At 37.9% G+C, this 72,089-nt stretch overlaps 1 protein-coding gene across 1 annotated transcript; it reads left to right on the top strand.

The window, feature by feature from the left end:
* Positions 1-33,753: 33,753 nt before the first annotated feature.
* On the top strand, positions 33,754-54,661 carry LOC106848395 (patched domain-containing protein 3). Its single transcript, XM_014868255.3, has 4 exons — positions 33,754-35,157; positions 36,090-36,211; positions 46,643-46,788; positions 49,259-54,661. The coding sequence occupies exons 1-4, from the start codon at positions 34,084-34,086 to the stop codon at positions 50,761-50,763; spliced, it is 2,847 nt and encodes a 948-aa protein (XP_014723741.3). The 5' UTR covers positions 33,754-34,083; the 3' UTR covers positions 50,764-54,661.
* Positions 54,662-72,089: the final 17,428 nt, after the last annotated feature.

Below are 72,089 nucleotides of genomic sequence, written 5' to 3' on the forward strand. Positions count from 1 at the left end.
CCATTTTAATGTAAAAAACCATTCTTAACTCCTAGGCTGTTTGAAACTAGGTGATGGGCTGGATTTGGCCTATGGGCTGTAGTTTACCAACAATCCCCCCCAACCACCACCACCACAGGATGTCCTTTTCTGACTGTGTCACACTGTTACCAAACCCAAACATAGGTTCTTTTACCCACCACACAGTAGGGCCAATAACGGAAACATCAGGCTTGTGGCAAGGAAAGAAGTTTACTATTGAAAGGAAGCCAGATGAGGAGATGGGAGTTAGAACTTAGACCCACTTCCTCCAAAGGAAAAAGGTAGGGATTTTTATCTGGGGTTTTAGGTGGGGGGGTGGAGAGCATGTGCTGTGGTTTCAGGTAGGGGAGGGGGAGCTGGTTGCTGCCTTCCCACCAGCCTGCATTTGGCTTTGAAGACTGAATTTCTTTTCCCTTGACTGTCTAGACTTTTCTGGTTCATTTTCATCTTCAGCCTGTGTTTGGCCTTGTGAGGCTGGGTCTTGATGTCTGGCCCTTGACTTCCTGGGAAAGACAGCTCACTCCTGTACTAAGGAGGGACAGAAAGACGTGGTTAGTTTTAGACAACAGTTGGTGATGCTGAATATGCACAGCTGGAGTTAGCAAAGCTTATCTCAAAGCTTCTTGATCCAGGGAAGATTTTTCACTTCGTGCTCAGTTTCAGTACCTTGACTCTGCCATGCCATTGACTATTCATACCAAAACTTCATGCATCCTCTCTTTTCCAGATCCCCAGCTCCATATCTTGGCCCGTCTTTGCTCCACAGGAGAAAATCAAAACTCAAGGACAACCTTTCTACTCCATATGACACAAGAAGCTTGGACACTCTTTGTCTCAGCTTCTAAGCTCCAGGCTGAGCTCTGGCCTCACCTTTGCAAACCAGAGGGATGAGGGGAAATGCCACATACATTGTAGGAGGAAGTCTGCCCTCCGTGTTAATTGCTGCACAGGAGTCAATTATTTAAGTCTACCAATTTGTTTAACTCGTCCCTTGTTAATGAATATTTAAATTATATTGTTTCCATGTTCCAGATTTTCAGTATTATAAAGAATGTTGCATTTTCCCATATAATCCTCAGACAACTCTATGAGATGGGAACAACTTAATTCCATTTTACAGACGAAGAAATAGAGGTACAGGGAAATGAAATAACTTGCCTAGTATCATGCATGTAGTAAGTGGAAAAGGTAGAATTTTAATCCAGAGCCTATATTCTTTACTACCTTCTGTTATCTTCCTGATAAAAAGGGGAAATATATTAATATTTATTTAATACACTAAATAAGGCGGGGTGGTGTTACACGGTGTGCACACTAGGCACTTCAGTAGTGGTGGTAACATGCTGTTTCCTCAGCTTAGATCATGGATTCACAGGGGTTTATTTTTGTGCTTCTTCATTTATGCTAGTGTTACACATGACCTTTCATATGTATCACCTATTGCACGATTAAAGCTCTAAAAACCTTTGTACTGGTATAAAGATGTGTGGATAAAATCTAAAGAAAAGTTCTCTGCATTGCTTTAAATCTTTTGACCGAATCTACATAGCTGGGGAAAAGAGAGATTGAAATAGTAATTTAAGAACCCTGGAGAACAAACCTCAAGTTTGGTCAAATAGCGGTCTCGGTGGCAATTGTTTGTCATCCCTTTTCTAGGAACTACTCTTTTCCTAAAATTCATGGTTATCGTGGGAGGCACTATGAGCCCACTTCCTGGGCACAGTTGATTAGACCAAAAGTGGCCACCTGAGCCAGGATGTTGTTACCGTGGTAATTCATTTCCTGGCCTCAGTTGATTGGTCTATAAGCAGGCATATGACCCAGGATGAGCCAATCAGTGTTCTTTTCCTAAAGTTTTAGAACTGGACTTGGGAAACTATTAAGATTCAAACTCAGATCTGCTAGTAGACTTTTTGAGAAAAATTCATTTTCATTCAAAGAGAAGGAAGCCAAAGCAGACAGAAAAACAAATGAGCCATGGGGAGTCTTGAGGGCATTCAAAGCTTGGTTCCAGATGTTCCTGAGCCCCAGCTATACCCCAGAACTTCCTAAACAACAGCTAAGTTGTTTTGTAAGAGTCCACAGTATGCATTTAATAAATTACTTTTTTAAAGTTTTTTTTTTTCAGTTTCTTTCACTTTTACCCAAGAGAGTTCTAATTCCTTCAAGTTAATTAACTAGCAGGCGGTGCTGTAAAATTTATAAGAAGACAGCTATCAGGACAATGAGCACTATTTCTCAGATGGCCACTGAGAGTTGAATAAATTATAGACTCGGGACAAGTATTTCTACTGAAATTTGACTGAAACAGTCGGAATTTTGTTAGCAAACCAAGAAACATACTCTGTCACAATATACAAACAAAAGTAATCAGAGTTGCAGGACTTCCTTTGCTAAAATAAAGAGGAGAAAAAAACTGAGAGGGGAAAATAGGAATAATCAACAAGAATAAATCATTTAAATTATTCTTTTTGTAATTTCCTGAGTTTTGTGTAAAATAAACGAGATAGACCAGAGAATTGCCTAGCTCCTTACTAGCTCTAAAATTCTTTAGCTCTGATGTTAAAAACATCAATAGTAATCCACAAACTTTTTAAAGTCCTGAAAATACGACAAAGATTACTTCATATTAAACATAACTGAAAAATGGAGGTCTTAGCTGACTTAGTTCCAATGATAAAATCAGACCAAGCACTTCAGAATATTATTTACTGGTTAGTCAAGAAGTTTATGTTGATGGCAAATTGTTACCAGCTCTCAGAGGTAACTTGTGAAGTATAAGATAGAGCCTATGCTTTTTAGACGTAAAAAATATATAGAAACATTGTGTAAAGATTCCAGAAAGCAAAATCAAATTCCTGTCATTTTATTTCTGTATGGCTTTTAATTTAAAGTTACTTCTCAGCTCAAAATCCAATTCATATTTATTTTCATTTCAAAGTCTAACTTATTTTTCATTTAACACCAATGGTTAACTTTATCATGAATATTTTCTTTCCTGTGACTTAGTACATATGTATATATACTTAGAGTAGTGATCACAAAATGTTTTTGACAAATATAGAAAATCATAGTTAATGTTTTCCATCTGCTGCATGATAAGTCACCAAAGAATCATTGATTCTATAGAGCAAGGAAACACCTAGGCAAGTACATGACAGAAATATAAATGTCTGATGAATTACTTTTGATCATTTACTTACACATTTTTGTAAATGCTACCATATGTTGTTTAAATTACTCATCACCAAAATTCGTGCCTGAATGTCATGACTTCTAGAACTCCACTCTGGAAAGCTTTTAAAATTGTAATAATTATAATTTATTTGTGTAAAAAGTATTGTCATTTACTTCTAAATATCTAATTTCTGAAATTAAAGTTAGAGTTCTGAAATGTCTCCCTTATAACAGCTTTAGTCTTTTGTTTATTTGGTAGATATAAGTTTTCCGAAGAGTCAAAACCAGGAGCTCTACCCAATGACCTCGAATTCGGACTACCAATTTCAGAAAGGGCATGCGGAATGCTTCACGATTTCAATCTGCAGGCTTGGAAAGCGTTGCAGATTGTCCGTGTTCTAGAATTTGCTCCAGCATGGCTTTATGTTGGGACTCATCTGTCTCCCCCTCACCCCACTCCGCCTCATCCTTCCCAGGGACTGTGCTGGAGGAAGACACTCAGCCAGGATGATGCAGAAAGTCTAAGAAACTTTTTCTAGATGAGTCTATTTCACTGACCCGGCAGAAAAATAGAGATCAGAAAGACTTCCCATAACCAAATCAATTGTTCTAAATATTCTAAATATTAGCACATTATTTTGTTGTTTATCGAGCATTTGTGGAGTTCCTGCAAAGTGCCAGCACTGTCCTAAACTCCTTGGAGGCAGGTGCTCTAATTATCCCCATTAACTTGCCCAAGGTGACGTGCCCAAGATGCTGCTGAGCTGGGGCGTGACTACAGGCACCTGACTGTGAAGCCCACGGCCCCAGTCAGTGCACAACGCTTCCCCCGAATGACAGCGTGTAAAGGGCTAGATCTGTTGGTACAAACACAAACACAGCTTCCTGTCTCCCTGTCCTTGGCTAGCTTATCAAGGATGTTACTAAGCAGCCTTTCTGGCCTAATTTTTTTTAGTCTTATATTAACGTTTACAGACTCTGGTTTATCACAATTAATATTGCGCATGCAAATTCCACACGGTGAAAATTTAAAGAAAAAATATGACTTAAATCACACAGCTCTCCCATTCGCAGTCCTGGCAGAATAGGTATCAGAGAGTCTGCTCTGCTCTCCTCTTCCCAAACTACTAAGTCAAGGATGAACTCCAGGGCGTCCATGAATTCCAGAAAACAGGCAAAACCGTGAACATGTGCACACAGATACATTTTGCCCAAGGAGAAGTCACGTGGCTTTCATCAGATATTCACAGCCCCAAACATGAAGAACTACTGCATTAAAACCTTTTAAAACTTAAAATTATGACTTCCCACGTAACTTTATTATATAGGAGGAACATTAATTCATAAAAGAGAACTAGGCCTGCTTGTTGTATTTCTCATGGTAAAGTAATAAATTGGTGTTGCGAATCATTCAAAAGCAAAGTTAGAGAAACATTGAAAGTGTTTGGACTAAGGTTTACCGTGAACATGTAATACAACTATTAAATGAAGAAGCTATGTTAAATTGACACAAAGTTAATTGTTTCATCAATAACATATATGCTGCAGTCCCTGAGAAATCTTTTCTTCGCTCATTCTGGAAGGGAAAAGAACAAACGGACCCTTTCTGTTTGGAATACTTCCTTACAAGAGTCATGGCACTGAGTTAATGTCTTAACATCCTTTTTTAGCATCCACATTTGAGTTCAAATGCATTGTTACAACAGGATTTAAATACTTCAATTCTGTATTGATACTGTGGTACAATCACTTGAAATCTTTGATCAAAAACACTTAATGTGTATTTTATGACTCAAAAATAGCCAGTTTTCAGAGATTCAACTACAAATGACTGGAATCCTCAGTACCATGTTGCAGAATAGAGCAGAGTGTGAAAAAGTAGGGTAAGTTGACGTAGACTGTGGTCAATTTGAGGAAAAACGAAGGTTAGTTAGCCACAGAAGTATATCTGCCCTTAGCATAAAAACACATTACTGCAAAGAAATGTGATAATCTTACCCAGTCACCATTTCTCTTCTCTTTGATGTAGCAAATGAATACACATCATCTCTAGTATAAGAAGGAAATGGCTTTTGAATCATAAAACATGTGCTCTTAGTGATTTTTGTGTTATAGAGCGTCAGGAATTTCATGTGTTCTGAGAGTTACAAATATAAGGATTTCACCTGTCAGGATGCAGGAAACAAATCAGAGAATTGATATTCTTGTCATATTATCAGTGTACAACTGAAGCGTTTGAGTCTAGGCCTGTCAATGCACTCCAGTAAGTTGAATAATATTCAGGTGGTATCCAGTAATTATTGGGCTTGCTTTTGTAGGTGCACTTTAATCTTAATAATGGGTGGAAGACAAAAAGAAAGGAGCTCTATGGTAGTCTATACAAGGAAGGTTTTTTTCCAAACTGGACTGTAATATTCGGTCCCAAATATACAGTTAATATTTGTAGAGGATCAGCATAGAAAGAGCTAGAATTACACATGCTTATCATGTATCCTCTGAGACATCATTAATGACCTTGTTTAGGAAACTTATTCCAGATGTCCAGAAACATCTTAAGGGATTGAAATGACACTGATGAACAATCTAAGATTTTTATTTTTCTTTACTAAACTATTAGCCCAATAAAACCAAGCTCACATGTTTTAAGCTTCGGTTAGAGCAAAGATAAGTGACTAGCAAATCAAGTAAGTCGTACAATCATATATTACAAATAATCATGGATAATCTACATGTACAGTAGAAATATCAGTCTCAATCCAAAACAGAAAGCAAAGCAAAGAAGAGGCAATGAGAGGGAGAGGGAGAGAGAGGTGGGTTCCACAAACAAAAGTGGATGACAGGAGAAACATTCAGAGCATCGACAGGAACCCAGGGCTAACTAACTCTCGGACCAAGAATTGATTGAGGCCCATGATAAATCAGCCACAGAATTACTTTTACCCTTGTTGTAGAAACAGACATTTCAATTAGGGTTCCTCTGACCCAAGAAAATGCAATCACTTGTCTTCTTTCAAGAATTTAAGCCCAGAAGGTGTGCATAGTCTTTGAATATGGGTTCTCTTATCAGTGGAAATCACCCAGAAATGCTCTTCCTATTCTCACAATTCCCAAGCTGGATTTCATTTATTGATAAAAGCTTTGAAATTTTACACTCCATTCTCTCTGAAGGCAATTTTGCATTCTTAATCACCTCTCCATAAATTGATTTCTCTCAAGTAGCCATTCCAATAAAAGTGTGTAAACACACACCTTACTCTTCCTTAGCTTTTCTTTCAGCCTCTGATCCCACAAACTTTTTTTTACTTGAGGAAGAGTAGCCCTGAACTAACATCGGCCACCAATCCTCCTCTTTTTGCTGAGGAAGATTGGCCCTGAGCTAACACCTGTGCCCATCTTCCTCTATTTTATATGTGGGATGCTGCCACAGCACGGCTTCACGAGCAGTGTGTAGGTCCACACCCAGGATCTGAATTGGCAAACCTCAGGCCACTGAAGTGGAATGCGTGAACCTAACTGCTACATCACTGGGCCGGCCCCACGATCCCACAAACTTTTAATCGTTTCTTTAAAGCTTCATTTATTACATTGTCCATAACAACAAAATATCAGATATCCTTTCCTTTATAACTTTGAGCAAATTTAATGGTATTATGTGTGAGTTTCTGTTAGGTTTGGTTAACAAAAAAAGAATAGGGTAATATAAAATTTCCAGATTATTTATCAAGTCACTTATTTTAATTCTCGAATTATTGTTAGTAGTAGTATTTAGAACAAAGTTATATTTTCTCCAAAGTTATTGGCAAATTAATTTAAATCCTGCCAAATATTTAATGATAATGCAATGCAGCAATAAAATCAAGATTACAAACACTTTCCCACCTCTTCTCTTATCCTAAATCCCTAAAAATGACAAGAAAAAAATTAAAATCAATAACAGTGCTGAAAAGCCAGAGAGAATACCATTGGTGAACAAAAATTTTTGAGGATCCCCTAAGAGACAGAAAGCAGACATAACTGGCTGAGAGAAAGGCCACAGCAAAAACGCGTAAGAAAGGACTACTGTGAAAGTTGGATGCTCTGCAGGTTTCTAAGCTCAGAGAAGATGGACACTAGATGGACTGACCCCCTTCCTCCTGCCCCAAAGACTCTCTCCCTCATCTTTTCAACTAGAAGGCATTTGCTCCAGATTCGAGAAGTGAGTGTGGGCAGTTAAGCCGGAGAGGCAGGGCCACGCCCTCGATGGATGGTGCCACTCAAGAAGAGCAAAGAGCTCCCCTCAAGGATATGAATGTGCAGCATTCCTTATCCTGTAAGACATGTTGCTCCTCCTCCCCATCACTGGAGACAAATCTCAGACAAATCAACACAACACCCAAACCAAGAATGGCCAAATATGTGAAGAAAACAAATATCATAAAAGAGATGTACCAAATTTAATTAACAGAACTAATACCTGAGAAAAAATATTTAATAGAGCAAATAAAATGAGACTTTAATGAAAGCAAAATTAATATCCTCAGAAGGATATCATAACTATGAAAAAAGAACAGATGTTATAAAAGAGCAATTTTAGACCTTAAAAAATATTATTATTAAAATAAAATTCAATAAATGGGCTGAATGATAGAATGGACACAACTGAGGAGCATGTTAATAAGCTGGAAGATCAAACTGATTACCTTACGCTCAAAGAAGCGCAACAGAATGAATGGGTGGGAAGTATGAAGCAGAAGTCAAGACTTGAGTGGAAGTCCCAGAAAGTCTTGCATCCATCAAATGGGAGTTTGAAGGAGAGAAGAGAGAGAAAGAGGACTGAAAAAAAAAATAAAAGTAATGATAGAAGAACATTTCCTAAAACATCAAAAGATGTGAGTCTTCAGATTTAAAGGGACTATTGAAAATTGAGCAGGATGAAAAACAACCATAGGTGTGTTCTCATGAAATAACAAAGGAGAAGAATAATATTTTAAAGCCTTCAGAGAAGAAAAATAATTATCTTCAAAGGAGCAAGAATCTGATCCATAGATTTTATCATAGCAATGCTGGATGCAAAAAGTCAATAGAGCAATTTTTTTTGCTGAGGAAGATTCACCCTGAGTTAACATCCGTTGCCAATTTTCCTCTTTTTTTGCTTGAGGAGGATTAGCCCTGAGCTAACATCTGTGCAAATCTTCCTCTAGTTTGTATGTGGGTCACTACCACAGTATGGATGACAAATGGTGTAGGTCCGTGCCCAGGATCCAAACCCAAAAACCCAGGCTGCTGAAGCAGAATGCGCCAAAGTCAAGCACTACACCATGGGGCTGGCCCCAATAGAGCAAATTTTGTAAGCAGTAAATGAAAATAAATTTGAATCTAATTTAAATTTGAATCTAAACAACTCAAATATCTACCAATAACAGGATGATTAGATGAGATATGGTATATCCATATTATGTGACAGTATTCAGCAGTTAAATACACAGTCAGCCAATGGGTTTTGCATCCATGGATTCAAAGGCCTCCAATGGCTGCAGACTTTTTTCCTTGTCATTATTACCTGAGCAATACAGTGTAACAACTATTTACACAGCATTTACATTGTATTAGTTATTATGAGTGATCTACAGATGATTTAAAGTATACAAGAGGATGTGCGTAGGTTATATACAAATAAGATGCCATTTTATATAAAAGATTCGAGCATCTGTGGATTTTGGTATCTGCAAGGGGTCCTGGAACCAATCCGCCTGCAGATACCATGGGACAAGTGTAATGCCATCTCTAAGACATATTGTTAGTGAAAAAGCAAGTCACAGAAATATATATGTCAGTCATGCCTCAGCCAGAGAAACAGAATCAGCAGGAAATATTTTAAGAGATTTGCTGCACAAAGACTTGGCTTATGCAATAGCCAGGGCTGGCTAAGCAAGTCTGATCATCACAGGGCAGGCCATCAGGAATGGAACTGTCTAGAACTGCCAGGCACAAACTGAAGCTACTCTCCCCAGGCAGAATTTCTTCTTCAGAGAAGACTCAGCTCTGATCTTAAGACCTTTCAAATAATTGAATCAGGCCCACCCAGCTTATCTAGGATAATCTTCCTTCCTTAAAGTCAACTGGCTATGGACTTTAATCACATCTACAAAACACCTGCACAAGGACACCTAGATTAAGTGTTCGATTGAATAACTAGGACTATAGTCCAGCCAAGCTGACACAGAAAACTGACCACTGCGATCACATGTATGTGAATGTATATATACATTTGCATTATGATCCAGATGCACTATTGCACTCTGTGTGTGTGTGTGTGGACAGACAGACAGAGAGTTCAAGAAGGACACACACCAAATTGATAACAATGGAACAGAGTGAAAATTGGGAAGTTGCAAAGGGAGAGTGGTGTAGGGCAAAGAGGAGATTCACTTTTTACTCGTTACAGTTCTGGTGGGGGATGTTGATAATGGAGGAGACAATGCATGTGTGAGGGCAGAGGGTATATGGGACATCACTGTACCTTCTGCTCAATTTTCTTTGAACCTAAAACTACTCTTAAAAAATAAAGTCTATTTTTAAAAAAATAACAGATTACCTGCAAATAAGCAGCAATCAGGTTGGTAGCAGAGCTCTCATCAGTAAAAATAAATGCCAAAAGGTAACAGGAAAACATCTTTTCCATACCTGAAGTAAAGAACTCCAAACCTACAATTCTATACATAATAAATTATCATTCAAGAAGGAAGATAATTCGATACATGTTCAAATATTAAAAAAACAGGAGTTTACTCCTGACTGACATTTGTGAGGAAACTACTGGAGAATATGAATCAGCCATAAAACTGATTCAAAGAGGAAGGAGAGAAATGCAATGGTGAGCAAATCCATTTGGAAAACGTTTTGCTAAACTAAATTAAGAATTGAGTGTGAAAAAAGTAATCACAATTCTTTTCATGGATGTGTTTAAAAAACAGAATTAAAAGTCTAGATACCAATACTACAGAAGTTTTTGGCAGGATATTTCAGCATGAAATAAAAAATTAAAAATTTTCTTTTTGCTTTTGGAAGAGAATTAAGTTAGAACTTGTTAGAGAAATGTGAAGCTAACATACATGTTAAAAAAATTTTTTTTTTCTTTTGCCAAGGAAGATTTGCCTGAGCTAACATCTGTTGCCATTTTTGCTCTTTTTTGTATGCCAGCCACTGCCACAGCATGGCCACTGACAGACAAGTGGTGTAGGTTCACGCTCGGGAACCGAATCCAGGCCACTGAAGCAGAGCGCAATGAACTTAACCACTAGGCCACCAGGGCTGGCCCAAAAATTTGAGTAACTTTTAAAGCAAATCATGAAAATTAAGAAAAACATACTAATCCAACAAGGGGAGCAAAGAATAACGATAGAAAAAGCAAGTGGAATTAAAAGCATGGTAAACAAATGACACAAAATAAGATAATTTCTAAGAAAATTATTAAATTTTTGAAAAATTATCTTTAGAACACTGTCCATCAAAACCTGTAGAATAGTTAATCTAGCACTTAAGTGAAAATTTATCATTTTAATGCCTTTATTATAAAACAAGCAGCAGTCAATTTATGAAATCAAAAAAGAACAAAACATTGGAGGAAGGCAATAAAAGGAAAAGTAGAAATTAAAGACACAGAATGATCAAAGAATTTAAAATAGAGTTAAACTGCAAAATCAAAACCTGGTTCTCTTAAAAGAGTAGTAAATGGAAAAAGCTTTAAAGGCCTGCTTAAGGAAAAAAAGCATAGACATGAATTAATATTTGGAATGGAAAAAGTTCATAAATACACACAAAGAATAGATTTTTTTAAATCATGAAAAACACATGAAAATGTTATGACAATTTAAAAACAAATGAAAAACACATTTTCAGAAAAATATAAACAAACTATCAAGTTGGCTGAAGAAGAAATTAAAAACCTGATTCACCCTATACTATCAAGAAAACTAAATTAGTTGTTAAGAATGCCATCTCTTAAAGGCACTAGACCCAGATATTTGCCTAAAATCACACAGGTAGCAAGAGGGAGAGCTGGGATTCGAACCCAGGCACATTAGCCTCAATGTCCATACTTTTAACTAGGGTGCCACAGTGCCTTAAAAAATATCCCAAACCTCTTAATTTCCATTGCCCTTGTAGACTATGTATTCCTGGATTGAGTGCGGACTCTGTCTAGTCCTATTTGAGCAGAATTTGTGTAGGCCTTAGAACTTGTGTCTTAGGGGCACTTTCCCCTAAGGTCCCATATCCGTTTCAGCAGTAGAATCAGTCAGCAGATTCCTGAGCAGAATCTGTCATCTACACGTCTGGAGTCTGTGCCCTTTGGGGCCTAGTGAGGATCAATGCTTCTGCCATGTTCTCTCCGCCACAAAACTAATGTTTTTTCAGCTTTTGGATTTTCCATACCCTAAGTAGCTTCTTTCACTTCAACGGATGCCAAAGATCTTCCTTTTGTCACACTGCTTTCCGTGGCAGAGATCCAGGACAAAGACTGCTTACACCTTCCCGCCACATTTCCCCTACTCCTTTCAGGAAGGTTCCCTTAGACTTACAAATCTTATCCTGACCCTTACCTTGATCCCTTTCCTTCTGGAAAAACCTGTAAGCCAGTTCTGTTTGCTGGGGCTTTATTATTTTCTTTTGATTTGGGGCTCAGACCTTTGTTTTTCTAATATAGTGCTCTATTTTTGTTTTGAGAGGGCTCCCATAGGCAGAAATACGAAGTCAAGGAGTTACTGAATTATCACATCATCCATGTTTAACTACATCTTGTCCACCTTCACTCCCTGCCTGGGATAAACTCATCCACCACACCTTCTCCCAATCACTCCATCACGGACCTCAGGCCCGGGGTCCATCACTTTTGTCCTCCTTGGTTCCTTTTCGTATTTCTCCTCTTCCATGTGCTTCTCTTTTGAAGAGATTTAACTCTAGAAATTCTTGGTCCCCCAGGGATCAGGAAATACATGAATCTTTACCAAAGTAACTTCATGATCTTGAAACTTTTCTAACAATACGTGAATTTGCCTAAGCTAATTCCTCAAGTTCTCAACTGAAAAGTCTGTCCAGATTTTCTGTAGCCACTTTGACCAGCTCTCCTGTTCTTTAAGGGAACATCTCCAAGGACACCCGCAGATACTCATTATGGCCTGGATCTGGGCTCCCTCCTGGGAGCAAGACTCTTGTTTTCTCTTAGATTTTTTTAGATCCTAGTCACTCTCTCTGACCTATTAATTATTAAATTACTTCCCCACTTTTAAAGTCCTATCTCAATAAGCTGTCAAATCCATTTTTTTCTTTTTTGTATGTTGAGTGTGGCCTTCAAAATCTCGTTTTTCCTTTTCTGTCTAATGTGATCCCCCAAATTCCGACACTTCTATTAAGGAAATCTCCGTTTTTCTCTTCCTTAAGCAGTCTCCAGTTTGTCTTCTGCTGTTTCTTGAGCCATGTTTTTGGGTATTGCTACATTACGGGAAATAAGAAATTCACTTTATTGTATAAGAAGGAATTTAATGAAGGTCAAAGATAAAGTAATCACTTTAAAGAGTTTTACTGTCAGCACTGTGAACCTGACCTCAAGTCAATAGAAACCTGTGCTCTCTTGCTTCCAAGCAAGCAAACCCCCAAATGCACAAGAACTCATCAGCCCTCTGCTTGTGTCACAGTTGCTAATATTCCATTGGACAAAGTAAGTCACATGGCCAAAGCCAGAGTCAATGTGGGTAGGGACCATGAAAAGTCATAGATACTGGGAGCCACAATTCACTGGAGGCCATCGATATAAAAGTCTAGCACCTCAGTGTAATATTTGTATGCATTTTAAAAATATGTTTCCTCCGAACACTATATTTATGGTTAGTTCTTGCTGTTGTCACTTTTAATCCTTCCCTCACTTTCTTTCTTAATTATTCATATTTCAGTTTTAGAGCCTCTTCTCCATGGCTGATGCAATTTATTAAATCTTTAGATTTTAACCAAAAAAAGAAAGCTGAATGACTTCATAGTGTTTTGTGACAGATTATTACCCAGGTGAGGAGGAATGGCTATACCATTTTACTTCCCAACAAGGAAGAAAGGAAAAGGAAAAAAGCTTAAGATAGGGCAGATGGAAGATGCAGAAAGATATCTCGTTTCTCAGTTAGAACACAGGCATCTGAACAGACCCTACAAGATCTACAGAATACATTTCAGCCATTATGTCTACCGTGTTTTAACAAAATGATTTCTGGAGCTATTGAAAAGCAAGCAGGACCACCTCTGTAATGAGAATAGGCAAATACTCACGTAGTTTGGTGAAACGGCCCTTGTCTTTGCCACCAATGCCTCTACTCTGTCCCTCTTTTGACTAACATTGGAGTGTCCTCTGAGTACCAAATGCAGGAGGAATAAGACATGGTCCTTGTCTCTGAAGAGCTCATGGTCAAATGTAGGAAATAGACAATTATTACAAAACATAATTATAGTATGATTAAAACAGAGGCATCTTATAAATAATAGTGGGCAACTTCCCTTTGTTTATACCAAACTCAGTTCAGCTAACCCCGAGAATAGGACTTAGAAAAGGAGAAGCGGGAAAGAGAAAACAATGGGATTTGGGGGCTGCTTGAGAAGGACTGGGGAACAGAAGGAAAAGGGAATTACAGAGTGATGGAGATAAAGAAAAGGCAGGTGACTGAGCACTAAGTGATGCTTTGCCTGCTTCATTTTGTCTGGACTGAATGTGGCTAAGAAGTAGACTAGATAAAATTTTAAGTTCTCAACTATATTCTTGAATTCCCCAATACCTTTCCCCTTATACAGAGGCATTTTATTAAATATAAAGGATACTATTCTGAAAAAGTGGGCACCATTCTCCAAATAAAAGCCAGAAGGTCCATCTAAATTGAAAGGAAGACCCTTAAGAGACTCACTTAATCAGAAGCCGTGTCACTTCTAGGCCATGTCGCAGCTGCACTTGGAGTCATCCAGGGCTCTGAAACCAATATGAAAGGTTCACAACTCAAAAATAGCAGATGAGCTCGTAGAATATTTGGCCTGATTTTATTCCTTAGGCATTTGAAGAACACCAATCGCTTTTATAGAATGATACAGAAAAACTGGTGGAGAATAATCAATGGCAGTGATTTTTGATAGACACTCTAGGCCCCACAAACGTTAGTAATCTAGATACTAGATTAATAAAATACAATTGTCTAGACTTGATCATCTAGAATGAGGAGACTGGATAAAATCAGATCCTGAAGCACATAGATGTTTTTCTACAGAATTTCGTACTTTGTAGTGATTGATTTGCAAGCAATTGTAGATATCTAGTGGTTGTATTTCGAGGGGAAAAACAATATGCTGACGTTGTGCTAAAGACATACCATAAAGATAGGCTGTAAGAGGCCATGTGTTTGGATTTGTGTCATTATAGAGCATGGTGAACACCTTCACTCTGACATTTCCTGTGAAACGTTTAGGAGACCAGCTGAGCCATTCTCTCCACAAAGTGGGTATGGCTCAACAAAAGGAATTCCCAAATCATCTACTCCATCTACAGACTTTAAATGTGATACAGATGCCACTAGGCTTATAGCACATGAATGAGAAACTCAAGAAGCAGCTATAACTAGGACTTGCAACATGCAGATGCAGGAGAAAAGGAATCCACAGTCCAATTTACCGTAACTTTTAAAATAGAAAATTGATGCCCTCTTGTGGTTGTTTTAGTAAGGTGACTCTTAAACAATAAAACACTCTTACAGCCAACATACAAAATATCTTATTTTTTTCTCCTTTAAAATATTAGTAAAGATATTTTCCCTAAACTTTTAGACTCACTGCTCTTACAATATGGAGATTTCGTGAAATACTATATCTACCCACATAAAAACATAATTACTATTAATACTAAATGATTGCCAACTATGGAAAAAGTGCCAATCACTACTCATAATTCTAGGAACTGCACACTGCCAGCGTGCGGAGGAAACCAGATTGAAAAATGACTCCCTAAACTACTCATAATTAATTGCTGAGAAAAATGGCACAGGCGAGGCTTCCAAACATGTCTAGATATATAAATTTGCTTTATTCATCAATTCTCAATATCATTAAAAGAATTTATATATATTTACTCAAACATATGGTCTTTTAGCAATAAAAATTACCAATTTGAGTATGGAAATTTACATATATAAATACAAAATATGTTAAGATTAAGAAAGAAATGCTGTTAACTAACATTCCTCTAAAATGAGAAAGCATAGCTTGCATGTGGAAGTTATGGATGAAGTGGATAGAGAATGACTTGGGTACCAAATTTTCCAAATGTGATTCCACTAAATCAAACAGCTCAGAACCACTCCCTAGGAACACAAAAAGTGAAAGGCTTTCAGTGATCTTAAAATATCACTTAACCACTCCCTACCCTTAGTCTCCCAGATTATCACAAAATTTTCTTTTCGTGTTTCTATGAAAAATTAGGACATGCTTTAAAAGTACTAACACAACAACAGGGTATGCACCAAAGATCTGTTGCTTATTATATCCTATCCTTCAATACGCAGCCAAGACTTTCTTTTCTTGCCTCAGATCAATAGTCTCAGCTAAATTAGTCAAAGCACATTCAGTTCTTATACCAGGATCACCTTTCAATCTTAAGATAGCACATGCCGTAAATCTCTATTGATAACTAAAAGCACTCCTACTCTAGCTAAATTATTAGCTAATCATGAAATGTTATTACTTTCTCCTTGTATTTCTACCCATCCATCTAACACTCTCAGTCCAGTAATCTCACAATTGCATTTCTGTAGTTTTAAAAATGTCCATGACCAGAACAGATATTTAGGAAGTCTCATACCAAATCATGACTTAATATTGTTTATTTGGGGGTCTTAGTTCTTTTTTTTTAAATGATTTTTTTTTTTAAAGATTTTATTTTTTCCTTTTTCTCCCCAAAGCCCCCCAGTACATAGTTGTATATTCTTCGTTGTGGGTCCTTCTAGTTGTAGCATGTGGGACGCTGCCTCAGCGTGGTTTGATGAGCAGTGCCATGTCCGTGCCCAGGATTCGAACCAACGAAACACTGGGCCGCCTGCAGCGGAGCGCACAGACTTAACCACTCGGCCACGGGGCCAGCCCCCGGTCTTAGTTCTTATCCTAAAATTGAAAAGGAAAAACTAGACTGGTTATGCAGTAACTTACTCTAGACACACACATGGAATCTACTCTCTTACCAGAAACAAAATAGATTCAAGGGACCAAAATTTTGACCCTCTCTAGGGCATGTCAAGTTGTTGAAAGTTAAAGGGTAAATATGTATACTGATAGACAATATATATTTGGAATAAGTAAAGACATTGTAATGTTATGAAAGCAAAGAGAAACTTTCTTATCCTCCTCAGGTACCCTTATGCCTGGGTCACAAAACACATGAATTATTGAATGCTTTGATGCTATCCAAAGAACTCACTGTCTGAAAGGTAGATGCTGATTAGAGTGGAGGAGACACACTTAGACATATCGTGATGAAAATGGAAATCCTAGGAACTTCCAAAAAGAAGGAGACAGAGAAAGAGATTACCTAAAAAGGAATTAGAATAGGATTCACATTAGACTCCTGATCAGCAATACTGGATGAAAATAATGCAAGAAGACAATGGAATAATATCTTTAAAGTTCTGAGGGGTAAAAATTTTCAGCCCAAAATGTTATACCAGTCTAACAATCATTCAAGTGAGGTACGAGATGCTGTGGTGGACCAAGAGGCCAGGAAATATTTTACCGATAATTTTAGAAAGGTTGTTTTTTTAATAGCAAAATCAGGAGCACAAATCCCAGATTTCATCAATATGGGTGGCGGACATGGGAGAGGAGTATACCGGGAGAATGCGGAGATGGAGGGGAGGCGTTTGTAAAGTTATTGTATATCTTATCCTATCAAGGAGAGCATATAGATTAATTCCTGATGTTATTTCAAAATATAACCGGAAGGATGTTTGCAAAATCACAAGAGTTATAAACAGAATAACAAAAGTAGGATGTGTAATCTATAAACCATTAAGAGAAAAAAATAGCACAAAGAAAACTGGCAATATAACTCCCTTGCCTTTATGGGGTCTAGCATCTCTGAGCCCAAGCATCTCTTGTTCAACTGCTCCAGAAGTTGAGATGCTGTTTTCTACTGGGATATGAGAGGAACAGTCATCTGACTACATAAGCTATGGATGAGTAATCTGATGGTCTAATTCTTACACACTTTCAATCCATGCTACATTCAGCTCTACCTGGCACTCTGTCTTTCAGAGGTAATCGATGCTTTCAATTCTTAAGCCACACCAATTTTAGGTAGTATGAATTGCTTACTTCTTATTAGCTTTACCTAGAGATAGTTTTTATCTTTATCTGTCCTTCTAGCCCAGTTACTACTGTTGATATCGCTCATCTACTGTTGCCTCCTTTCCCATTCCCTTATCCTTATAGATTTACACTTACATAGCTCCTAAATGGAGATTATAGGATCATATACATATCTAAGCCTTCTCTGCAACTAGAGACTACTTGCAGTCAATAATTCCCTGGGTTTAACTTTATTGTTCTTAACCTCACTTTTGCTAGCTCCTCTCCACAAACTTATGGCTAAAATGTCAAGCTTCCTAATGAACTTAGAGGAACTTGAAAGTCAGACTTAGGAAATATTAAATATAAACTGGATTTTTGTGAGGATGACATCACCAAGATGATGCAGTAGGAATTTTTAGCCCTCTTCTCCCCAAGAAATACTGATTTTTGACAACCACCCATTGACAAGAGTACTTTGTGGGAACCCAAGTGTCCAGTGGAAAGGTCCCAGAACCCCAGTGGAGCAGAAAAACTGAGAATAGACACATTAAATAGGATAAGAATAGTTTCCTTTTACCTGCATCTCCTGTTTCCCAAGGTGTCACAATTCTGTGCTAAAAGAGACTCCCACGGCTTGCGGTTCTCCACAAGAGAAAGTGGAGTGTAGTGAGCACCCAGCTACCCTAGGTGCCCAAGAGGTCCACTTCTTTCTCACTACACCCAGGATACTATGGGGACAACCGAATGATCTGGAGGCAGCTAAGAGTAGGTAAAAGGGGTGGGGGCTCACAGCAGCTGGGGCACAGAACTCAACAAAGTGCCATGGTTTCTAATAAGCACTTTGTGGACCCACTAAGAGATCCTCCCATGAACTTCATAGGGAACATCACCTGTGGAGTCCCCCATTAGCCCATATGAACCCTGAGCATCCCATATGCTCCTCCCGATAGCTGGCACCCTACACACCCTCCCAGAGGGTGATCTGGAGTTCTGCAGATCATGCCCAAGCACATGCAGACAGCCAGCTCAACTCTACCAGACTTGGAGAAGAAGCACAACCTTGAACACTTTACATCACTTATGGAAAATAGATGAGAATTTCTCAGCACTCAGCCTGGATTAGTGGATTGAGAGAAGTCATACAATCTTAAGACTTATCCTTTGAGGAGGGAATAAGAAAAGTGGAGAAGTCACCTCCATAGAAAAGGTCTGAGAGATCCCCAGAATCCCAAGCTGGGCTAAGTGGTAAAGGTCTTTCTCTCCAGAAGCCCATCAGTAAAGACTGGAGGATGTGATTGATTCTTCAAAAGTGATGACAGTAACGCAAGTCTTCAAGGAACACAAAACCCCAGGAGATATGACATCACCAAAGGAACACAATAAATTTCCAGTTACCAACCCCAAAGAAATGGAGAGCTATCCATTGCCTAAAATATTCAAAATAAATTTTTTAAGGAAACTCAGTGAACTACAAGAGAATACAGATAAACAACTCATCAAAATCAGAAAGCAATACATGAGCAGAACAAGAAGTTCAACAAATAGATAAAAATCATAAAAAAGAATCAAACAAATTCTGGAGGTGAATAAAAAATACAGTGATTAAAATGAAAAATGCAGTAAAGAACTTTAATAGTAGATGCACACAAGCACAAGAAAGAATCTGTGAACTTCAAGACAAATCATTTGAATTTATCTAGTCAGGAGAGGAAAGAGAAAGAAAAGAATGAAGAGGAATAAGGAAAACCTATGGGATTCATGGGACACCATTAAGAGAGCAGACATTCATATTATGGGAGACCCAGAAGTGCCGGGAGCCGTGTTACCAACACCTATACAGCCGTCTGACAGGGTTTGGGCTGAGAAGGGCCGAGGGGCTCAGGGATGCCCCTCGATGAAGAATGGCCGGCCGACACCCCTGATATTTTCTGAAATGTATGCATGCTTTCTATCAAGGTTATGACTATACTTGTTTCTGCTTTATATAGTTTAACTTAGCTTTTCAGCCTGATGACTAACTAGCAAAATGATATTTTCTCCGGACAGTGTGTTCAAGGGACAAATAGTCCTACCCCCTTAAAGACAAAGGAATGCTTTCACCCCCTAAGGGGTGCGGGAATGTAAAGAATTTTAACTACCCACTGAGAACGCACGTAGTCCTGGGGATAAGATACCTGGGAGTTGCCTTTTGTTCCCATTAACCATCTACACTAATGACGTAGATGACTGATGGAGGCAGGGGTAGCTCCCCCAGGACGTGCGCAGATGGAATGCTCTCCTCTCCGGAGGTCTGGACCTTCTCTCTGCCTCTGATCTAACTTTACCATGAATTACAACAGATGTCAAGGTACCTATCTCTTTTAGCTTAGAGACAATAAACAATAGTTAATTGCAGAGAAGACGATCATTAACCTTATGCTCTATAGAATGGAATGCTAATAAATATTCTTGTGCTGGTTTTGTACATCGTTATCTCTCTGAGAATATTTGTAGAGCTATTTCTGTACCAATCCTGAAAAATATAAAAACGACACTTGTGCACAGTAAAAACAGACCTGATTGCACCGACTCAAGTCTCACGTCTCTTTCTTCACTGAGCCAACTCCGTCCCTCCCTCAGGAACCTGGACTCAACTGGAGCAGGACTCCGGCACAGAAAGAGAAGAGAGAGAGAAAGGGGCAGAAATCTTATTTAAAAAGACAATGGCTAAAAGTTTCCCAAATCACAGGAGGGATATGGACATCCAGATTCATGAAGCTCAAGGATCCATGAACAAGGTCACCCAAAAAAAGATTATACTGAGACATATTATAATCAAATGATTAAAGTCAAAGTCAAAGACAGAATTTTGAAAGTAGCAAGAGAAAAGTGACTCATAACATATAAGGGCACTCCAGTACGGCTATCAGCAGATTTGTCAGCAGAAACCTTGCAGGCCAGGAGAGAGTAGGATGACATATTTAGAGGGATGACAGAAAAAAACTCTGCCAATCAAGAATACTACACTTAGCAAAACTATCCTTCAGAAGTGAAGAAGGAATAAAGACCTTCCCAGATAAATAAAAACTGGACCTAGTCACCACTAAACATGCCTTACAAGAAATGCTAAAGGGAGTTCTTCATGTTGAAATGAAAGGATACTAATTAATGATATGAAAACATATGAAACTATAAAATTCACTATAAAGGTAAGTATATAGTCAGATTCAGACTACTCTAATACTGTGATGATGGTGTGTAAATAATTTTAAACTCTATTATCAAAGTAAAAAGATTAAAGTATTAAAAATAACTATAGCTACAATAATTTGTTAATGGTTACACAACAGAAAATGTAAATTGAGTCATCAATAACATAAAATGGGAGGGAGGAGAGGAGTAAAAGTCTAGAGTTTTTGTTTGGGATTGAAGTTAAGTTGAAATAGACTGTTAGAACTATAAGATAGTTTACGTAATCCTCATCATAACTACAAAGAAAAAACCTATAATAGATACACAAAAGGTCAAGAGAAAGGAATCAAAGCATACCACTGCAAAAATCAACCAATCACAAAAAAGACAGCAAGCGAAGAATAAAGGAACAAAGAAACAGTAAAACAGTCAGAAAGCAATTAACAAAATGGCAATAGTAAGTTGTTACCTATCAATAGTTACTTTAAATGTAAATGGATTAAACTCTCCAATCAAAACCCAGAGAACAGATGAATGGATTTTTTTTAAAAAGACCCAACAATATGATGTCTACCAAGAAACTCACTTTAAGAACACATATAGACATAAAGTGAAGGGATGGAAAAAGATATCCCATGCAAATGGAAACCAAAAGAGAGCAAGAGTGGCTTTACTTACATCAGACAAAATATACTTTATGTAAAAAATTGTCACAAGAGACAAGGAAGGTCACTATACAATAACAAAAGGGTAAATTCATCACAAGGATAACAATTGGAAATATATATGCACTCAACATCAGAGAACCTAAATACGTGAAGCAAATATTAACAGATCTGAAGGGAGAAATAAACAACAATACAAAACTAATAGGAGACTTCAGTAGCCTACTTTCAGCAATGGATAGATTATCTAGATAGAGAATCAATAAGGAAACAATGGACTTGAATAAAACTATAGATCAAATGGACCTAATAGACATATACAAAACATTCCACCAAACAGCACCAGAATACGCATTCTTCTCAAGCACACACAACATATTCTCCAGGATAGCTCGTATGTTGGGACATAAAACAAGTCTTAACAAAAGTAAGATTGAATTCATGTCAAGTATCTTTCCTGACCACAAGCGTGTAAAACTAGAAACAAGTAGCAGGAAGAAAACTAAAATATTCACAAATATTCACAAACAAAATTCCTGAACAACCAATGAGTCAAAGACAAAATCAAAAGGGAAATAAAAAATATCTTGAGACAAACAAAAATGTAAACACAACATACCAAAACTTATAAGGTTCAGCAAAACCAAGTCTAAGAAGGAAGTTTATAGCAATAAATGCCTACTTAAGAAAAAAAAAATCTCAAATAAACAATCTAATATTATATCTCAAGGAACTAAAAAAAGAATAGACTAAGCCTAAAGTTAGCAGAAGGGAGGAAATAATAAAAATTAGAGTAGAAATAAATGAAATGCAGGCATGAAAAACAATAGAAAAGATCAACAAACCTAAGAGTTAGTTTTTTGAAATGATAAAAAAATTGACAAAAATTTAGCTAGACTAAGAAAAAAAAGAAAAAGACTCAAATAATTAGCAAAATTACAAATAAAAGAGGAGACACAACTGATAATACAGAAGTACAAAGGATCTTAAGAGACTACTACAAACAATTACATGCCAACAAATTGGATAACCTAGAAGAAATGAATAAATTCCTAGAAACATACAGTTTACCAAAACTGAACCATGAAGAAATAGAAAGTCTGAACCAATCAACAGTGAGTAAGCAGACTGAATCAGTAATAAAATACCTCCCACCAGAGAAAAGTCCAAGGCAAGATGGTTTCACTGGTGAATGCTATCAAACATTTAAAGAATTAACACAGTCCTTTACAAACGCTTCCAAAAAATTGGAGCAGAGGGGATACTTCCAAACTCATTTTACAAGGCCAGCCTGACCTTGATACCAAATCCAGATAAGGACACTACAAGAAAAGTAAATTACAGGCCAATATTCCTGGTGAACAAAATTCAAAAATCCTCAACTAAATACTAGCAAATAGAATTTAACAACACTTTAAAAGGATCATACACTATTACATGTAGATTTACCTTGGGATGCAAGGACAGTTTAACATATACAGTTCAATAAAATGTGATAAAACACATTAACCAAATGAGGATAAAAATTGTATGATCATCTCAATAGATGTAGGGAAATCATTTGATAAAATTCAACATTCTTTCATGATAAAAACTTTCAACAAATTAGGTATACATGGAATGTACCTCAACGTAATAAAGACAATCCCACAGTTAACATCATACTTAATGGTGAGAAACAGAAAGCTTTTCCTCTAAGATAAAGAACAAGACAAGGATGCCCACTCCCATTACTTCTATTTGGCATAACACTAGAAGTCCGAGCCAGAGCTATTAGGCAAGAAAAGGAAATAAAAAGCATCTATTTTGGAAAGGAAGAAGTAAAATTGTGTCTTCTTGAAGACGACAAGACTTATATATAGAAAACCCTAAAGACACCACCAAAAAATCACTAGAACTTATAAATGAATTTGGTAAAGTTGCAGGATACAAATTAACATAACAAAATCAGCTGTGTTTCTATACACTAACAATGAACAACCTGAAAAGGAAATTAAGAAAACAATCCCTTTCACAATAGCATCAAAAATAATAAAATATTCAAGAATAAACCTAACCAAGGAAGTGAAAGATCTGTACACTGAAAACTATAAAACATTGAAAGAAACTGAAGAAGACATAAATGAATGGTAAGATATCCCACGTTCATGGATTAAAAGAATTAATATTATTAAAATGTCCATATGACCCAAAACAATTTACAAATTCAATATAATTCCTATACAAATTTCAATAGCAGTATTCACAGAAATAGAAAAGGCAATCAAAAAATTCATCTGGGGAAGCACAAAAGACCCCGAATAGCCAAAGTAATCTTGAGCAAGAACGTACAGTGGGGAAAGGATAGTTTCTTCAATAAATGGTGTTGGGAAAACTAGATATCTACATGCAGAAGAACGAAATTGGACCATTATCTCACACCACATACAAAAATCAACTCAAAATGGATAAAGACTTAAATATCATATGTGAAAGTGTAAAACTACTAGATGAAAACATAGGGGAAAAGTTTCTTGACATTGGTCCAGGCAATGATTTCTTGGATATGACTCCAAAAGCACAGGCAACAAAAGCAAAAATTGATAAGTGAGATTGCATCAAACGAAATAGCTTCTTCGCAATCAACAGAGTGAAGAGGCAGCCTATGGAATGGGACAAAATATTTGCAAACCATACATCTGAAAAGGGGTTAATTTCCAAAATATATAAGGAATTCGAACAACAGCAAAAAAACAAGTAACTCAATTAAAAAATGGGCAAGAATATGAATGGACATTTTCCAAAGAAGACATACAAAAGGCCAACAGGTATATGAAAATATGCTCAACGTCACTAATCATTAGAGAAATGCAAATCAAAATCACAATAAAACATCCCTTCACATCTATTAGAATTGCTATTATAAAAAATATAAGAAATAATAAGTGTTGGCGAGGATGTGGAGAAAAGGGAACCCTGTGCACTCTTGGGGGAAATGTAAATTGGTGCAGCCTCTATGGAAAACAGTATGGAGGTTTCTCAAAGAATTAAAAATAGAACTACTACATGATCCAGGAATCCCACTTCTGGGTATCTACCCAAAGGAAATGAAATCAGGATGTTGAAGAGATATTTATACTCCCCTGTTCATTGCAGTATTATTCACAATAGCCAAGATATGGAAACAACCTAAGTGTCTGTTGATGGATGAATAGATAAAGAAAATATGGCCTATATATATACACACACATAATGACATATTATTCAGCCTTGCAAAAGAAGGAAATCTTGTCATTTGTGACAACAGGGGTGAACTTGGAGGACATTATGTTAAGTGAAATTAGCCAGACACAGAAGGAAAAATATTACATGATTTTACTTATATGTGGAATCTAAAAAAATCAAACTCAAAAAAGCAGAGAGTAGAATAGTGATTCCCAGAGGATGGAAGGTAAAGCAAATGTTGGTCAAAGTGTCTAAAGTTTCAGTTATGCAGGATGAGTAAGTTCTGCAGATCTAATGTATAGCGTGGTGACTATAGTTAATAAAGCTGTATCGTATACTTGAAATTTGCTAAAAGAGTAGATCTTAAGTATTTTCACCACAAACCAAAAAATGCAACTATGTGAAGTGATGAATATGTTAATTAGCTTGATTGTAGTAATCATTTCACAATGTATACAAATATTAAAATATCATGCTGTACACCTTAAATAAATTTTTGTCAATTATATCTCAATGAATATGAAAAAAATAAAAAATGAACATAAATATAAACTGGATAAAAGCAAAATATAAAAGTGGTTAAAAAGATGAATGATAGAGAAGACTATATAATTCAGCATTTGCATAACTAATATACTAAAGAAATGAATGTAAGAAATTTTTTATATTCCAACTTTCAGAAAACCCTCACAAAAAAATTCAAATATAAAATTGGGGAGGAAATGTTTATTAAATAAAGGAAGACTTGAATCTTCAAGTTGAAAAGGAGAAATTGGTAAATGCAATATATACTAGTGAAGGTACTGATTTTCAAGCAAAAATAAAGAGCACTTTGGATACTCAGCCAAAAAATGCAAAAAAAAAAAGAAAAACTAACCTTTAAGGGGGATGGAAGGGGAATGGCTTCATACAGACAACATCGAATTCCAGGAGACGGGAGAAATGTCTATGACGTTCTCTTAGAAAATGAAAGAATAGAAATATATCCTCAAATATGCAAAATGCAAGGTGATAGAACATAAGTCCTATTTTAAAATAAAACCTTCTTGGCAATTAAATCAGTTCAACTAATAAACAAATCAAAATTAAGAACTCAGCAACTGGGAAGTCATGGTAAAGAGGTTACAGAAATTATTGAAACCATTAAAAACCGAACCACACATATAAACAGCCACAAGAATTTTGGCTACGGAATATAATGTAAACAATACACTATAACAATGCAAAAACAGTGAGATATTTAACCAAAATCAGAGGTTGAGGGGGAGAAGGAAAAGAAAGAAGGAACTTCTCTAATTTCAGATTATGAAGTCAAAGTGGAAATATCATGAAATACGTGTCTAAGTATAACATTTAAAATTTTCAGTAAATATCTATTGAGCACATATTAAGTCTAGGCTTGGTTCTAAGCACTGAAGATAGAAAATATAAACAAAAATGGGAGATTTAAAATTAAACCTTTGTCATCTCAGTAAACATAAACACAAGAAATTGTTAAAAGATAACGATCCTTAGACTGGATAAAAAGTAAATCATCTTTCATCAGTCAGGATAGGCAGGTAATGCTGAGGGAAGAAAAAATATCAAAATTTCAACAGCCTAACAAAAGTTCCATTCTTGCTCCATGCAGCGTTTAGGCTGCCTTCTACGCCATAGCTGAGCATTCCAGGCTGCCTCAGTCTCATAGCACGGCCATCTCAATGGGAAGCATTCGATCAGGGCATAGAGAATTGAACACTGGCTCTGAAGGTGCTTCAGACTAGAAGTGATACACATCAACTTTCATTATAACTCATTAGCCAGAACTATTCACATGACCCTAGGGGTTAGGAAATGAAGTTTTCCTTGTGTCCTAAATGGGACGGACAACTGGAAATATTGATGAGCACTGGTGGTATCTACCGCACCCCTGCATGCTGTATACAAGAAGCACATCCAGGGCAAAAGGGTAAAGAAAATTTTTTAAATGTGGCCAAAGATATACAAGGCAAAGGAAAACCAAAAGATGTATATGTGTGTGTGACCACAAAGAATTTCTTTCATGGTTATAGGACTATTAAGGTTTTCTATTTCTACTTGCATTAGTTTTGTTAGGTTTTATATTTCCGGATTTCCATAAATTTCCTCAACATTTTTGCTTTTTTATTTAAATCCTTAACCAACTGGGAATTTGTTTCTATACAAAATAAGGTGTAAGGATCCAAGCTAATGTTTCTCCATACGTATATTTAATATTCCATTTTCCCCCTACTGATCTGCAGTTCTCATTCAGCAATGAATCAAGCTTTCGTATAGGATGTCTATGATCTGTTTCATATATGTGTCAGCTTGTTTCTAGGTTTTCTATCTTGGTCTACTGGTAAATTTATCTATCTTCTCATCAATACCATATAGTTCTACTTACTGCAGCTTGATATTAAATTTGATATTTATTTAGTGCAGGAAGTTACACAATTTTGTTTTCCTTCTTCAGGCTTTTTTTAATCCAAAGCTTCATACAAAAATAGCGTTCTTTTCTACTAAATGCAAAAATCTGCAAATTTAAGTTCTATGTTTAAGCTTGTAGATATTTGCCTTGCAATGTTGTAGCAGTTTCAAAACCAGAGGTTCTAAATTCTTTGAAGAATTCTAATAACTCTTTGATTTGCTTTATTAAAATGTCCATGTGAATGCTTTTATTTTGTAATAATTTACTGCCAAAGTTTACTGCCTGAGCGCCAGAAGTTCCTGCCTCCGCGCTCAGGTTGGCAAGTTAATATTTATGCAAATATCACAGGAACAGGCTCCAGGGACAGACCAGCAAGCTGGTGTCCAATAGTGCTGCCACTACCACTTCTACTGCTGCTGCTGGACCCAGGACCTGCTCCCAGATGCTCCCTGCGGGCCCTGTGCCAGCCCTGCCCCTTGTTGGCATGTGTTGGTGAAGCAGGCAGCCAGGCTGCTTGCTGTCAGCCAGCCCACAAGACTGAGCAGCACATGCATGCAGTGTCCCTTGGTACGTCTCCTCTGCTCATGGGGATACTCCATTATCCCATTAGACTTCGCTTAAAAAACACAAGTTCAAAGTTAAAAATCATTAAGAATTTCAAGCCAGTGACAACAGAGCATCAAACTAGGGATGGGGCCCCTTCTGAGAATGGCCACAGGCCTATGAAGCCCACCCAGCCCCCAGACTTGCTCCGTATCACTCTCAATATTAGGTATGGCCAGTCCTTTTCATTTTAGCAATCTAATAGGGGTGGACTGATATCTCTTTGTGCTTTTAATTTTTATTTATCTGATGATTTTTTAATTTTTTTCTTTTTCGAGGAAGATTAGCCCTGAGCTAACATCTGCTGCCAATCCTCCTCTTTTTTTGCTGAGGAAGACTAGCCCTGAGCTAACATCCTTGCCCATCTTCCTCTGCTCTATATGTGGGATACCTGCCACAACATGGCTTGCCAAGTGGTGCCATGTCTGCACGTGGGATCCGAACCGGTGAACCCCAGGCTGTCGAAGCAGAACGTGCGAACTTAACCACTGCGCCACTGGAATGGCCCCTACCTGATGATTTTTTTATATGCTCATTGATCAATCACTTATGTTCTTTTGAGGAAATGTTTTGTCAAAGTCCTTTGTCTATTTTTATTGGGTTGTTTGTTATATATTCTGATTACAAGTCCTCTATCAAATATATATATTACAAATTATTTTTCCCAGTCGAGGGCTTTCCTATGCATTTTTAAAAATTTATGTAACACAGATTTATAACATGGTATAATTTTCAGGTACATCATTATATTTCATCTTCTGTATAAATTACATTGTGTCAAAAGCCTAGTTGCCGTCTATCACCATGCACATAGGCCCCTTTAGCCCTTTCACCCTCCCTCTAGGTTACCGCCTATCTGTTCTCTATGTGTTTATCTTCCACACGAGTGAAATCATACAGTATTTCTCTTTCTCTGTCTGACATTTCACTTAGCATAATACTGTCAAGGTCCATCCATGTTGTCACAAACAGCAAGATTTCATATATGATCCTTTTAATGTATTGTTGTATTCAATTTGCTAATATTTTGTTGAGGATTTTTGCATCTATGTCCATCAGCAATATTGGCCTGTGATTCTCTTTTTCTGTGTTGTCCTTGTCTGGTTTTGGTATCAAGGTAATGTTGGCCTCGTAAAATGAGTTAAGAAGTGTCCCTCTCCTCTTCAATTTTTTGGAAGAGTTTGAGAAGGACAGGTATTAAATCTTCCTTGAATGTTTGGTAGAATTCACTGGGGAAGCCATCTGGTCCTGGTCTTTTGTGTTTTGGAATGCTTTTGATTACTGTTTTGATCTCCTTACTAGTGATCAGTCTATCCAGATTCTCTATGTTTTCTTGATTCAGTTTTGGAAGGTTGTATAATTCTAGGAATTTATCCATGTCTAGATTATTTAATTTGTTGGCATATAACTTTTCACAGTATTCTCTTGTAATCCTTTGTATTTCTTTGGAATCCATTGTAATTTCTCCTCTTTCTTTTCTGATTTTATTTGAACCTTCTCTCATTTTTCTTAGTGAATCTAGCTAAAGTTTTGTCAATTTTGTTTCAAATAACCTGTTCTTCGTTTCATTGATTTTTTTCGATTTTTTTTAGTCTCTATTTCATTTACTTCTGTTCTGATCTTTATTATTTCCTTCCTTGTATTGATTTGGGGCTTTGTTTGTTCTTCCTTTTCTGTTTCCTTTAGGTACAATGTCAGATTTTTCATTTGAGATTTTTCTTGTGTTTTGAGGTGGGCCTGTATTGCTATAAACTTCCCTCTTAATGCTTTTTCTCCATCTCATATATTTTGGTATGTTGTGTTTTCATTTTCATTTGCCTTCAGGTATTTTTTAATTTCTCCTTTGATTTCTTTGTTGGCTCAATCGTTTTTTGATAGCATTTTGTTTAGTCTCCACATATTTCACTTCTCCAGCTTTCTTCTTTAACAGCCCTCACCTTAACAGAAGACACCCTGCAAGGCTGGGAATTCAATTTGTATTGTAATTCAGCCACGCACAGAATGACACTCTGGCTTGGTTTTAAAAATTTTCAGTTCTCTGGATACTGGAGACAAGGGTTTCTTTCAGAGTACACATCAAAACTTTCAGGTCATTTATGCTGAGCTTCAGCTGGGAATTTGAAGCTCTGAGCTCATCCTTTTCTTTCCCCACATACTCCAGTTCAAGTAGGAGCAACCAACCAACCTTACCGTGCTAGTTAGTTTGACTAAAATGTTCTAAGGTATCAAATACATGGTCATGTAAAATTTGCTGTTTATAAGTACTCAATTAGGAGTTTACAATGGTGATATTTTACATCTATTGCAACATCAGATTATGGTCTATCAGTAGCCTCTTTACTCCTGGATATAGAGTCATTAATGCCTCAAAAGATAATCAGATTGGAGAACCAATTCTAGAAAACCCAGACCCAATTCACAAAACTCATCCTTAAGATTCCATTCCTTGAGATTAACTCCGGGTACCAAGTTATATGGGTGTGCGTGCGTGCGTGCGTGCGTGTGTGTGTGTGTGTGTATGGAGAGAGAGAGAATCTTATATATATTGAGATCTGTCTATATATACTTATACTCAATATATATATTATATATATTGAGATCTATCTCAATATCTATCTCAATATATATATTCTTTTTATATTATATACATTAATTATATATATATTTCTAAATATATATATTTAGAAAGAGAGAGATATACACACACAGATATATAGATATATATGTATCTTAAGTATCTATGTATCTATATTTTTAGGACTTATTTCAAGGAATTGGCTTATTTCAAGGAATTGGTAGTTGTGGGGGCTGACAAAACCAAAGTCCATATGGAAGGTCGACAGGTTGGAAACTCTCAAACAGGAGCTGAGGTTGCAGTCTTGAGACAGAATATCTTCTTTTTCTGGGAAACCTAATTTTTGCTATTAAAGTCTTTCAACTGATTGGATGAGGCCCATCCACATTATAAAGGGTAAATGTTTGCTTAGAATCAAGTGATTGTAGATGCTAATTACATTTACAAAATACCATCACAGCAACACCTAGATAATGTTTGACCAAATGATTGAGTACTAAAACTTAGCCAAATTGATACCTCAAAATAACCATCACACATTGGTACTGTCTCTTTTACTTCATTCAGGGTATCATTCTTTTCCCTCCTCCTTCTTCTTCTTCTTTTTTTTTTTTTTTTTTTTTTGCTGAGGAAGATCTGCCCTGAGCTAACATCTGTGCCAATCTTCCTCTATTTGTATGTCGGTTGCCCCCACAGCATGGCCACCAATGAGTAGCGTAGGTCCAAGTCTGGGAACCAAACCTGCGCTGCCAAAGCAGAGTGTGCTAAACTTAACCACTAGGACACAGGGCTGGCCCGCAGAGTATCATTCTTAAACAAATATTTTATAACACAAAATTCATCAAATTAGTCGTCCATATTTCTGATTATCTTAAATGTTTTGCCAAACCAAATGAAGATGTTGAAGAATAATAGGCCTCTTCAATTTCATTCCATTCATTACACAACATAAATTTATCCCCCAAATGAAAGCTCATCAAAAAATTCTTCTCACAAGATAAAAAATTAAAAAGTATAATTATAAAATTTCAAAATTAAATCAGGTACACTGAGCTCTCCTTGTTTGATTTATTCATTTCCTTTCTCACTTTTGTAGTGACAATTTCAATGTTTTCTATTTATAAACTTTGTTTTCAATAATTCCAATTTACTACTAAGGCTTCAAAACTTTAAGTTTCTATGGTGCTCCCCTCATTGAACGCTTTGATTAAAGATTCACAACTGATTTTGAACAAATTGCAACAAAAACAAATAGAGGACTCATTCACAAACGGTTCGGTACAGCTGTAGGGCACTAGATTGATTTTCAAAGCAGTTCTTCATAAAATCAAGCATTTGTAAAATCTGGCTGATTTTGGACAGCTAAGATGAAAAAGTGCATACTGTAATGCTTAAACATTTTTTAATTCAACCTCAGCTTAATCACCAAATATTTGCTGTTCACTTCCTTTAGCATTTTATTAGCTCATCTTGCTCCTTCTTCATGTAGTCCTCACATGTAACCTTTGGCTATACAGTCAGACTTACAAACAAAAGCTATTTGGCTGAGTATAGGTCACTGATAAGTTTCCTATGCTGTTGTTAACTCTTGTCTGCCGCAGCCCTAACTGGTTTTCTACAGTTGTCCTGGTATACCACCTAATTTAAATTTGTCCAGGATGTCTCATTTTCAATGAAGTATTATTATTAATAGTTGAATTAAAAGAAGCCTGGATTGGTTTGCTAGACTACTGTTTTTTACTTTCAGATTCTGCCACGTCTGGCCTAGTGATGTGGGTGACACAAGTACACTGAATAGAATTCCCACTGTGACACGTGGTTAACTCTGAAAGTCACCCACTGATACACCACCTCCCTTCCAGATCCCTTACAAATGCTACGTAACTTACACTTCTCTTTCACTGGCAGTGGGCAGAGTGCTCACTGAGTAAAATGAAGGGGGCTCAGACAGGAGTGGTTAGGGACAGCTATCTCTCCATTGCATTCTTCATTGGTAAAGCCGTATTAGCCACTTCAATAAATGTCTCAACCTTTTAGTGGCTTATCACAACAGAAGTATATTTCTCACTCACGTAACGGTCACTGTGGATCCTCCTGGTCAGTGAGTAGCTCTCTTGTCCATGGTGACTCAGGGACCCAAGTTCCTGCCAACTTACCACACCACAATTCAAATGGGCTCCTCGGCTGCCTGTGTCTAGATGGCGGATGGGACAGAGAACTTCTTAAAGGTCTTGGCCTGTAGGTGACACACATCACTTTCACTTACATTCTGTAGTTGATTATTGGTCACATGGCCTCATGTGTAAGTCAAAGGGACTAGAAAATGTAGTCCTTGACTAGACAGTCATGTTTCAGTTGAAATTGCATATTATGGAAAAGCACAATTTTGGTTGACAGCAAGCACTCAATGTCATTGATTCTGAACCTCTTACATTACACTAAATTCCAGACTGATCAGTATTTAAATGTTTTAACAAGTAGATAAGTATAATAACTGAAAGAGAAAAGTCTGTCTATTGCGACACAAAATCCAGAACTCATAAAAGAAAAGCATCAGTTAATTCAACTATAAGCATAAGCCATGGCAACCAGCAAAATGGTGAGGGGAGGTGCTCAAAGCACAGGAAAAAGTAATCATTTCCTTAATATACGAATGGTTCCTATAAAGCAAGAAGAAAATCCCAACATCCTGAAAGATGTAAGATGACTGTTCGCCCAGAGAGAAAATATGATGATTCTAAGTAATAAATTAAAAATAAAACCAAAATAAAAGATCAGTGGCAGGCACAAACCAGTTTCCTGACATTCAGGGATAGGCTGTGGCAAACCAGAGCCTCATATGCTACTTAACAGGGTATAAATGAACCAACTTCTACAGACATGAATTTATCAGTACCTCTAGAAATTTAAAAGAGCACATCCTTTGGCCTAGTAAATCCACTTCTAAAAACTTATCTTGCAGATAGAGTTCTTGTGCTCTGAATTGAGGACATTCATTCACTTAGTACTGTTTACAACACCAAGAGACTCTCAACAACCCACAGATCTATCAATGGTATTACAGCTAATTAATGTTTCACCCATACATTGGAAAATTATAGAGCAGGTCAAATAAGATAAATTTATATGCACTCACATGTTATGATCCTTGGATGTATTAGGTGAAAAATGTAACTTTGATACACTAATACAATAATATTTATAAAAAAGATATATTTGCATATATTGTGATATGCCTGTAAATGCATAGGAAAGGGTTTGTAAGAACAAACACTTTTTTCTTTTAAACAAAGAAAAAAACAATTCCTTTAAGAAGAGGAGTGGGATAGAAGGAAGGTTTAGGGTTGAGTTTTACGTTGGGTTTTTTTTCACTTTTCATTTTATATAATTACTCCTATCTTTTTACAAGGAGAATGTATGAACATATTACGTTTGTAGTTAGAGAACAAAAATAACTGAATTAGGTGTACCAGGCTCAGAGAAGACTTCCCTGAGAACAGTGTTACTGGACGAGCCCCCAAACGAAAAGCTGCTACTTACAACACATGTAACATCTGTGCCATTTGTGTGTGTGTGTCACTGTGAACGAGCCAAATTCTCCCAATACTGAGTCGTGGAGGACAGGCATGCATTTTCTTCGTCTTTAAGAGTTATTTCTCGTAGTAACTTAACTCCAAGGGGATAGGCACGCCACAGAGAAATTTGGGGCTGGTTGGAGCTACGGGTCAAACCACGTGCTCGTCAACGAAGCCTCCAGCATCCGGGGCGCGAGCAGCCTGACCTCAAACAGACTTCCTTAGAATTTCTCCAGGAAACCGTCGGGTGGGGCGGAGATGGGCGCCCTGCCCAGTAGCCACTTCCTAATCTGCGGCCCTGCTTGAGAACGTTGCCTTTCCTTCCCGGAAATGAGCCTTAGTTCCTCTAAGGTTGCGCCAGAGGCGGAGCCAGAGGGGAAGCAGGAGGCAGAGTCAGCGTCTGAGAAGAGGGAGCCGGAGGCGGGGCCTGGGCCAGACCCTCGGAGCCAGTGGGATCCGGGGACAGGGCCGGAGTCGGAGCGGCTTTTGGAGTCAAGTCAGGGACAGAAACCCGAGCTTGGCTGGGCTTCAGGGCAGAGCTCAGAGCCACCAGCGGCGTCGGAGCAGGAGTCACAGCCACGCCCGTCGTCGGCGAGGGGGGATCCCCCTCTGTCCGAGTCACAGTCGGGAAATCAGTTGCCCGAGAGGTCCCGCTGCCACACTGACTGCCTGGAGGCGCCGCTCTCCCGCGCCTTCGCATGGCTGGGATGGATGGTGGGCTCGCACCCCTGGATCTTCCTGCTGGCGCCGATGGTGCTGACGGCCGCCCTCGGCACTGGCTTCGTGTACCTGCCCAAGGACGAAGAAGAAGACCTCGAGGAGCAGTACACCCCGATCGGGAGCCCGGCCAAAGCCGAGCGGCGCTTCGTGCAAGCACATTTCACCATCAACGACTCTTACCGTTTCTCCGCCTCCAGAAAGAGCATCGACGTCAATTTCGCGTCCGTTCTAGTGGTCTCCAACACTGCCTCGCTGCTGGAACAAGAAACCTTATCAGAAATTAGTAAATTGGACGAGGCGGTGCGGGCTTTGTATGTGACACAAGAAAACGGAACCGAGATCCACTACGATGAGGTGTGCGCTATGGACCAGGGCCGCTGCGTGCCCTCCAACCCGCTTCTGGCCGTCTGGCAGGCGAACAATAACCTCAACCTGAAAAACATCACCTTTCCCATCTCCACCCAAGCCGGCCAACCCCTCTACCTGGCCAACCTCCTTGGCGGAGTCGTCTTAGGCGAGAAGATAGGAACGAACCAGTTCCTCCTGGAGGCCAAAGCCATGCGGCTGCTGTATTTCCTGGAGACCGAGGTCAGAGAGGACAACGAGCATAGCAAGTTGTGGCTGATCCATTTCCTGAACGAATTTAGCAAAATGCAAAAGAGTCTGGCCTTGAAGAAGATTCAGGTACCTGGCGCTGGGATTTACAGGGTGGCCGGGAGAAAGTGGGAGGGATAAGTAAAGACTTGGTCCGAGTTCCATCGCCATAGCGCTCCCTGACTTTGATGGAGTCCCTGTCTTGAAGCTGGGTGTGCTGCACTGTATTTGGTACTTAATCCAGCTTTCTTGAACGAACACGTGGAAGGATGCCACAAATCTTAAATCCTTGGTAACATTCTGGTGGAAGACACAAATCCTACATCCTCAAAGTCGGTCTGTTCAGTGCAGACGTTGTTCTTCTGGTTTAGTTTTGGGGTTTGGTTTTCTAGTCAGATTACTTTTTCTTTCTTTTAGCTAAAGTCTTTGCTGTTTCTGGGAGCCCCCTAAAACTTGCTTGGAGTTCATTGGAATCAAAAAACAAACTTTTAAGCAAAAGTTGCATGGTGGTGTTGAAAAAGCTAAATAGCTCAGCATTTTTCAACTAAGTTATTGCGTAGCGCTGGGCACATGTTAGCTGTTAGTAATTGTTGGACCAGCAAATCTACTAATACTTCTGAATAAGCCTGGTGAAAGTGAGACATCCTACTGGAAAAAGCCTTTTCAGGCCTTTCTGAAATGATATTTATGCAATTAAAATAGTAAAAGATAACCTAATAAAAATTTAGAAAGAGGCACAATTTCTACAGCCATTAATGAGTTCACAGTTTTATATAAAATACAGATTTTGTATATTCAGTTTTAAACTTTGGATTTTTGAAAGAAACTTTGGAAAGCATGCCGTAGATTTGTGGGAAGATGGAAATCTCTATCTTCTTTATTCTAAAATCATAATGCACATATTTTGATCTTTGAATTTTAACATGTTTCAATCAATAAGCTATAGTGTTTCGATAGTGTTTGTAACTCACACACGAATATTGGAACTAAAAGTTATTTACCTGAGTGTGTTTTTGTGGCAGGTGGTCTACTTTACGTCACTTTCTAGACAACTGGAATTTGAGGCAACTTCTATGACAGTGATCCCTTTGTTTCACTTGGCATACCTTCTAATCATATTATTTGCAGTCATATCATGCTACAGGTAAAACACTTTTATTAGTTTCTTAAACTCTTACTTTTTAAAAAGTATTTTATAGTGGTAAAATATATATAACAAAATATGCCATTTTAACCGTTTTTAAGTGTACAATCAATGGCGTTACTTACATTCACGCTGTTGTGTAACCATCGCAGCTGTCTTGTTTCCAAATATTTTCTGTCACCCCAAACAGATGGGGTCACTCTGTAACCATTAAGCACTAATTCCCCATTGCCTCCCCGAGTCCTGGTTTTAACCTTTAATCTACTTTCTGTCTCTATGAATTTTCCTGTTCTAGAGATTTCATGTAAGTGGAATCATAGAATGTTTGCCCTTTTGTGACCGGCTTATTTCACCCAGCATGTTTTAAGTTTCATCCATGTTGTAGCTGTATCAGAACATTGTTCCTTTTTAAGGCCAAATAATATTCCGTTGTATGGATATACCACATTTTGTTTATCTGCTTATCTGTTGATGGACACTTGGAATGTTTCTACCTTTTGGCTATTGTGAATAATGCTATGATGAACATTGGTGTACAGATATCTGTTTGAGTCCTTGTTTTCAGTATATACTTAGGAGTGGAATTGGTGGGTTGTATGATAATTCTATGTTTAGCTTTTTTTTTTTTTTAAGATTTTATTTTTTTTCCTTTTTCTCCCCAAAGCCCCCCCGGTACATAGTTGTGTATTCTTCATTGTGGGTTCTTCTAGTTGTGGCATGTGGGACGCTGCCTCAGCGTGGTCTGATGAGCAGTGCCATGTCCGCGCCCAGGATTCGAACTAACGAAACACTGGGCCGCCTGCAGCGGAGCGCGCGAACTTAACCACTCGGCCACGGGGCCAGCCCCTCTATGTTTAGCTTTTTGAAGAACCAGCAAACTGTTTTCCACAGAGGCTGCTCCATTTTACAGCCCATCAGCAGTGTAAAAGGGATCCAATTTCTCCACATCATCACCAACACATGTTACTTTCTGTTTTATTGATTATAGCCATCTTAGTAGTTGCAAAGTGGTATCTCATTGTGGTTTTGATTTACGTTTCCCTAATTACTAGTGATTTAACTATCTTTTCATGTGTTTATTGGCTTTTTGTGTGTATATCTTCTTTGGAGAAATGTCTATTCAAGTCCTTTGCCCATTCTTTAATTGGTTTGTTTGTCTTTTGGTTGTTGATGAGTGCTTTACAGATGTTAGATACTAAACTCCTATAAGATGTATGATTTGCAAATATTTTCTCTCACTCTGTAGATTATCTCTTCACTATCTTGATAATGTCTTTCAGTGCACAAAAGTTTTTAATTTTGATGTAATCCAGTTTATTTTTTGTTTTGCTCCTTGTGCTTTTGGTGTTGTATCTAAGAATCCATTAACAAATCTAAGGTCATGAACATTTACACTATGTTTCCTTCCAAGAGTTTTATGGTTTAACCTCTTATATTTAAGTTGGTGATCAATTTTTAGTTTATTTTTGTACATGGTGTCAAGTAGGGGTCCAACTTCATTCTTGTACGTGTGGAAATCCAGTTGTCCAGGTACTATTTGTTGAAGAGATCATTCTTTTCCAGTTGATTGGACTTGGCATCCTTGTCAAAAATCAATTGGCTGTAGATGTATGGGTTTATTTCTGGACTCTCAATTCTATTTCTTTGGTCTATGTATCTATCAATATGCCAGTACCATACTGTTTTGATTACTCTAGCTTTGTTATAAGTTTTGAAATCTGGAAATCTCAGTTCTCCAACTTTTTCTTCTTCAAGATCACTTTGGATGTCCAGGGCTTCTTGCAGTTCCATATGAATTTGGGGGTTGACTTTTCCACTTCTGAAAAAAAAGGCCATTGAAATTTTGGTAGAGATTGTGTTGAATCTGTAGATTGCTTTAGGTGAGATTGATATACTAACAATATTAAGTCTCCCTTTCCGTAAACTAAGGATGTCTTTCCATCAATTTAGGTCTTCTTTACTTTCTTTCACCAGTGTTTTTTAGTTTTCAGTGTACAAGTCTTTTATCTCCTTGATTAAATTTGTTCTTAAGTGTCTTATTCTTTTACACACTATTTATGTGGAATTGCTTTCTTAATGTCCTTTTGGGATTGTTCATTTCACATGAATAGAAACACAACTAATTTTTGTGTGTTGATCTTGCATCCTGCAGCTTTGCTGAATTTGTTTATTAACTCTAGGGGGTTTTTTTGTAGATTCTTTGGAATTTTCATATATGAGATCATGTAACCTGTGAAAAGGGATAGTTACACTTCTTCCTTTCCAATTTGGATTCCTTCTATTTCTGTTTCTTGTCTAATTGCTCTGGCTAGCATCTCCAGTACAAAGTTGAATATCTTTGGTAAAAGTAAACCTCTTTATCTTGTTCCTGATCTTGGGGGGAAAGCTTTCAGTCTTTCACTATTGAGTATGATGTTAGCTGTGCAGTTTTTAATAAATGCCGTTATCGTTTTTTAGGAAGTTCCTTTCTATTCCTTGTTTTTGAGTGTTTTTTATCATGAAAGGGTGTTAGGTTTTGTCAAATGCCTTTTCTGCATCTATTGATATGATCATGTGGTTTTCATCCTATGTTCTAGTAGTGTGGTGTATTACATTGATTGGTTTTCCCATGTTGAACCACTCTTGCGTTCCTGGGATAAATCCCACTTTGTTGTGGTGTATAATCCTTTTAATGTCTTATTGAATCGGATTTGCTAGAATTTTATTGAGGACTTTGCATCTATATTCTTAGGAGATATTTATCTGTAGTTTTCTTGTGATGTCTTTGCCTGGCATTGGTATCAGTGGAATGCTGGCTTCATAGAATAAGGTAGGTAGTGTTTCCTCCTTTTCAATTTTTTGAAAGGGTTTAAGAAGAATTGGTGTTAATTCTTCTTTACATGTTTGGTAAAATTCACCAATGAAACCATTTGGTCCTGGACTTTTCTTTGTTGGGAGGTTTTTGATTACTGATTCAATCTTTTTACTTGTTACGTGTCTCTTGAGATTTTCTATTTCATCTTGAGTCAGTTTAGGTCATTGGTGTGTTTCTAGGAATTTGTGCGTTTCATCTATGTTATCCAATTTGTTGGCATGAGTTGTTTATAGCATTCTCTTATAATCCTTTCTATTTCTGTACTTTTGTATCTGATTTAGTTATTTGTATTGGCTTGTTTTTTTCTTTGTCACTCTAGATAAAGGTTTGTCAATTTTGTTGATCTTTTTAAATAAGCAACTTTTGGTTTTGTTTTTTGTATTGTTTTTCTATTCTCAATTTTATTTATCTCTGTTCTAATCTTTATTATTTCCTTCCTTTTGTTAACTTTGTGTTAGCTCTCTTTCTAGTTCCACAAAGTGATTTGAGATCTTTTTTATTTTTTGATGTAGCTGTAAATTTACCTCTGAGCACTAGTGTCACTCCATCCCATAAATTATGGTATGTTGTGTGTTTGTTTTCATTTGTCACTAAGTATTTTCTAATTTCCATTGTGATTTCTTCTTTGACCCATTGGTTGTTTAACAGTATGGTGTTTAATTTCCATATATTTGTGAATTTTCTAATTCTTCCTCTATCATTGATTTGTAGCTTCATCCCATCATTGGTTGAAAAGATACTTTGTGTAATTTCAGTCTTTTTAAATTTTCAGACTTGTTTTGTGACCTAACATATGGTCTATCACAGCGAATGTTCCATGTGCACTTGAAAATAATGTATATTCTGCTGTTGTTTGGGTTGAGTGTTCTTTCTATCTCTGTGGGGTCTAATTGGTTTACAGTGCTGTTCATTTTCTCTATTTCCTTATAGATTATCTGCCTAGATTTTTTATCAATTATTGAAAATGGTGTTTTCAATTTTCTATTATTGTAAAGCTATCTATTTCTCTCTACAATTCTGTCAATATTTGTTTCATGTATTTTGGGTCTCTGTTGTGGGCTATGTATATGTTTATGGTTGATGTATCTTCTTGATGAATTGACCTTTTATCAATTTGTCTTTTTTAACAGTTTTTGAAATAAAATCTATTTTGTCTGATATCAGTATAGCCACCCCTGCTCTCTTTTTGTTACTATTTGTGTGGAATATCTTTTCCATCCTTTAACTTTCAGCCTATTTGTGTCTTTGTACCTAAAGTGAGTCTCTTTTAGATAGCGTATAGTTGAATCATGCTGTTTTATCTATTCTGCCAGTCTCTGCCTTTTGATTGGGGAGTTTGATCCATTTACACTTAAAATAATTATTGACAAGGAAAGACTTACTTCTGCTGTTTTGCTATTTGTATTCTGTATATCTTATAGATTTTTGTCTCTCATTTCATCCATTGTGCCTTCTTTTATGTTTAGTTTCTATTTTTCTAGCGAGCTGTTTTGATTCTTCTCATTTCCTTTTGTGATGATTTTTAAAGATTTTTTTTGGTGGTTACCATGGAGATTCATGTAACATCCTAAATTGAAAACAATCTGTATTAAATTGATACTAACAACTTCAACAACCTATAAATATGCTGCTTCTATACATCTCTGTCCTCCCCTGCTTATGTTGTTGTCACAAATTACATTTTTATGCACTGAATGCCCTATAACATAGATTTATAATTATTTTTATGTATGTGTCTCTTAAGTTCTGTAGGAAATAAAATGTAGAGTTACCAACCAAAAATGCAATAATACTCACTTTTATATTTGCCCATATTTTTACCTTTACTGAAAATCTGTGTTTCTTCATATGACTTAGAGTTACTTTTTATTCTTCTCTCAATTCAGCCCAAAGTATTCCCTTTAGCATTTATTATAGGGCAGATCTAGTGGTAACAAATTCCTTTAGCTCTTGTTTGTCTGGGAATGTCTTAATTTCTCTTTCATTTCTGAGGGAAAGTTTTTCTGGATACAGAATTTTCACTTGATGGGTTTGTTTTCTCTTTTAACACTTTATCATTTCACTGTCCCTTGGCTTCCATGGTTTCTGATGAGAAAAAAGCCTTTACAGTTATTAAGGATCCCTTGTTTGTGGTGAGTTGCTTCTGTCTTGTGGCTCCCAAGACGCTTTCTTTCTCTTTCTCTTTCAGCAGTTTGATTATAATGTGTCTCAGTGTGGGTCTTTTTGAGTTTATCCTCCTTGGACTTCGTTAAGCTTCTTGGGTTTGTAGCTTCATGTCTTCTGTTAAATTTGGGAAGTTTTTAGCTATTGTTTTTTCAAATATTCTTCCTGCCCCTTTTTCTCTCTCTTTTTCTTCTGAGACTCCCATAATGTGTATATTGGTCTGTTTACTGGTGTCCCACAGATCTCTCAGGTTCTTTTCATTTTTCTTCATTTTTTTTCTTTCTGCCAGTCAGACTCAATAATTTAAATTGTCCTGGCTTCAAGTTTGCTGATTCTTTCTTCTGCCTGCTAAATGTGCTGTTGAATACCTCTAGTGTTTCTTTTCTTTTTTCATTTCAATTTTTGTGCTTTTCAGCTCTGGAATTTCTATTTGGTCCCTTTTAAAAATTTTGCTATTTATATTATCATTTATTTATTTTGTTTGCCTTACTTCCTTGTCAGAGCTCTCCTTTAGCTCTTTGGGCATATGTAAGACAGTGTTTTATACTCTTTGTCTAATAGGCCCTATCTCTGGCTTTCCTCAAGGGTGATTTCTGTCGATTTATCTTGTTCCTTTCCTTAGCCATACTCTCGTGTTTTTTTGTATACCTTGTGATTTTTGTTTTTGTTGTTGATAACTGGACGTTTGACTATTATAATATAGTAACTGAAAATCAGATTCCCCCTTTCTGCAGGGTTTCCTGAGTTTTTTCGTTTGTTTGTTTAAAACTGTAGTAGTCCATTTTATTAGTGACTTCCCTAAATTATTATTTCCAGGACTGTATTCCCTGTTTATATGGTTGCTGAAGTCTCTGTCCCTTAGCTTGTGTTTAGCCAATGTTTTCACAGAGATTTCCTTGGATGGCAGGACCTCTCCCAGTTTTTGCAAAATGATTCTGTGCTGGGACCCTCCTTCAAAACTTAGCCAGGCTTACACTGTGCCTGGGAATTGGCACTAGGAGAAAGCTTAGGGTCTTCTCAGGTCTTTTCTGAGCATGCGTCTTGCCCTGGGTGACTGTCTAATTCTCCAGTATACATATCCTAAATTCCCAGAGAAATGCTCCCCAATTTTGCCTTAGGCAACCTTTTGTAGGTTTGGGTTGTAATCTTTTGCCCTACGTGTGTGAGGGTTGTTAATTCAGCTTGAGGTGTTTCCAGCTTTCCAGCTTTGAGTGAGACAAAACCAAGGAGTGTCTTGCATCATTCTTTCAGGTAGCCCCCAGACAGGTTAGAACAGACATATAGATTATTTTGTGAAAGGTGGTGCTCTGCTTCCTCCAAAAACAGAGATATAGTCCCACACCAGTAACACAGGCTGTTGCCTGTTTAAGATGGCTGCTGCTTTAAGACTATTGCCACTTTAAGACTGTGGCCACTTTAACACACCTGCCACTTTATGGTCACTGCCACTTTAAGACCTCTACCACGCAAGAGAGGGATGAGGTAGGGCTTGTCAAATTGATATAAAGCTTACTGTTTTGAGGTGCCCTTTTCTTTATTTCTTTTTTTTTTTTTTTTGATTCAGCACTGGCTTGGTTGCTTTAAACTTTTGGCTGTTTTCCAGAGTTCACAGACTTGGTTCTGACAATTTCTTCTTGTTTTTCTGTTTCCTTGTGGGGATAAAAGTTTAGGTTTTTCTACTCTATGTTTTGCTGATGTTCAGCACTAAACTCTTATTTTTTAAAGCTGATGACTTTTTAAAAATTTTGCCCATTGGCAGGAGTATGCAATCAAATGGTATAGGAACAAGAAATTGTGGCTAGTTTTGTTTGATTTGGCATAGGCTTTCTACCTTACATATTGTACCAATTATGATTAATTGTCCCATTTGGAGACAGATATGCTGATAGAACTAAGATATAAGTCTTTATTTCTATTATAAATTTGAACTAGTACTTTTAAGTATATAAAAAATTAGGCTCTAATTTAAATTGACTTGGGCTTCTCCATTGTTCTGTTGTGGAGTTGACCTTGCTAAGCATTTAAAAAACGTTACCTAGGAATTAGGGTTAGTTTGAGATCTTGTGATCAGAAAGCTAAAATCTGAAAAACAGCAGCAAACAATAGAACTTAGATGTAGAAGGAACCCTATAGATTATATTATTCCAGTGATTCTCACATCAGAGTCAAAAAGAGAGCCCTGAAACCACATATTCTGAGGCCCTACCCTACTGAATCGAATATCCAGGGGTTAAATCTGAGAATCTATATTTCAAAAATTTCTGTAGTTGATTCTCATCTGTAGGTAGATTTGGGAACAAATGATAAAAGTTAACTCTCTAAATTTAAGGTGGAAGAAAGATGAGGCCCCAGTACGTAAAGAGACTTGACCACAGTGGGTACCTCTTTAGAGTTAATAAACTATCTCATAACTTTGTTATTCTGGAAAGGAAGACCACACTTTTTAGAAAACACAGGAAGGAAGGAAAAAAGGAAAGAAGGGAGGGAGGAGAGAAGAAAGAAAAGAAAATTCAGTCTTGTTAAAGTTAGTAGGATAAAGACGTTTTTTAAATTAGTATAGAATCTACAAGATACCAACAGATGGTTTGAAAAAACTTTCCTACTAAATAGTTGGTTCTGAAGATACAAATTTATATCAATTCTTGCTTATCTTTACAAATAGTTGTGGACAATAAAGCAGAAAATCTTGTTTGGAAGGCAATTAGAAGATGGTTTATATTTGTCTTTGAAGACTATTTTTATGCTTATGTAACCAACATATTGAACACACAAGACTCATGAAGTATAAACATAAAGCAACTTTATTTTGGCTTCCTTTGTTCCCTTGAAGCATTGTAGGTAGAGCAAGTTCTTCCTCTGCCCCATGAAAACTCGGGCAGACCCTGTGACTTTTGTGGTCATTCTTAGGTAAGACAAAGTCTTCCAGTCAGAATTAAAATGTCCATGTTCATGTAATACACAAAAGTTGTAACTTGATTCGAAACTAAGGTTTTCCCCGCATTTCTTAACTGGGGGGTGCTACATGGGATAGCCGTTAATGGAGAACAAAGGACTTGCCAGCCCTCTTCCATCACTTCTCCTCCTACTCTCCATCTTGCTAAGCTGGTTCCTGGGTTGGAGGATGCACAAGGAGAAGAGGAAAGGAAGCAGGAAAATTCTTCAGCCACGGATGCTGACTGATGGTCTAATACATGCCTTTTCTGGGCTTCAATATAAAACTGATTCTCCTGTGAGCACTTTCGTGAGTTCCTTGGACATTGCTCACTTCTACTTCTCTGTTATCACTGAGAATCTCTTATCTCTGTTCTAGGTGAGGCCTCCTGGACAGTCCCTAAGACATCCCCATCCTGCCTGTCTCACACGCTTATATATGAAGATTATTCCTTGCTTGCATGCCTTTACCTCATACAGAGCTCTTATTTGAACATATTTTGGGATTCCATATTTATTGTCTTGCAGTGGAGTCACTGAAAATAGTAAGACTCTTTCAAAAGTTTATGCTCCAAATTGAACTTCATCCTATGGCCAGTAGTGGTATATGGAGTTTCTTAGACTATTTCAGAATTGTCTGACATTTGGGAACTGATAAAACTTACATCAAATATTAGACCAGTTTCTGATAAAATCTGGAAAATCTTTCCCTTCTCAAATGCACTGTAAACTATTCATTACTTACAATAGATGTCAATCCTTTCAAGGAAGATATGGATCCCTCACCAAGCATGTCTCAGTATAACAACGTCTAATTAGCCCTTCCCTGCTAAATGAATAGAAAATTCAGAAAATTGGCCATTTTGCTGCCAGTGACGCCCAACTCTGCCTGAGCATTGGAATCATATGAGGAAATTTTTAGACACGTAGGCTCTGCAGCTTCACTACAAACCTATAGAATCGGGAGCTGCAGAGTGGGTTCCAGGAGATCTGAGGTTCCAAGACTCCCCTAGGTCATTCTGATAGCCTACTTAAGCCAAGGTCCTTCTTGGGGACTGGAATATCTGCAGGTGTATTCCCCAAACTCCTACAGTGTTCCACTTTCAGAGCTTTCCTTCTATTGTCTATTGATCATTAAAATAAAGGTCACTCAGAGAAAATCGACACAGCAACTATTCCAAGTAAAGTCACTAGAGCTAATAATATACTTCAGTCCCCCATCCTCTGAAAAATTTACACCAAGAAATCCAGAAACTTGAAAGAGGGATTGGGAATAAACACGTCTTATGTAACTTTTATGTGCATTAATCTTTCTGATTTTAAAGTTCTTCTTTGTTACTTTCTTAAACTCCTGTAGACCAATATTGTTGTTTTAAGAAAGTATTCATTATAATCAAAATTTGTTGTAACAAAGCAATTTACTTTTGCTCTGGAATTTGTGTGTGTGTGTGTTGATTTGGGGCCCTGAATTTAACTCACAGCACCAGCAGGTTGAGAAAAAGTGAAATAGAGCCATGGTGTAGAAATTTTTTTAATAAGAAGGAAGTTTAGCTCATTTTGTGTGATCTTTCCTGAAGAGGGTCTTGAATCATGTTTTTGATGCTTTGGAATCAGTGGCTCCATTTCCGTAGTTGACTCTCCTAGTCTTCCGTCCAAACCTAGTTTCTCTCTCCTGCCAAAAACATCTAGAGGCAGGTGTCAGTCATTTGTTTTGGGGCAGTTAACAAATGAGTAAAATATAAAACCACAGGTGGTTGTCAGTATTTTACAATGTAACTTTGTGGTTGTTTGGGAGGTAAAATACTGAATCCATGCTATAAAATTCCGTATATATATTTCGATTTCTGTTGTTCCAGCAAAGAAACAGCCATAGGTTGTGTTATTCAAAATAAACTACATTTCAATTTTTTTTTGCAATTAGTAGCAACTTTTCTAGAGCCCACTTCACTAGTAAAGGAGAATCCTGAAAAGGTTTGAGGAGGCAGCTTTCATACTTTGTTAACCACAATACAGATTCGACTAGCTTTGAAATACAGGAGTTGTTTAGGGTTGTGTTTATGGCTAGTCGGAGTCAGGGGTTGGGTAAGAAGACAACGGGCTATGGATCCTTTCTCTGTAATTTGCTGTTGTATTCCGTTCACACCCCTTTGAAGATCAGAGTGGAATTAACCATCTGCAGTATTTTGATGTATCTTTGTGGTTCTGAAATGCCAGTTAGTGGCTTAGTGCTTGGCTAGCTGTGTAAGTCACCCAAGATAGTTTGGTAAAAGTATAGATTCCCAACTTTTCTGTTCCCTCTTTTTTTTTTTCCAGTTGGTCTGGGATAGTGCCTGGGAGTTAAAGGTCTCCAGCAGACAGGTATGGGAATTATTGCCCAAGAGGCTTCTGAGTTGGTGTCCAAGTCAAGAATGTTATGAATTGATGGAATTTCAGTATGGAAGCTACCACCACAAATTCCATGATTTTTCCCTCCAAATTTACAGGTGTGACTGTATCCGCAACAAAATGTGGGTTGCAGCCTTTGGAGTGATTTCTGCTGCCTTGGCAGTGGTGAGCGGCTTTGGCCTGATGTTGTACATTGGGGTACCATTTGTGATCATAGTTGCAAATTCACCATTTCTTATTCTAGGTGAGTAAACCAAAACATGAGGCTACACATTGTGTATGTGGGATGTGGGGTAGTTAAGGGAAGGAGCTTATGTTAGATTAAGCAAAATAACTATCTAGAGGTGGCTCTACAGATCCAAAATGAGGGGTCAAGAAAAAAGAAAATCAAATTGAATCATGTGCCTTTAGAGTTGGAAGAATCTATACCTCAAATGGAAAAATACAGATAAGGGATGTGAACAGGCAGTTCACACATACACCCCAAATATCCAAAATACAAGTCACTGAAACTATAAGAAAAAATATTTGACCTCTCAATTAATCAAGGGATGCAAAATAACCAAATGTGAGACACCTTGTTTTCTTATTAGATTAATAAATATTAGCAAGATTGAAGGTTTGGGGAAGGTTGTGTGCAAATGAACACTCTCATATTCTTCTGGGGGAGAATTGTAGATGGGTACAGCCTTGTTTTAGTCCAATTTTGCAACAAATCAAAAGATTTAAAAATGAAAAAGGGAATACTCTGACCTACCAATTCCATTTCTAGGAATTTCCACATCTAATAATTGGACAAGTGCTCAAAAAAGCAGAACAAGTATGTTCATTTCAGTGTGATTTTGAATAGGAATGTATTGAAAACAACCTAATCCCATATCAACGTAGGATGGATCAACTCATACATAGCATATGAAAATCTTGGAATCATATTCAGTCTTTAGAAAGAGGTAGATATATAATGTTAAATGGAAAATGCTGGTTATGAAACAAGATACTTGAGACAGATACGGTTCTATGTGTATGTTTGTATAGAAGAAATTCTGGGTGAATATCCCATAATAATGTTAGCAGGGATTATTCCTGAAGGGTGGAATTACAGTTGTTTAAATTTTTTCTTTCTATTTTCCTATACTTTCAGAATTTGTTTACAATAAGCATGAGAAAGTAAGCAACTTGGAAGAAATAATACTGGGTTTCCTGGGGGAGATAACGGATGAGCTGTATGCTGGATGTCTGCTTGTTTATTCTAGCTCTTCAGGGCACACCTTCCCAGCACACAGTCACGCTTAATCACTCAGTGTTCCCCACAGCCATAAATAAGTACAAAGTGTATATAATTGATTTAATATAAAGCATTTTGTATAGTCTGTGTATACATAGGAATGCAAGTGTGTGTGTGTGTGTGTGTGTGATTTCAGCAACTCAAGGAAGAAATGTGTGAGGACAGTGTCTGAACAAGGTTCTATAAATAATAAAATTAGTTTTTAAACAACTAATAAATGTTAATAAGTTCATTCTTTGTCCTTAGCACTGCTGATTCTTCTCTTTTGTCCAGCTGAGCGCTGTTGAAATCCTCAAAGCTGAGCAGTGGGAGTGTCAGGATGCGGTTCATGACATTACGTAGACTTAAGCTTCGGTCTAGACCCTTCCCTCTTGATCACACCCGTAGAACGTGTGAATTAGAGGCAAAGTTGCAATTCCCAGTGCCCTCCCATGTCATCCATGGAGAAGATCCCCCAAAATTGAACTTAAGATTGGCATTTCAGTTCCAAGTATTGATTTTGTATCGATATACATGGAATCAAAGGTGTCCATACTAGAGTGACAGTAGTGTCAACTCTAGTAGACAATCTGAGGGAGGTGAAATTTACTTGCAACATGCTCATGCTGTCCTTTCTAATCTCCTTTCTTCTTTATAGCCCTCCTTCCCCAGTCTTCAGTGATGATTTCAAAGCCCTCAAATGTTCTATCCTCTTTATTCCAAACCAGTCATGAAACGTCGTTGTGGAAAAGAACTAATCACCTAGTAGGCACTAATAAGTAAAAGGTTCTTAAGGTTTACTTTGGTACATAGTTCTGATCTCAAGAGTACTTGCATTTTAATGAAATAATGCCTTAACCTGGGCAAGTGAAAGTTGAATGATAACATTCCAAGTATCAAAAACAGACTAGCAGGAAAACTACATTTGTGTGTGTGTGTGTGTATGTCTATAAACTATACCGTGCCTCTGAAATCATACCATGTTGATAGCTAGATGCTAGCTGTAGAACAGATAAGTCCAGCTTATATTTTAAGCCACAGAATGTTGGCCCAGTGTGTTTGTGCATTAGTGTGAAGTAGTTTGTGGGAAAAAATTGTCTCTCCTGTGATCTAATTGAATCAAAGATACATTGCTAATCCTGCTTTGACTAACACCCAGGCAACCAGGTTTCCTGACTCATCATTAAAACACCCTAAATGAAGACTAGGAGTAGAGTATACTGTGCTATGGGCAAATAATAGTGTACAAAGCACAGAGTTATTACAGAGGAAGGAATGGTGAATTCTGTTGTGAATTCAGAAGCAACCAGAGAAAGCATCAAAGTAGCACCAAAGCACAGATTGGGCAAGATAAATAAGACCTTAAGAGATGGACAAAGAAAATGGTTTGATCTGTTTAATTTTTAATGGATATTAATATGTATGAAGATACTGTTTCCTTTTTTAACAGGTGTTGGGGTCGATGACATGTTTATCATGATTTCTGCCTGGCAGAAGACCAGCCTCGTGGATAGCATAAAACAGCGGCTGTCCAATGTCTATTCAAAAGTGGCAGTGTCCATTACAATAACCACCACCACCAACGTCCTGGCTTTCTATACAGGCATTATGACCTCCTTCAGGTCCATACAATACTTTTGCATCTATACAGGAACAACCCTGCTCTTTTGTTATTTGTATAACATCACCTGTTTTGGAGCATTTCTGGCCCTGGATGGGAAAAGAGAAGTAGTCTGTCTACGCTGGTTGAAAAAGTCAGAAACTCCTGACCAAAAATGTTCCTCATTAAAAAAGTCCTGCTGTCTCCCATTTGAGTCTCTCCCAGAGGAAAATGAAGCTGAAATCCATCCAATGAATTTGTTCTTTAGAGACTATTTTGGGCCTTTTCTCACAACCACTGAGTCCAAGTTTTTTGTAGTGCTTATATACATTTTGTACATCGTAAGTAGTATATATGGGTGTTTCCAAGTGGAGGAAGGTTTAGACCTTCGAAATTTGGCAAGTGACGATTCATACATCACACCATATTTTAATGTAGAAGAGGAGTATTTTTCAGATTATGGCCCCAGGGTTATGGTTATCGTTACTGAAGCTCTTGATTACTGGGATAAAGATGCTAGGCAAAAATTGGAAAAATGTCTGGCAGATTTTGAAAACAATAACTATGTAGATAAAAGTCTTACAGAGTTTTGGTTACGAGAATATGTAAAATATATGGAAAATAACAGACAAGATGTAAATGATAAGAATACTTTTATAAACAGTATTTCCAGTTTTTTAACGGATTTTCCACTTTTTAAGTGTGATATTAATATTTCATCATCACATGAAATCATTTCTTCTCGGGCCTTCATTCAGACCGTAGGTGTTTCTTCTTCAACCAATAAGAAGATGATGTTACTCCAGTTCCGAAGCCTGGCTGAAAAGTGTGAAATTCCCCTAATGGTGTATAACAGGGCATTCATATATTTTGATCAGTATACTGCAATATTAGAAAACACCGTTCGAAATGTCGTTGTTGCATCAGCAGCTATGTTCATCGTTTCCTTATTGTTAATTCCTCATCCACTGTGTTCCTTGTGGGTGACTTTTGCTATTGCTTCTGTGATTGTGGGAGTCACAGGTTTCATGGCATTCTGGAAAGTCAATCTTGATTCCATATCCATGATTAATCTTGTCATTTGTATAGGGTTTTCTTTCGATTTTTCTGCACACATTTCCTATGCATTTGTTTCCAGTTCCAAGCCCTCAGTAAACCAAAAAACAATTGAGGCATTGTATCTGCTAGGCTACCCGGTGTTACAGAGTGCAATTTCAACAGTAATAGGGGTGTGCGTTTTAGCTGCAGCTAAAGCATACATCTTCAGAACATTTTTTAAGATTATGTTTCTCGTTATGTTATTTGGGGCTGCTCATGGCCTAATTTTTATTCCAGTATTCTTAACCTTTTTTTGAAGGCTTGTTTGAATATCCACTAACAAATCAAAGACCAATTATAGAATTCCTGATTGCCCCAATCCGATCTGATAAAAATGCACTATTAGGAATAGTGAATAAACTAAAAACAAAGGCATGTTTTCTTGGCTTGGAAATCCCATTTAAAAATGTTATTTAAAATATCCTGAGAAAAATTAATTAGTCTTATATTAAAATATCTTTACTAAATTAGGAAGTGTTGTCATCTTTATTATAGTCTATACAATCAAGTATAAGGTATAACTTTCCAGTTATTTTTTCCTTTTATTTCATCATTAGAAATTTATGCCTGGAATTCAACTATTTTATATATTATACTATAAATGTAATATTATTTTCATTGTGCTTCCTATATGCATCATTATGTAAAAGTGAAACTTATTGTCATTTATTCTCCCAGTCTGGGGCTTTTCTATGCATTTTCTTAGTGGTGTATTTTCATGAACTGAAGTTTTTAAAGTTTTGAAATCCAATTTGTCGTTTGTTTATGGTTAGTACTTTCTGTATCCTAAGAAATCTTTGCCTATTCCAAGGTTAAAAAAAATTCATCTATGTTTTCTTCTCAAAGCTGATAATTTTAATTTGGGTCTATGATCTATAGACCTGTGTTTGTTGAGGAGTATGGATAGAGGTTCATTTTCTTCTCATAACAGTTATCCATTTGTCTCAGCATCATTCGTGAAAAAGGCTATCCTCTCAGCCAAGGATTAACTTGGTACCTCTGTCAAAGACTCAATCGACAGTTTATGTGTGGTTCTATTTTTGTGCGTTGATGTGTTCGTCTATACTAAAGCCAATACCGCATGCCTTGATTACTAAAGCTTTATATTAATTCTTGAAGTTAGGTTGTATAAGTTGTCCACCAGTTTTCTTCTTTACCAAATTGTTTTGGCCATTCTAGGTTCTTTGCATTTAGATGCTAATTTTAGAATCACTTGTCAACTTGACAAAAAAGCCTTCTGGGATCATGACTGGGTTATGGTGAATCTACAAATCAATTTGGGGAAAATAGATATCTTAGCAATATGGAATCTTCCAATCCATGAATATGGTTTATCTCTCCACTTCTTTAATTTCTCTCAGGAATGTCGTAGAGATTTAGGTAGATTTTACTTCTAAGTATTTTTATTTTTTATGGCATAGTAAATAATATTAATTTTAAATTCCTTTTCCATTTTTTTACTAGTACATAGGAATACAATTGATTTTGGTATACCTACCTTATATTGTATAACTTTGTTAGGTTCATTTATTAGTTCTTATAGATTTTTGTAGCTCTTTAGTAGTTTTTATCTATGCAGTTATGTAAAGATCACATAAAGACCATTTTATTTCTTCCTTTATAATCTTTGTCTCTTATTTGCCTTATTGCACTGGCTTAAAATGTCCAGTAAAATGTGGGAAAATGTACTAAGAACAGACATCATAGCCTGCTTCCCAACTCTAGGAAACATGTTCAGTATTTCATCATTAAGTATGATGATTACCTGGAGGTAATTCATGACTGTTTCTATCAGATTGAGGAAGCTCCTTTCTACTCTAGTGTGCTGAGATGTGTTATCATGAATGAGTATTGAATTTTGTCAAATAATTTTTGTCCATTAAGATTATCATGTCATTTTTCTATTTTAATCTGTGAATGTGGCAACTTATGTTGAATAACTTTTTAATATTATACCAACATTCCTAGGATGACTCACATTTGGTCATGGCATACTATTATTTTCATACATCGCCGTCCCTGTTTTGTTAATACTTTGTGAGTGATGTTTGTTCCTGGAATCATGAAGGATATTGGTCTGCAATTCCCTTTTCTTGTAATGTCTCTCTCAGGTTTTGATATCAGGATTATGCTGCCCTCAGAAAATGAACTGGTAAATAGCCCTCCTCTTTAATTTCTGAAATATATGATGTATGGTTGATGTCATTTGATGTCATCATTTTGATATCGTCTTTCCTTAAATGTTTCGTAGAATTCACCAGTGAAGTCTTCGGTGCATAGAGTTTTTCTGGGAAGGTTTTTTATTTCAAATTCACTTTCTTTAACTACTATAAAGCCATTCAGATGTTCTGTTTCTTCTTGGGTCAGTTTTGGTATGTTTTGTCTTACAAGGAATTTATCCATTTCATTAAGTGGCCAATTGATTATGTTCTTATCATTTTAATGTCTCTAGTGATGTCCCCTCTGTAATTCTTAAAATTAGTAATTTGTATTATATCTCTTTTACTTCCTTTTTTTTTTTTTGGAGGAAGATTAGCCCTGAGCTAACATCTGTGCCCATCGTCCTCTACTTTATATGTGGGATGCCTGCCACAGCGTGGCTTGATAAGCAGTGTGTAGGTCTGCACCCGGGATCCGAACCAGTGAACCCCGGGCCACTGAAGCGGAGTACTGGCAAGCTTAACTGCTCTGCCACTGGGCTGGCCTCTATCCTTTATTTCTTGATCAAGAGATTGTCAATCTTATTAAATTTTTCCAAGAATCAACTTTTGGCTTTATTGATTCTCTTTATTATTTCTCTATTTGCTGACTCATTGGTTTCTACTCTATTCCTTCTTGTTTTCTACTTTGAGTTTAATTTTCTCTTCATTTTCTAGCTTTTTAAGGTGGTTAATATGTTAAGTCATTGATTTTAAATCTTTATTCTTTTCTGAGAAAGCTTTTAATGCTATACGTTTCCTTCTGTTTTAACTGTATCCACAAATTTTTATATGATAGGTATTCATTTCAAAATAAGTTCCCATTTTGCTTGGGATTTCTTCTTTGACCATGGATCAAACGATGCCTTTATTTTCTCTTCATTTTTCAAGAATACTTTAACTGGATGTAGAATTCCAAGTTGCAAGGGTTTTTTTCTTTCAGCACTTTAAAAATGTCATTGCACTGTCTTCTTGATGTAATGCTTTGATTAGAATTCAGCCTTCATTGTGATATTGTTGTTCTCTATAGAAAATGCTTGATTTTTTCTCTAGCTGCTTTGAAGATTTTTTTCTTTATTATTGGGTTTTCAACAATTTGACTATGATATGGCTGTGTAGGGTGTTTTTTCTAATCAACCTTCTTGGGTATCTTTGAGCTTTTAGGACCTGTGGCCTGATATTTTCCATCATATTTGGAAATATTCTGGCCTTTATTTCTTGAAATGTTTTTCTGCCACATTGTCTCTCCCCTCTCCTTCTAGGACTCCAATTTCAAATATGTTCTTGTTATTTTCAGTTGGTTCATAAAATTGTAATATTCTAAGTTTGCATTTTATCATTAATAAATTTGAATTTGTTGACACCTTCAATAGACTCTTCTCTGTAGCCTATATTTTATTGAAAAAATATTCTTTCTATGTATAGTGAGATTCCTGGTAAGCTCAGGAAAATTCTGCTATGTGAAGGTTATTAATTATGCTTTTATGTTTGGAAATGTTTCAATAATTTGGTCTAAATATTTTCATCATTACTGTCTTTTTTTATTTTATTGAGATTGTCATTTTTAGATAAATATTTTATAACACAAAATTCATCAAATAAGTTGTCTCTATTTCTGATTGCTTTAAATGTTTTGCCAAACCACATGGAGATGTTGAAGAATAAGAGAGCTTTTGAATTTCATTCCATTCACTATAGAATGTAAATTTATCCCCCAAATGGAAGCTCATCAAAAATTCTTCTCACAAAATTAAAACGCACCATTATAAAATTTCAAAATTAAATCAGGTACACTGAGCTCTCCTTGTTTGATTTATTCATTTCCTTTCTCACTTTTGTAGTGACAATTTCAATGTTTTCTATTTATAAACTTTGTTTTCAATAATTCCAATTTACTACTAAGGCTTCAAAACTTTAAGTTTCTATGGTGCTCCCCTCATTGAACACTTTGATTGAAGATTCACAACTGATTTTGAACAAATTGCAACAAAAACAAATAGAGGACTCATTCAGAAACGGTTCGGTACAGCTGTAGGGCACTAGATTGATTTTCAAAGCAGTTCTTCATAAAATCAAGCATTTGTAAAATCTGGCTGATTTTGGACAGCTAAGATGAAAAAGTGCATACTGTAATGCTTGAACATTTTTTAATTCAACCTCAGCTTAATCACCAAATATTTGCTGTTCACTTCCTTTAGCATTTTATTAGCTCATCTTGCTCCTTCTTCATGTAGTCCTCACATGTAACCTTTGGCTATACAGTCAGACTTACAAACAAAAGCTATTTGGCTGAGTATAGGTCACTGATAAGTTTCCTATGCTGTTGTTAACTCTTGTCTGCCGCAGCCCTAACTGGTTTTCTACAGTTGTCCTGGTATACCACCTAATTTAAATTTGTCCAGGATGTCTCATTTTCAATGAAGTATTATTATTAATAGTTGAATTAAAAGAAGCCTGGATTGGTTTGCTAGACTACTGCTTTTTACTTTCAGATTCTGCCACGTCTGGCCTAGTGATGTGGGTGACACAAGTACACTGAATAGAATTCCCACTGTAACACGTGGTTAACTCTGAAAGTCACCCACTGATACACCACCTCCCTTCAAGATCCTTTACAAATGCTATGTAACTAACACTTCTCTTTCACTGGCAGTGAGCAGAGTGCTCACTGAGTAAAATGAAGGGGGCTCAGACAGGAGTGGTTAGGGACAGCTATCTCTCCATTGCATTCTTCATTGGTAAAGTTGTATTAGCCCTTTCAATAAATGTCTCAACCTTTTAGTGGCTTATCACAACAGAAGTATATTTCTCACTCATGTAACAGTCACTGTGGATCCTCCTGGTCAGTGAGTAGCTCTCTTGTCCATGGTAACTCAGGGACCCAAGTTCCTGCCAGCTTACCACACCACAATTCAAATGGGCTCCTTGGCTGCCTGTGTCTAGATGGCGGATGGGACAGAGAACTTCTTAAAGGTCTTGGCCTGTAGGTGACACACATCACTTCCAGTTACATGCTGTAGTTTTATTAGTCACCTGGCCACACATATAAGTCAAAGGAACTACAAAATGTAGTCCTTGACTGGACAGCCATGTTTCAATCGCAATTCCATATTATGCAAAGGTAGCACAATTTTTGCTTGCCAGCAAGTACTCAATGTCATTGATTCTTACATTACTAAAATAAATTCCAGACAGATCAATATTTCAATGTTTAAAAAAAGTGGATAACTGTAATCACAGAAAGGGAAAAGTCTGTCTATTATGACACAAAATTTAGAACTCATTAAAAAAGCATTAGTTAATTCAACTACAAACATAAGTATGGCAACCAACAAAATGGTGGCAAGGGAGGGTGGGCAGGGGCACTCGTGATTCCAAACACAGGAAAATGTTCCTTTCAATCAAGAAGAAGCACCAACAGTCCAAAAGGAAAACCAGAAAAAGATACAAGATGATAGTTCAAACAAAGAGGAAATATGACAGTTCTAAGCAATAAATTAAACATAAAACCAAAATAAGATACCAGTGGCACAAATCAAACATTCTAGGATAGGCTATAGCAACTCAGAACCTCATACACTACTCATGAGAGTGTAAACTGATACAACTTCTATGGATATTAATTTATCAGTGGCTCTAGAAACTTAAAAGGGTACATCCTTTGGTCTAATAAATCCACTTCTAAAAAGTTATCTCACAGAGTTCTTGTGCTCTGAATAAAAGACATTCATTCACTTAGCACTATTTATAACAGCAAAAGACTAAACAAACCGCAAGTCTATCAATGGGATTATGGCTAATTAATTTATGTTTTACCAATACATTGGAAAGTTACAGAGCAAGTTGAAAGTTAAAATAAATTTACACGCACTAACATGTTAAGATCCTTGGACTTACTAGGTGAAAAATGTAACTTGCATACACTAATAATACAATAATATAAAAAAAGATATTTGCATATATTGTGATATGCCTGCAAATGCATAGGAAACGGTTTGTAAGGATAAACAACCCCCCCTTTTTTTTCCCAACAATTCCTTTAAGAAAAGTAATGGGATAGAAGGAGGGTGTAGGGTTGAGTTTTTGTTTTTGTGGGGTTTTTTAACTTTTCATTTTATGTAATTACTCCTAACTTTTTATGAGAATGTATGTACATATTACGTTTTTAGTTAGAGAACAAAAATAACTGAATTAGGTGTGCCAGGCTCAGAGAAGACTTCCCTGAGGACGGTGCTACTGGACGAGCTCCAGAAACTAAAAGCTGCTGCTTACAACACACGTAATATCTGTGCCATTTGTGTGTGTGTGTGTGTGTGTGTGCCTGTGAATGAGCCAAACTCTCCCAATAAATTGTGAGTCATGGAGGACAGGCATGCATTTCATTCGCCTTTAAGAGGTGTTTCTTGTAGTAACTGAATGAACTCCGAGGGGATAGGCACGCCACAGGCAAATTTGGGGCTACTTGGACTACCAGTCAAACTGATGTGGGTCCAGCGAGCCAAGGAGGCGAAAGAAAGATTTCTTGGACTCTCAAGGTCTGGCAGTAGTGCTATTTTATTTACAGAATAGTGTGGAATAGCATGGGGACAAGACCCATGGGCAGTAAAGAGCTGCTGCAAACATGGGTTGAGAGTAGGGCTAAATTTAAGGCTCAGGTATGTGAGTTATCTCTTTACAAGACAAAGGAAGGAATATGTAAAAAAAAGTCATTAAAATGGTATCAGTGCAGGTGGGGTCTGGTTATTAGGTGGTCCTTTAACTTTAGGTAAGAATCAGACTGGATTAAGTCAGGACATCCTATGCTTCCCGGAGGATGTTGGTGGTGGGGGGAGTCAGTTACATGAGGTTACCAGACAGGCACAATAAACAAGAGCAAGATCACTATGCAGACTTAAGTCCTTGCCTTCCCCATTAAGAGTTTCTAGAGATAAGGTCATCCCCCCTTCCTCCCAGTGCAGAGAGGGAGACACCCCTACAGATGGAGATCTCCCTTACAAACATAAATGTCTCCCAAGAAAGGTCAAGCAAATTCCACTCCTCAGAGCTTCCTTCCCCTCTGCAGTTTTTTAAAAGTAACCAGTCCAAAATAATCCTCATCAAAACGACGTGCTCACCAACAAAACCTCCAGCATCCCGGGCGCGAGCAGCCTGACCTCAAACAGACTTCCCTAGAATTTCTCCAGGAAACCGTCCGGTGGGGTGGAGATGGGCACCCTGCCCAGTAGCCACTTCCTAATCTGCTGCCCTGCTTGAGAACGTTGCCTTTCCTTCCCGGAAATGAGCCTTAGTCCCTCTAAGGCTGCTCCCAAGGAAGATTCCAAGGTGAGCCGATTCCTAGCCTGGATTCTGAAGCACAGCTGGAACAGGAAGTGAAACTGGAGCCAGAAGAGGAGGCGAAAGCCAGGCCTGGACCTGCTTGTCAACCAGGAGGAGCTCCAGTACACTCGTCACTTGGCACAGGGATCAGAGTGGCTGGGGTTCAAGAGAACAGTTGGAGCTCCTCTAGAAGGAAGAGTAGTGCTGGGGATCAGGGGCCCATCCAAGCCGCGTGTCCAGACCTAGGTCACAGGTATTCTGGGCATCTAAAATAAGTGGAGATCAGCGTTGGAGCAGTTTCAGCAGACGTTCTGGTTTTCAGAGCACAGGCTGAACCCAAGCCAAGCAGGAAGTCACACCTGTTCCTTCCGATTTCTGGGGTCTGGGCATAAATTTGAGGAGAGAGAGGGCCCTAATAGGTAAAGGGTCTTGATGACAGTGGGTGGCTCTAATAAATCACCTCATAATTTCTGGAGAGGAAACCACACCTCCCAGAAAACAAACAAAAAAGGGGGAGGGAGGGGAGTGAGGGAGAGGAGGGAGAGGCAGAATGAAAAACTGTGTGGTTAAAATTACTAGGATAAACCATTTTGAGAATTGCCAGGCGTCCCCAATCACAAATCATCCTCCTCTCCATCTTGCTAAGCTGGGGGTTGGAGGATGCACAAGGAGAAGAGGAAAGGAGCAGGAACATTCTTAAGCCACAGACGCGGAGTGATGGCCTAGTGCACACCTTCTCTGGGCTTGAATATAAAACTGATTCTCAGGCTGGCCCTGTGGCCAAGTGGTTAAGTTCCCGTGCTCCGCTTGGGGAGTCCAGGGTTTCGCCGGTTCTGATCCTGGGCGCGGACATTGCACTGCTCTTCAGGCCATGCTGAGGTGGCATCCCACTAGCACAACCAGAAGGAGCTGCAACTAGAATATACAACGATGTACTGGGGGGCTTTGGGGAGAAGTAGAAGAAGAAAAAAAAGATTTGCAACAGATGTGAGCTCAGGTGCCAATCTTTAAAAAAAACCAACTAATTCTCTTGCGGGTGTTTTTGTAGGTCCTTGGGAACCCTTCACTCGCATTTCTTCATTATCACTGAGAGAGTCTCATTTCTGTTTTGGCCTGGGCACCTTAGTCCCTAAGACATCCCCATCCTGCCTGTCTCACACGCTTATATATGAAGGTTATTCCTTGCCTGCATGCCTTTACCTCATACAGAGCTCTTATTTGAACATATTTTGGGATTCCATATTTATTGTCTTGCAGCAGAGTCATTGAAAAATAGTAAGACTCTTTCAAAAGTTTATGCTCCAAATTGAACTTCATTCTATAGCAAGTAGTAGTATATTGAGCTACTTAGACTATTTCAAAATTGGCTGACATTTTGGAACTGACCAAATTTACACCAAATATGAGATCAATTTCTGATAAAATCTGGGAAAGCTTTCCCTTCTCAAAAACACTGTAAACTATTCATTATTCACGATAGACATCACTCCTTTCAAGAAAGATATGAATCCCTCACCAAGCATGTCTCAGTATAACAACGTCTAATTAGCCCTTCCCTGCTAAATGAATAGAAAATTCAGAAAATTGGCCATTTTGCTGCCAGTGATGACCAACTCTGCCCGAGCATTGGAATCATATGAGGAAATTTTTAGACACATAAGCTCTGCAGCTTCACTACAAACCTATAGAATCGGGTTATAACCTATAAACCTATAGAGTGGGTTCCAGGAAATCTAAGGTTCCAAGACTCCCCTAGGTTGTTCTGATAACCTGCTTAAGCCAAGGTCCTTCTTGGGGACTGGAATATCCACAGGTGTAGTCACCAAACTCCTACTGTGTTCCACTTTCAGAGCTTTCCTTCCATTGTCTATTGATCATTAAAGTAAAGGTCACTCAGAGAAAGTCAACACAGCAACTAGTCCAAGTCAGGTCAGTAAAGTCAATAATATAATTTACTCCTCCACCCTCTGAAAAATTTACACCAAAAAATCCAGAAAATTGAAAGAGGGGGTGGGAATAAACGTGTCTTATGTAACTTTTATGTGCATTAATCTTTCTGATTTTAAAGTTCTTCTTTTCTACTTTCTTAAACTCCTGTAGACCAATACTGTTTTAAGAAAGTATTCATTATAATCAAAATTTGTTGTAACAAAGCAATTTACTTTTGCCCTGAAATTTGTTCATTTTGGGTCCTGAGTTTAACTGACAGCACCAACAGGTTGAGAAAAAGTGGAATACAACTACAGTATAGAAACCTATTAATAATCAGAAAGGTTAGCTATTTAATTGGGGTTTGCCTAAAGGTCTTTATTCATGTTTCTGCTAAGTTGGAACCAGTGATTCTGGTTCCTTAGTTGTCTCTCCTACATTTCAATGCCTAACTTACTCTTACTGCAAAAAAATATCTGAGGTGACATCAGCACAGATGTGGGAAGAGGAAAATCCAAGAGCCTGTTTCACCACAGAAACATCAAAAAAATTAAAACTGTCAAAATCAACTCCAACTGAACTCTAGAAAACATCCAAGCTTTACAGCAATCAAGCGAATACTAAATCTGGAAAAAGGCAACTTAAAAATGATGGAACTGCTTTGTGGCATTTGAATTTGCCCTTGTTCCAGCCCACTTCCTGGCACAGTGGTGGTGGTGGTCTTAAAGAAGGCAGCCAACATTCTTAGTGTGGCACTCTGGTCCCTGTTCCACAGACCTTATTCACAAAGAGGTGTTTGTTCTAACCTGTCTGAAAGCTATCAGAAGACTGACAAGGCACTGCCTTTGTTTTGCCCGGTTCAGAACTCATTCATTGTGGAAAAGCAGCAGGCATTCCATAAAAAAATTGTAAGGCAAACTAACAACCCACAGCCACCAGGGGCAAAACATTATAGTTGAGGAATATACTGAAAAGCCACGGAGGAAAAGCCACGGAGGAAAAGCCAGGGAGAGAACTCTTTGTAAAATTAAGGCATTCAAAAGCATTCCTGTGTACTGGGAATTTACATACCCCCACACTTGGGCAGGACACGTGCTCAGAAAAGACCTGATAAAACCCTAAGCGTTCATCACTGGCTGATCACTACACTCAATGCAAGCGAGAAGTCAAGGCTAAGGCAGTGCTGTAGATGGCCCAGCTAAGCTGAAGGAGTGCCCCGGTCCAGAATCAATCTACAAAGACTGAAAGAGTTAGGTTTTTATTTTGTTTCTTCTCTCTCTGTCCTCCCCGCCCACACACACTCACTCACTCACTCTCTCTCATCTTTTTATTCTTTTGGCTCCTGATGTTCAGGGAAATCTGTGTCAAAACCCTAGCTGAACAACAGCTAAAGGAATAGAGACTCAAGAGATCACACATGATAAAGATTACAGACTTATAGGGGCCAGCCTTGTGGCCTAGTGGTTAAGTTCAGCGTGTTCCACTTTGGCAGCCTGGGTTCAGTTCCTGGGCATGGACCTACACCACTCATTGGCAGCCATGCTGTGGCGGTGACCCACATACAAAATAGAGGAAGATTGACACAGATGTTAGCTCAAGGACAATCTTCCTCAAGCAAATAGAGGAAGATTGGCAACAGATGTTAGCTCAAGACCAATCTTCCTCAGCAAAAAGAGGAAGACTGATGGTGAATGTTAGCTCAGGGCTAATCATCTTCAAAAAAAAAAAAAACAGACACTATCTCTGAGGAAGCACACAGATTGGAATTACTAGACAAAGACTTTAAATCATCTGTCTCAAATATGCTGAAATAGTTAAAGAAAATTAGAAGAATGATGTGTTAATAAATAGATTATCAATAAGGATACAGAAATTATAAAAGAGAACCAAACAGAAATTCTAGAGCTGAGAGGTACAGTACTGAAAATGAAAAAACTCACTACAGGATATCAATAGCAGATTTAAGTAAGCAGAATAAGGAATCAGCAAACTAAGAAATAGGTCAACTGAAATTATTCAGTTTGAAGGGCAAAAAGGAAAGAAAAATAAAGATGATCAGAGCCAAAGAGATCAACAATGCCAACATATTCATAATGGGAATCTCAGACGGAGAGAAGGGAGAAAAAGGAGCATAAAGAATATTTGAAGAAAACAATGGCTTAAAATTCTCCAAATTTGATAAAGGACACAAATCTCCATATTCAAGAAGCTTAAAAAATTCAAAAAAGTATAAACCACAGAAGTCCACACTAAGATACATTATAACCAAACTTTTTAAAGCCAAGGATAAAGAGAGAATCTTGAAAGCAGCAGGACAGAAGTGACTCCGAGAAAGGCATCCTCAATTATGTTAACAGTATATTTCCCATCAGATACCATGGGGGTCAAAAAACCAGGGGAATGACATTTTGAAATTGCTGAAATGGGTTTCAGTTCAAGATGGCAATGTAGGAAGATGCTGAACTCGCCTCCTCCCACAGACGCACTGAATCTACACCTACATATGGAACAATTTCCATAAGTAGAAAACATATTTCCATATGGAGAAAAACAAAACTGGCAGAGTGACGCCTTCACGTCAGGCAACCAAGGGAAAACACACTGAAGCAGGTAGGAAAGGCTGAAACACAATCTCGCCACCTCCAGCACAGCAACCTCCAGTCAGGAGGGAACTCGAAACCCAGAGCTTCCCCCTAAGGGGCAAAGAGTTCATACTGCACATCAGGCACCCAAGCTTTTAAGACCAGACCTGAGAGATGAGCCTGCAAAACCTCTGGCTTTGAAGACCAGCAGAGCTCATGTCCCTGAGACCCATGGGGCCACTATGCCTCAGGGCTGGCTCCAAGAGTTTTTACCATTAATGGATGGTGAATTTTGCCAAATGCTTTTTTTGCATCTATTGAGATGATCATGTTTTTTATTCTTCATTTTGTTAATGTGATATATCACATTGATTGATTTTTAGATGTTGACCCATCCTTGCATTCCTGGAATAAATCCCCATGTGCTTATGGTGTATGATCCTTTTAATGTATTACTGAATTCAGTTTGCTAATATTTTGTGGAGGACTTTTACATATATGTTCACTGGGGATATTGGCCTGTAATTTTGTTTTCTTGTGGTGTCCTAGTCTGCTTTTGGTATTAGGGTAATGCTGGCTCATAAGATGAGTTTGGATGTTCCCGCCCCTTTTATTTTTTAGAAGAGTTTGAGAAGGATTGCTATTAATTCTACTTTGAATGTTTGGTAGAATTCTCCAGTGAAGCTGTCTAGTCTTGGGCTTTTGTTTGTTGGGAGGTTTTTAATTACTGACTCAATCTCCTTACTAGTAAACAGTCTGTTCAGGTTTTTTTTCTCTTCATGATTTAGGTTTGGAAGGTTGTATTTCTCTAGGAATTTATCCAGTTCTTCTACGTTGTGCAGAAGGGAGCTGATATTCCTGGCAATTGTAGATTTAAAGGGATTTGACTTTTTATTTTTCTAATATCAGTAGAGAATAACAGAGTTCATTTCCTCTTTTAATATTGATAATTGAAAAGAATATGTTCTTTTCTTGGAAAAGAAAAAGGGTTTGAGAGTCCTAAAGTTCAGGATTTTCTTAAAGGGAGTCTGGCCTGAACCCTCGTCACAGACTGGAAGCCACTATGGGTCTCATCATCTTCACTCTTTCTGGATGATGCCCTGAGACACAATCCTTCCGCCCAGATTTTCCTCAAGAGGCAGGGCAGGGACTGGCAAATGAAGTCACCATCCAAGAGGAACCATTAAGACCACATTTCTTGTGCCTCATTGCACTTCTGATGGGAAGAACGGACTCAGAGAACACCCTGCATTAGGAGAGGGAGCATAGAAAAGAAGTAGTTGGTACCACTTCTTTCTTTCTAAGAACAGTAATAATAGTCCTCTTTCCTAGTGTTAAATGCCTAGTGTTACCTGCCTAGCGTGAGAAGTGTGCAATTGTTCATTCATTTCACAGTATTTTTTGAGCATTTGCATTGTGGCAGACACTCTTCAAGGCACTGACCATAAAGCACCAAACAAAATAACCAGAGGTCTCTGCCCCCATGGAACTCACATTCCAGTGACTGAGGAAGAAAACACACAAGATAAATAATTATATATATAGTATTTTAGGAGAATAACTGTCAAAGAGAAAACTAACAGCAATTACCATGACATCCAGCAAGATAAGATGAGTCCTCATCACTAAATAGGAATGTGTGTGTCCGTGCACATATGTAAGATGCATGTGCACACGTGTCGGTGGGAAGGACAGGAAATTGCCACTGCAGTCTGACCAAACTGGGGAGAAGTGAAAGCTTGTAAGTATATTAATGTACATTAATACGGGAAGTAAATTTAGGTAAACGAAGGGGAGTACTCCTATGTATTGTCAATCATGACTATTATTATATTCTCCTTTCTAAAATGGCTTGGGATCAGCATCAACTTTCTGGATATTAACAAAGAAATTGGGGCTGGCCCCGTGGCCGAGTGCTTAAGTTCCCGCGTTCTGCTATGGTGGCCCAGTGTTTCGCTGGTTGGGATCCTGGGTGCAGACATGGCACCACTCATCAGGCCACGTTGAGGCAGTGTCCTACGTGCCACACTAGAAGGACCCACAACTAAAATATACAACTATGTACTGGGGGCATTTGGGGAGAAAAAGCAGAAAGAAGAAAAAAAGAAAAAAGATTGGCAACAGTTGTTAGCTCAGGTGCCAATCTAAAAAAAAAAAAAACAAGGAAGTTGATTTTAAATTATAAAGTATGCCCTTTATTATTTTAACAGAAATTTATTACATGTAAGTGTTCACTGTAAGGTTTTTAATTTTTAGTGAGTAGAAAAACAATATAAAGTACTGACATTCCAGGGGGATTTCATAATAAATAGCCCCCTCTTCATCTCTTTGCAGTAACAAAAGTCTCCACTCGCTGGACACTCCAGCCAAGCCCTTCAGACCTGGAGCACAGTCTGGCGTGTTGAAGGATGCTCTTGTCAATGCAAGAATCAGTAAATTTGCTTTATAAAGAACTACCTTTTTCAAAGTAGACAGAAGAAAAAAGAGGAATTCCATAATGTGACACAACCAAATCCAACCAAAGGGACATTTTTCTCAAATGTAATATCTGTCCCCTCTCATTTGTGGAGAATCAGACACCACAAGCTCACGGAGGTGGACTGACCTTAGCGAGGCACAAAATCCAGTCTCTAGCCATAGAGAAATACAGCAAAGAGCATGGGAGCGTGCTCTGAGGGAAATAGGTGGCTATGTCTTGTACGGGTATGTCAGATGTCATACCCATACAATCTCTTAAGGGTTTCTTAAGAGATTCTGAATGGTAGTTTCTTCCATCCCCAAGTTGTAATGTTAGTCCAACAAAATGAAATTCACACACAAAGTTTTAGGTTGAGTAAACCCATGTGACTGTCAAATCATTCAAATAATAACTATCATCGACAACATGATGAGGAAAGTCATCAAGGTCTTGATTTTAAAGGACTTTGAAAAAAATAAATAAAATGAAGTAAAGAAATTAATTTTCTTCCTCCAAAGCAAAAACTATATTCCAGGTGTTAAACTGCCACGGAAACTGTAAAAGAAATGTTAATGGAAAAAACATACACGTCATCAATGAAAACCTAAAGCCAATTAAATCTTGAGCCAAGAATCAATTGCAGGCCATGATGAAGCTGTCAAGGGATTTTAAATAGTCATTTATTGGAAAAGCAGATATTTGGAATACAGCTGGTTGAGCCTAAGACAATCTTAGTAGGTATGCATAGTTTTTGAATAGGTGTTACCAGTAGAGGTAGCAGCCATCATTCTCTCTCTCTCTCTCTCTCTCACACACACACACACACACACACACACACACACACGAGACTGCAAATTAGATTCCAAAATTTATGAATACTTTAAGGTTGTACTTTCCATTTTTCTTTTTTACTGAGTTATTTTCCCCGTAATGATCTTCTCTATTGATATTTCATTTCTGTGAACTAGGCGACTAATGAAACCATGCAAACATACACCCACATAAGCAAACACAGGCTTTTTTCCTTAGATTCTGTCTCTGTTTGTATTGATTATGTCTCTAAAGGAGTCCTTTCTACTGTTACTCAAATGACAGGCCACCGATAGCCTTCCCGCTACGCGTGCACCCGTATCTTTCGGCAACTTTAACGGAAATTCCATGTGAGCAAGCTCCTACTGCCAGGTTCAGGAGTCAGAGGGCACAAGGTGTTACGAGTTTTTCAGGTTGCTGACCAAGGAATATAGTTCATTTCCTACATAATCAATATTATTTAAAATGAAGGTCATAATATTTCTGGAACAGAAATATAGTAACTTTAAAAATAATAGCTTATGGGGTTGGCCCTGTGGCCAAGCAGTTAACTTCACGGCTCCGCTTCGGCGGCCCAGGGATTCATTGGTTCAGATCCTGGGCACGGACATGGTACCACTCATCAGGCCATGTTGAGGCGGTGTCCCTCATGCCACAACTTGAATGACTCACAACTGAAATATACATCTATCTACTGGGGGGATTTGGGGAGAAAAAAGCAGAAAAAAAAATAATAGCTTACTTTTTTTTTTTATTAAAAGATTTTATTTTTTTCCTTTTTCTCCCCAAAGCCCCTCGGTACATAGTTGTATATTCTTCGTTGTGGGTCCTTCTAGTTGTGGTATGTGGGACGCTGCCTCAGCGTGGTTTGATGAGCAGTGCCATGTCTGTGCCCAGGATTTGAACTGACGAAACACTGGGCTGCCTGCAGCTGAGCGCGCGAACGTAACCACTCAGCCACGGGGCCAGCCCCAATAATAGCTTACTTTTATTTCAGTTCTTTTTTTTTTTGATGTTTAGAATGAAATACATTACTAAGGCCTTTTGCCAACAATTTGTTAGTAATGAAATGAATAAAAGCTGGTACATCACACAATTCCTTTAGCTAGTACACACACAATTCCCTTGCCAATAAGTAACGAAAAAGTATAATCTATAATTTCAATACCTTTTTCAATAATATTTACAGATTTTCCACGAAACTAAGGGATTTTTCATCCTCACACAGACACTATGTACAAACAAGCCATTGTTCAACCTCCCTTTCTTATTTGCTCGCTAAAATGTGATAAATGCTACAGTTTCAGGGTCACTTCAGGAATGTTGAGAAACAGGTTGTCTGTTCCTTAAGAAAAAGCTTACTTATTTTCTTCATATGAATTCTGCTCCCAGTTGATTCACTCTTGTAATAGCATTTTAAGACCAAAAACTTTTCAGCAGATTGTTTTTCTAGGGTAAGGCTCTGCTCATCATGTTGTGCTTCCCTCGCTTCGTCCGCATTGCCATTGGTTAGAAGGAAAAGGTGATTTTGAAAGTTTCTAGTCAACACCGGCTATTTGCTTTAATTTACCTAAGTCATCCTCATCTGACCAAAGGAAGAATCTTCAAATCACTGATGTCTGGCAGCACAAAGGTGCACATGTCAGCTCCGAGACCAACTTAGAGTACTATGTACCATTTACCACATTGGTTCTGGGTTTAGTGCTGCTGGGAAGCAGTCGAAACGTGTTCTTACAAATGAAGTTTGGAGGTGCCTAGATTTACATCTACCTGTTCGGAAAAGCAGAGATCATAACCCTACCTGGGCCTTTTGAAAAGAGCGGAGGTAGTCAGCCTACATAAAGATGATCATAAGTGCTTTCCATCTTTTTGATCACCAGCTCTCTTGGCCATCTGCAGCTAAGGACCTGCACGGACTAATGCCACTTTACAGAGAGATGGTGTCCATAGATAAGAGAAGAAATTATTTTATCTCCTGCCACAGTGACTCAGTTTTATTTACTAAAGGTCAGAGACCAACTCACCTTTGGGATGGTGCAATAAATCCCAAGAACAAAATGGCAAAACCCAAAGTGAAAAATCATACTGTGCTTATTCACAATTATGAGACACAGAGCTTGACGTATTTTGTGTTTGTGTGTGTGTGCGTGTGTGTGATATTTATTAGGTTGGGCAAGAGTCTCCTAAAGTCAGTTATCTATTTTAAACTATAAATGTGACATCTTAAGAGTTTTTAAGTGTCAATGGATATAGCTTTTTAAGTACATGTAATTACACTGCAGATATACTGAGGATGAAGAAAGGAGGAACCGCCTGAATGACAAAGCTTCTATGGCGGGAGCCTCATCTCCAAGATAATACAATTTGACCCTTTAGACTTGGAAACTCACAGGTTCCATTGTGAGAAACACTGTATTTAAAATTAAAAGTTGTCCTTTAGAGAACCAGTTAGTGGAAAGTCGGTTGTGAAGACAAAAGAAAAATGCCAGTACTGAAATCAGCAAAGGGAATGGGCTAGAGAATTGGGTCTTTTCTTTCCTTTCTCCTCCACTTTGCTTTTCCTCACCTTCTTCCCCAACCCCTATCCTGCTTCCAGCTCCTCCTGAGGCTGTGGCAGGAGGAAGAGGGGCAAAGTCTCAGGTAATGATAGTCAATGTAAAATGACTGTTGCTCACTCTGTCAAGGCAGGCTTTCTCTTGGACCTCATTGGTGGGTTTTTTGCATTCTCCAAAGCGCATACTCTCCAGCTGACTTCTTTTAAAATCCCTTTTATGGTTCACTCCACATAACCTCCGCTGAGGTCCCCTGCCCTCCAGAGAGAGACCTGTCTAGTTCACTCAAGCATAGTTCCTCTCTGCAATATCCACTTGAGCCATGTGGTCACCAGCCTCACCTCCCAAATGATGTAAGTTTTTCTGCTGCCCTGCCTCCTTGCCCTGCTAGTGGATAACATCTGCCGAAGTCCTGCCTTCCGAATTAAGACAGTAGTCGTGCACTGTCTCTCCGTCAGGAGGAGGAGAGAGAAAAAGCCACGACGCTCATACACCTATGCATTCCCATCAAAGAACACTTCAATAGATCTCTACCCTTCTCTTTTTTAGACTGTTGGAAATGACAGTCACTGAACCTTATGGATCCAATAATCCTTTCCTGCACATGCACAAATGTATATGTGTGTGTGTCCGGCAAATTGTGCATGCCTACCCAGCCATGTCAATGAGGAGAACCAGCTTGCGACACAAGAGCTTTCTACCTTCCCTCTCTGCCATACTCAGTGTGTCTCTCATCCATCCACAGGCTAGTTCTCTTCATTGTCACAAGCTGGCTGCAGCACCTTCAGGACCACATTCAGACACAACAGCGTCAAGCAGAAGGAGAGGGACTGTTTATCCCAAGTGCCTCTTAAAAAGAGTGAAGAGCCTTTTCTCAAGGAGCCCCAGATGACTTTTTACATCTCTCTGGGCAGGACTGAATGTGTACCCACATCTGAGTCAATAACTGACAAGTAAAATTGGATCACAACGACTGGCTTAGATCAATTAGAATTCATTCCTGGGGCATGGATAGTGTGACCTTTCTGAAGTCACATCGGTTAGGGCCAGTCACTGGAACACAATGAATGCTCTACATCAGGAGACAAGGTAGGAACAGCTCTTAGGTAAGCAAACACGAAGATTTTTTTCTGGCAACACTTCTTGAAACTTTGATGTGCTTCTCAATGTGTAGGAAACAACACCAACTGCTTTTATCCACAGCCAATCGTAGATGGTCTTGACTATCCTATAATACCATCCCCATCCCAGAAATAGTGTGAGACTTCACCTGAAACTGCCCTAAATTAATTTACTCCATTTAATCTGTTTTTTATTTGGGTATAGAGGAAATAAAGTGGAAGCAGCAACCCATTTCTTCTGGGAAATCAGGTTATTGTACCCACAACCCCCTCTAAAGAACATATGTGAAAATTTCTGCTGGCCACTTCGCGATGACTCTCAAGACACCCTAAACCTAAAAGTAATTATAAACAGTTTTCCTTTAGATAGAAAAATATGTTATAAAACAATATAAGCAATCTTTCATCTAACAAATATTTATTGAGCTCCTATTGTGTTCTCCTGCTTGGGACTAGAGTTACAATGATTAGCAAAAACATATAATTCATGACCTTGTGGAGCTTGAGCCCTGTAGGGAAAACAGACATCAACCAGTAATAACAAAAGCAAATGTAAAATGGTTATGTGATATGTGCTGAAAGAGAGATGCAAGGGAGGGGGGTCAGGGGAGACTGACTTGAGGAGCAAAGCTCCAGCTTGTATTGTGGGGAGATAGGAGCAAATGTGGCACGTGGTAGAGGGTAGAAGACTGTTCCAGGCAGAAGGAAGAGCACGGAGAAGGTTCTGTGATGGGAGAGAGAGTGCACACTTCAAAAAAGGCCAGAGTGTTGGAGCATGGAAGGATAAGGGAGATGGTGCAGGATAAAGCCAGAATCTTAGGCAGGGGTCAGATCATGCAAGCGTGGACAATTCATGTTTACAATTTCAGTCTTTATCCTTAGTGTAGAGGGGAATTTCTGAAGTGTCTTATCCAGGGGATGGTATGATCAGATTTGCATTTGAAAGTTATTCTGCCAGGGTGGAGGTCAGATTGGATATAGGAAGGCCACTTTTAAGGCTCATACAGTATCCACGTAAGAAATGGTGCTTAGACTAGAGTGGAAACTGAGAGAATAGAAGAATTCAAATGCTGTTCAGGAGGTAAAAACGGACAGAATTCAGTGATGTATTGGATGAGAAGTAAGCTAGCATACTCAGATGGATGATGGTGTCAGTCAATGAAAAGGGAACATAGAAATAGGACTGAATTTGGAGATTGAGTGAGAAGTTTTAGAATGGCTGAGTTTAAGGTATCTCTGAGACAGCCAAGTGGATTGACAAGGGAGCAACTTCAGGGGATTCTGGGAAGATGGTAGCATAGGAGCACTCTCAACTCAACTCCTCCCATGGAGACAACAAACCAACAACTACCTGTGGAACAATTACCTCTGAAAAAGAACTGCAAACTGAATAAAAAGAAACCCCACAACAAGGCACAACATTGACAGGAGTGGAAGAGGCAGAAATACACCTCTGCTAAGGGAAAGAACATATCCTGGATGCCACACTCCACTGCCTGGAGCAATCTTAAAGGTATGAAGCTTTTCCCAGAGGATCAAGGAGGACCTGAGTTGGAGTTACATACCACAAAAGGCATCCCAGCCTTTGGATTCAGCACAACCAAGGAGATCCCATAATACCTGGCTTTGCCGACTTTGAAAACCAACAGAGAATACCTCCAGAAAAATTATCAAACTTCAGAGAAAGAAAAGCCAGCTGTTAAATGGCTCAGGCATGGATTCACGCATTCCAGAAACTGACACAAAAAACACTATTAAGAAAGTTCATGGTCCATTGGTAAAAGAGATTCACTTGCTAATCTCTAAGCACATCTCAGAGAGGCAGGAGGTGGCTGAGTGGTATTGTGATATATTCAAATACTGAAATAGAAAAACTTTCTGCCAAGAATACTCTATCTGGCAAAATTTTCCTTTAGATAAGATGAAAAAAAAAGCTTTCCTAGATAAACAAAAGCTGAGGGAGTTCATCACCACTATACCTCCCCTACAGGAAATAATTCAAGATGTCTTCACACTGGAAACAAAAAGGCAAAGGTCTACAAAGCTTTGAGCAAGGAGATAAATAGACAGACAAATCAGAAAACTGCAGCTTTCTATATGAAGAGGGAGGCAAATACTCAATTATAATTTAAAAGGTAAAGGGAAAGAAAGCATCAAAAGTTAGTATAAACACTTCAACTTAATCACAAAATCATAACATTAAAAACAGAATAATTTGTGACAGCAATAGCTCAGAACAGGAAGAGGAAAGGGATGGGACCTACTTAGGTTAACGGAGATAAGAGGCTATGAGAAAATGGACTATTCCATCTACACGATCTTTTACACAAATGGTAACTAATAAAAAAAAAAACTGAGCAGAGCCACAATTCACAAAAAGTCAGAAAACTTCCTCAGAAAATGACCAAAATGAAATGGCAGTCAGAAATGCAAAGGAAGAGAAAAAATGGAAAGAGAACAACCAGAAAAAAAGAGATAAAATTACAGTATCAAGCCCACATATATCAATAATCACTCTAACTGTAAATGGATTGAGTTGTCCAATCAAAAGACACAGAGTGTAGAAAAATCAGTTGCTTGTCTATACTCTAATAACAAACTTACAGAAAGAAAACTC

This window comes from Equus asinus, chromosome 29, assembly GCF_041296235.1.
Source record: "Equus asinus isolate D_3611 breed Donkey chromosome 29, EquAss-T2T_v2, whole genome shotgun sequence".
NCBI classification, from domain to species: domain Eukaryota; kingdom Metazoa; phylum Chordata; class Mammalia; order Perissodactyla; family Equidae; genus Equus; species Equus asinus.

Coding starts and splice junctions, on each gene's coding strand:
- LOC106848395 (XM_014868255.3), top strand. CDS start 34,084: ATGAGCCTTAGTTCCTCTAAGGTTGCGCCAGAGGCGGAGCCAGAGGGG. Junction 35,158..36,089: donor TGGCCTTGAAGAAGATTCAG/GTACCTGGCGCT, acceptor TTTTTGTGGCAG/GTGGTCTACTTTACGTCACT. Junction 46,789..49,258: donor TTCACCATTTCTTATTCTAG/GTGAGTAAACCA, acceptor CTTTTTTAACAG/GTGTTGGGGTCGATGACATG.